This window comes from Lactuca virosa, chromosome 6, assembly GCF_052849685.1.
Source record: "Lactuca virosa cultivar CGN04683 chromosome 6, Lactuca_virosa_CGN04683_v6, whole genome shotgun sequence".
In the NCBI taxonomy this organism is placed as follows: domain Eukaryota; kingdom Viridiplantae; phylum Streptophyta; class Magnoliopsida; order Asterales; family Asteraceae; genus Lactuca; species Lactuca virosa.
In genome coordinates this window covers 105,531,500-105,603,588 of record NC_136431.1, presented here as the reverse complement: position 1 = coordinate 105,603,588, position 72,089 = coordinate 105,531,500, and the positions used below count along the sequence as shown (strand labels likewise).

General features: G+C 37.2%; 3 protein-coding genes across 3 annotated transcripts; 2 read left to right on the top strand and 1 right to left on the bottom strand.

The window, feature by feature from the left end:
• The first annotated feature begins 32,837 nt into the window (after positions 1-32,837).
• LOC145121825 (uncharacterized) lies at positions 32,838-43,008 on the top strand. The gene is made up of 3 exons (XM_079057524.1): positions 32,838-33,199; positions 41,630-41,925; positions 42,623-43,008. Exons 1-3 carry the CDS (start codon positions 32,838-32,840, stop codon positions 43,006-43,008), a joined length of 1,044 nt encoding a protein of 347 aa, XP_078913650.1.
• Positions 43,009-43,127: 119 nt separating this feature from the next.
• Positions 43,128-43,640, top strand: LOC145121824 (uncharacterized). The gene is made up of 2 exons (XM_079057523.1): positions 43,128-43,523; positions 43,614-43,640. Exons 1-2 carry the CDS (start codon positions 43,128-43,130, stop codon positions 43,638-43,640), a joined length of 423 nt encoding a protein of 140 aa, XP_078913649.1.
• A 25,817-nt stretch (positions 43,641-69,457) lies between these two features.
• Positions 69,458-70,670, bottom strand: LOC145120874 (uncharacterized). Its single transcript, XM_079056667.1, has one exon. The coding sequence runs from the start codon at positions 70,603-70,605 to the stop codon at positions 69,676-69,678; it is 930 nt and encodes a 309-aa protein (XP_078912793.1). The 5' UTR covers positions 70,606-70,670; the 3' UTR covers positions 69,458-69,675.
• Between the last annotated feature and the right edge of the window lie 1,419 nt (positions 70,671-72,089).

The following is a 72,089-nucleotide window of genomic DNA, read 5'->3' as shown; positions in this document are numbered from 1 at the left end:
GGCAGGTCTTGGAAACATTAAGGACAGAGAAGCTATACGCGAAATTCTCGAAGTGCGAATTTTGGATTCCGAAAGTAGATTTCCTGGGTCACGTGGTCACCAAAGAAGGGATACACGTGGACCCTTCCAAAATCAAGGCAATCAAAAACTGGTCAACTCCAAGGACTCCCACGGAAATCCGACAATTTTTGGGTCTTGCCGGGTATTACCGAAGGTTCATACAAAACTTTTCAAAGATTGCTAAACCACTTACCACCCTGACTCAGAAGGGCGTAACTTTCAGTTGGGGAGAAAAGCAAGACGCTGCGTTCCAAACATTGAAGCGAGCTCTATGCAGCGCACCTATATTATCCTTGCCAGAAGGAACAGAAGACTTTGTGGTCTACTGTGATGCGTCAAACCAGGGCCTTGGATGTGTTCTAATGCAACAAGGAAAGGTCATCGCATACGCCTCAAGACAACTCAAGACAACTCAAGACGCACGAGGTCAACTACACCACGCACGATCTCGAGCTGGGAGCAGCCGTTTTCACTCTAAAGATCTGGAGACACTATCTCTACGACACGAAATGTACAATCTTCACCGATCATAAGAGTCTTCAGCACATCCTCAATCAAAAGGAACTCAACATGAGGCAAAGACGATGGGTAGAGCTACTGAACGATTACGAATGCGAAATTCGTTATCATCCCGAAAAGGCTAATGTAGTAGCTGATGCCCTTAGCCGAATGGAATACTCGGGCCGCCGAGTGAAATCCTTAACCATGACGATCCATTCACACCTATCCACACAAATCAAAGAAGCTCAGATGGAAGCTTTAAAACCCGAAAATGTGGCGAGTGAAGCCTTAAGAGGAATGGATAAGAATCTTGAAGTCAAGGATGACATAGTTCTTTACTTCATGAATCGGATCTGGACGCCGAAGTTTGGCGGATTCAGAGATGTTGTCATGAATGAGGCCTATAGGACTCGATACTCCGTACATCCCGGTTCAGACAAGATGTACATGGATCTCAAGAAATTGTATTGGTGGCCAAACATGAAAGCCGAAATCGCTACTTATGTAGGCAAATGTCTGACTTGCGCCAAAGTCAAGGTAGAGTACCAAAAGCCCTCGAGATTGTTGCAATAGCCGAAATTACCCGAGTGGAAGTGGGAGCGGATAACCATGGATTTCATAACCAAGTTACCTAATACAACGAATGGACTTGACACCATCTGGGTGATCGTCGACAGGTTAACCAAATCCGCACACTTCCTACCAATAAAGGAAACGGACAAGCTGGAGAAACTAACTAGAACATACATCAGGGAGATTGTGCGACTGCATGGTGTGCCAATATCCATTATCTCAGACCGAGATAGTAGATTCACCTCGAGGTTCTGGCAGTCACTGCAAAAATCTCTAGGAACGAGACTAGACATGAGTACCGCCTACCACTCACAAACCGACGGACAGAGTGAGAGGACAATTCAAACCTTGGAAGATATGCTAAGGGCTTGTGTGATCGATTTTGGTAAGGCATGGGATACCCATTTACCATTGGTTGAGTTCTCGTACAACAATAGCTACCACACTAGCATCAAGGTTGCTCTATTCGAAGCCCTCTATGGCCGTAAGTGCAGATCACCACTGTGCTGGGCTGAAGAGGGTGACATGCAACTAGCTAGAGGACAAGTACCTGACAACACTCTTACCGACCCGAAAATCATAAGGGAGACTACCGAGAAGATTGTCCAAATCCGAGAACGATTAAAAGCTTCAAGAGACAGACAAAAGAGTTATGCGGACAAAAGACGGAAACCCTTGGAATTCCAGGTTGGGGACCGGGTACTATTGAAAGTCTCCCCCTGGAAAGGTTTAATACGTTTTGGAAAACGTGGGAAACTATACCCAAGGTATATCGGACCCTTCGAGATCCTTGCCAGGATTGGCCCGGTAGCATACAAACTTCGATTGCCGCAGGAACTCAATAACGTACATCCTACCTTTCACGTGTCAAACCTAAAGAAATGCCTGTCCGATGAGACCCTCGTCATCCCTCTGGACGAAATTGAAATCAACGAAAGTCTCCACTTCGTAGAAGAGCCAGTAGAAATCATGGATTGTGAAATTAAAAGAACAAAAAAAAGTCGCATACCCATTGTGAAGGTCTGTTGGAATACCAAGCGAGGACCTGAATACACCTGGGAGCGCGAAGATCAGATGAAGCAAAAATACCCACATCTTTTCCCTAGCCCATGAATGCTTAATGTAAAATTAATTTTGGGACAAAATTCCCTCTAACGGGGGGATGATGTGACAACCCGATGTTCCAAGTCAATGTAATATTCAAAAAGTCAAAGATTATAATCTATTCTTGGAATCATTAAAAAAAATAGCATCAAAATGAATTGTTGAAAAGTCTCAATTGGGATACACAAAATGATAGATATTGTGTCAAGGTTTTCAAAAATATAAAGAACACTCAAATCCGAGTTATAACGAAGAAGTTATGACCAATCAAAGATCCGCGACAAAACCGGTAAAACATTGTTAAGCGTAAAAAGTGAAATTTCAATAAAATAATTTTTTAGCCTTAAGTATCTAAATGAAAGTCGTAGATAATAACAAACCGAGAGCATACATCAAAATAATGTCCAAATCTGACTTCGTATGGGGAAGTTATGATTTTTCTAAGTTTCGGGACAACAGTAGACAGCTAAAAACTCGAAATAATGATCGAACGATTTTTAGCCAACGCAACCTAAACAAGAATTGAAGGTCTCGACAATAGTATTACAACGGTAAAAAGACAGACGAAAACGGACATCGGATGAAGAAGTTATGAATTATTAACGGATTTTTCCTGTCCCGGCCTATTAAATAAAATATAATTAAAAATAAATTCAAAATTTGCCGACGAAGTCGAAATGAAAGTTGTATAGTATATTCTCACCTATGCATGGATATAAAGAACATCAAAAACGGAGCTTGTATGTGAAATTTACGCATTTTTGAAGATTTGGGCACACCCTTCGAAGCTTATCCGAAGGGTTACGCCCCGCGTACTTCGGAGTACGCCCAGTGTACTCAATGCACGGCCTCGGATCGGCCACGTCGCCCCTATAACTCTACTCCCGTCCCATCCGAAGACCGGCGACCAGTGACATCATCGCTGACGTACGCCCCCCGTACGAGGGTACGCCCAACGTACGAGGTACGCCCCGCGTACTTTGGCGTACGCCTAACGTACGAGGGCAGCTTCCTCACCTATAAATAGGTGCGAGGGTTCCGACTTCTCTTGCACAATCTCACTATTTCTCTCCCACATTTTCATTTCCGAGCCCCTCGAGACTGCCCCGACGCCCCGGTTCCGTACCCAAGTTCCGACGAAGGTCCGAAGCTCCGAGATTCCCGAAAAACCTACCACTTTCCGGTCGAAGTGTTGCCCGAGAAAAATCTCGTTCTCTTCAAATCACCACACTTTCCAGGTGAGTTCATACCCTTGTACTTTCACGTTTTTACTATACTTTAGGGGAAAATACAAGTCAAATACAAGAAAAACTTATGTTAAAATACACGCCGGTACATAGGGTTTCAGATGTTTCATCTAGATTTTTGTTTAATGTTAAACAACATTACTACTAATGTCACACTTAACATGCGAAGTTAGTAATACACCAAGTTTTATCATTTCAATGGGGCACATTTTCGGAAAAACTATAATAGGTATAGTTTACGAGTTATTCATGACTTTTTACATACTATAAACACTATAAAGAGGAAATCGTTACATTTACAAGAAAACGGACTTATCATTTCGTAAATCTATTGATACTAAATTTTGTGAGACATTTGGCTTCACTGTACTTTCAAGTACGCATTTCAAGTCCTGTATTATAAACCATAATCTCTTGTAGGGAGAGCGTGATACTTGTGTATAGATCTATACGGGATTGACAACCCCGCACCTAAATTGTTCGCTACAGTTAGACCGACAGGTCTGGGGTGACAAATGTCATAACATTGCAATGCCTGAAGAAAAGTTGTTACAGGCAGTCTGGGTCAATAGCATGGTTATAAAACTCACATGGAGTATCAAAACATTTTGATTTACGAGGCTATCAAATGCATTTAGTGATTATATATATATATATATATATATATATATATATATATATATATATATATATATATATATATATATATATATTCAAATATATAAACTTACTTACGCTATTTTTAAGTATAAAGAATGCTTACGCATCCCAGTCTTTGAAACTTTTCAACTACCACATATTTATGGAAAATATTGGATTTTCTAGAAACAAACTCAAAGATTTTATTCAGAAAGGCATACCATTCTAATACAAAAACTCTTATGAACTCACCAACTTAATTGTTGACATTTTTTTTAAAACTACTTGTAGTTCTTAGGGAATCAATAATACAGGTAAAATATCAGCTTTTGGAGAAAGGACGTTAAGGCGTCAGTTCTCGAAACTTATTAAATCATCATATTGTAATATTCTTTTGAGACATGTAACAATGTAACTTTTAAATTATATTTATGATGGTTGTGTTACTTTCTTTACAAATATTCAACTGTTATGATACTACGTGAAGTCATCCACCTCCGAATGTTTCCGCCATTCTGGTTTGGGGGTGTGACACGATCCCTTTCCATTGGGAAGAAAAAGGTTTTCTAGATATCCAATGTTACCAATTGTCAATGTCCATGGTAGTTTGGGAAGTTGATCTACTAATCAAATTTGCTTTACCAGAGCTCCAAATCATTGCTGATTCAGCAGCACCAAGCAAATATATAAGATCATTAGGGTCATGTCATAGTCTGTTACATATTAGTCCCAAAGGAACTCACTGTGTGACTTAGAAAGTGATTGAACAACCAACTTTCTTAAGACTTTGACACCCAACTCTCCCAACTTGTCAATATGTGAGCACACATAGACCTTGCTGGCCAATAGGGCTTGAGTGACTTTGAACTATTCAAGAACTTGTGGGTTAGGGAGCATAATTGGAGGAGGTGGAGGAAGAGAAGTATGATTTCCATTATCCAACCACGGAACATCATCTTCATTAGGAAAGCTTGTTCCAAGAGATTTGGGAAGATCATAATTGTCTGAACCAGACACCTTTTGGGAGATATTCAAGATAGTTGATTTAAAGTCCTTAATATAACACCCAATATGAAATATTAAGGCTAGGACCCAACACAATATTTTATAACTTGGAAGAGGGATGCCGTAATCCAAGCTATAAAATATTTGAAGGTAGGCGAATGACGATTCACCAATTTCCACCATGAAAAACGAAATAATTTATTAGGTTTTAATTGGATTTGAAACTCCTAGATCTTTTGAGATTCATTGAACTTTTCAATGGCATGTTTCAATCTCGATTGTGCCCTCTCAAATTTTGTGACTGGGATGCCGAGGATCACAAAACAAGGTGTGAATAACCATGAAAATATACTTGGTACCCTTAATATTTACCACTCAATTGATGTGCCGGTTAACCACACGCGCTCCATCGATACTATGATAAACATTAAGTTACCCTTTGCCTACTTTGTTAAATCAAGCTAGTGTGTCGGTTAACCACACGCGCTCCACTAACCGACTTAAGCAAAGTGAAAAGTGTAATTTCATGGGTTAGCACCAAATTCATATTTTCCTAAAGTAACTAAGATTGGGAATTTATAAAAGGTTTAGTTACTTTATATTTATCATTAATACTTTTAATGAAGAGAGAATTCTAGTCCTTGTCCTACCCGTTCGGCTAACGACCCTCCACCAGTCAAGGAAGCGGTGGGTGAGAGTGGACACCCATTAAACTGCCATTTTATAGGCAGTAACCTTAACCCCCCTTGTAGACCGGCTTCGTGAATGAGGCCTACTAACGGTAAGACTGACTTGCTCTTATACATATATATATATATATATATATATATATATATATATATATATATATATATATTATTAACTTATAATATTATAATGTATAAGGGTTGAATTTTAACTTTTAAAATTCTAAGGGCTTAACTTGGAATTAAAGTATTCATGAGGGAAACTTTACAAATTACAAAACTTGAGGGAAAGTTTTGAATAATTCAAAAACTTTTCTATTCCATAACTTATGTGTTTAAAGTAGTTTTTAATAAAAAAACTCTTCAAGTTCCATAACTTGAGGACAAGTTATGGAAGACTTTAAAGCATTTACAAAATGAGACTCTTCATTTTTTATAACTTATGGAAATCTTATGAGTTTTAATAATCATAAATGTGACTTTTCATATAACTTGAGGACAAGTTACAAAAACACATATTATGAACAACTTTTAGATAAATTTGGATTAAAAACATATTATCACAAAACTTTTCTATTAGTCTAAAACAACTCATAAGAACAAGATAATTCATATCAACAATTTTCAAGAACTTAACTAATCACATAAACAAAAAAAAGTCTTGAAACTTTGACAATTATCATTTATTTGGATGAGAATAAACATTACCATAACATCAAAATCAAGTTTTATGAACAAAAACACTTTGTGGTAATGATTCTAATCTAAAACAGGCCAAAAAATTGAATTTTTTTTCACTGAAGAGTCACCACCTTGTGGTAAACTTTACCACCTCGTGGTGAACTGGCAGATTCCAAAAAAACGATTTTTCTTGCAAATAGCATCAAGTATAATTGAAAACAAGCCTAGTCTCTGATACCATTGAAGGGTTTTGAGCATTCTAACACTCTTAAGGTGTACATGCAACCCTAAATACCTTGGATCTATGTTTTCTCTATTATACATGCAAATATCAATTTTTCCAAGGTATTGTTCTAACTAGCATAATATGAAGAACATATAATATAAATTCTAGTAGAATTACATACCTCTTTGTTGTAGCTTGATTCCATGGAGCTTAAGAGCCTAGTGCCTCAAGTGTGACACCTCAAATGGTTCACACAACATCACCAACATCTTGGAATAACTTGAGAGAAAAGGTTCTTATGCTCAAATTGGCTAGCCCTCATGTGTACACACATGTCTTTCTTGAGCCATGTGATCCTTATATATGGTGGCTATTAGGGTTACACCATGTAACTCATGTCTTTCCATATTCTTCATGCTCCATTGGTTAAAACCTCCATGGAGTATCCATGGGTTACTCCATGGGTTTAGCCCAACATGAAGAACAATGGATCATAAGCCCACATATATAAGAATGAATGATTTACACAATCAATCCCCATATATTTAATTAGTATCCTTTTGATCACATAATTAATTCCAAATTAATTATTGATCAATACTAATTAAATAATATGATTTCATATTAATATATTAGAACTTATAATATATTAACAAATCATAATTATCCTTTTCTCACAAAAGTGTATCCAAATTGTTCCGATGCCATGCAACCCAAATGGACCATGCCAATCGGGTCAAGTACATACCAATTATAGTTATGGACTTAGACACTAATCCAACATCCCTCTCATCCGTAATCCCTCTCACCCGCAACCTTCACCTCCCCCATTGCAGTCCTCTCGACCCGCAACTACCTCCCTCCTTCCTCCTCCTCCTCCTTTCTCTTCAGCCCCCTTTCCTCCTCCTCATTCCTCATTCCTCATCCTTCCTTCCCCCTCTCATCAGCCCCTCCCCTCTTTTTCTTTATTTTTTAGCCTTATTTTTTTATTAACAACATTTAGTTTTTGTAACACCCATTTTTTTTACACCAATTTTTTTTTCAGCCAATTTTTTTATTTACCCAATTATTTTTTTAACACCATTTTTTTATTTAGCCAATTAGTTTTTTTTAACACAAAATTTTTTTATTTAGCCAATTTTTTTTAACACTAATTTTTTTTTATTAAAAGCAATTATTTTTTTAATACCAATTTTTGCCACAACCTAGCCTTTGATAGTCACATTGGTTCACTTCTTACTGATTATATTGGAAAAATTTTATTCTTTCCATGAGGATTACTCCATGCTGCAGTCGGACATCAAATTATTCTTCGCGATATATGCACCGCTACGGAGCCTGATCAAAAAAGTTGTTTCACATTCTTCGCTTTATGGGATTTTTATGAGTTGTCGCTTTTGATCTACGGTTGACGAACCATGTATCTTGAGCATGTGGAATTTATTTTTCTTTTGAAGACCACTTCAAGAGTTATGGCACCGCAGTTTGGGTATATCGGTATTATTATTCAACACATCAAGAGATTTTTTCACGCAGAGTTATTATTGTTACTTTGGTATTCGATCGAGCAGATTTCAGCGACTGAATAGCCAGCTACATATGACCGCAATGTATTTATTTTACTCTCATTCTCAGGTTTTATCGAGACTCTTCATACATTTAGGGAGAGCTTGCATAGCTCTTGGTATCCGACACTCTCCATCCTAATGATTTGTTGATTTTTGATATCCGGTCATTGGTTATCAAAAATAGGGAGAGAATATCATTCGTATGTGATTTTATGATTGTTTGAGTTTGGATTTTTGAAGACTTCTGAAGACGATGATTTATTTAGTGATGCGATGTGGCACTGATTTTTGGTCTTAACGGATCAAATTTTTGGCATTGCTAGATGTTTCTTGGTTCTAGATTATTTATTATTCGGACTCTACCATAGGATGATTCTTTTGTGCTTGCATCCGGTTCAGATCTTATGATTTTTCAAGTTTGGATTTGTGATATTTTGAAGACGAAGACTATTTTGGCGATGTGACATGGCTCTTATTTTTGATCTTCCGATCAAATTTTTGGCATTTCTAGACCATGTCTTTGGACGCACATTATTTATTATTTGGACTTCACTTTTGGATGCTTCACATTTTTTGCAGGTTATTCTTTTGAAGAATTTTGGGTGTATTATGATTCGAGGACTAGAGATGTTTTCAGATTTGTTGAAACCGAAGTGTTTTTATGATTGGATCTTCTATTTGATCATGGGGGTTATGACCAGTTTGAAGATTTGGATCTTATTTTTCTGCTTCATTGGTAGTGCTTTGAAGTCGAAGACCTTATTGTTTAGAGATTCATGGCCAGTATCAGAGATCATAGACACTTCAGAGTTTTAGAGACATTTCAACATTTGGTTCTCATTATGTTTCATTTTATTACCACACTTGCTAGTCGTTTACTGTGTATTTTAGCCTTTTATCACTTCATTTGTATCCCTCATTATTTACGAGCATTTAGGGAGAGAATGTTGGAGCATGTAAATACTCTACAGATTATGAGTAATAGTTAGGTTATATTTTTTCCCTTTATTGTATTATTGGTTTCTCTCGCCTATATATAGAGAGAGTTGGTCATTGTAAAAGTAAGAGTGCACTCACAATGTAGTTTCTAGAGAGTGAAAGTGTGGTGGGATCTCTCCTACCAAGGGAGAATTATCTCTCCCAACAATATTCTTCATGTATTATATTTTATCTCTTTTCTAGTATTATCATGGAATTACTCATCTTATGGTGTTCTTCATTTTTATGTTCGTTAAATCTCGAGATATTATTATTCCGCATCCACCAATCGTCAAAATGGGTTTCAACAGAACAAATTTTGTTCATTTTTAAGTTAAAGCTTTCTGGGAAGTCAAGTTTATGAAGAATTGACATATTTTTCGTGTTTTTCGGTTTCTTGTTTTTTGTCACTTATCGAGGGAGGTGGGGGGGTTTTGTATTGCCAAATCTAATTCGAGCACTTTCTCATTCCCATTTAGATTTTTATAATCATATTTCGATTATCAAAAGGGGGGAGAGATTATGATATGGGTATTCGAAATCAATAGTTTTTGGATATTCATATTGGGAAAATGATCATTTATGATTAAAGACCGATGTGACCTTGGGGAGGGGGGTTGATTATGAAGTTATTTGAATTTAAAATTATGAACTGGTTCGTTTTTACGAAGGGTTTACTCTAAATGAAGATATTTGGGATGTGCTTTTATGCTTAAACACATGTAGTTTTCCTTGGAGTTTTGGATACTCAAGGACTCAAAGTTGCATTTTGATGCTTTGAAATATAATGTCTCACATTCTAGAACCTGGATTAGAAGATCATTGAAGACTTGGAGATTTTTTGATTTCTTCTACATTTTTGTCATGCTTGAGGTCTTGTTTGTGAAGTTGCTCTTTCGGAACTTGAAGCCGGGTCATGCATTCTAAGCTTTGAGGTGGAGAATGTTGGGATGCAAGACTCTTCAGTGGATGGTGACTTGGAAGGATCCTTCCCTATTCGATATGGAAGGCTTTTCTTGTGGAAGGCCATATGGGCTGAGCTAGCCTATAAATACTAGTTTTAGTATTCCTTGTCGGTTGTGAGAGCTCCCATTGTATAGATGAGTAGTTTAGTCTAGAGAGAGAGAGAGGGAATATTGTAGTAAGCAAGCACATGCTTCTACATTTTTGTACTACTCCATTATCTATACATCTTGTGCTTAAACGTTAGATCAGGTCTTTTTGATTATGCATGTTCTTAATTCCGCATTTTTCATCTCCATTGGACCCTACAGTATTGTTGGATCATGATGATTATTATAAAACATCTAATCATACCATAGAAAATGACACATTTAAACAAAACCATAATGATCAAACTATTGGATATATGTTCATCAATTTACTACACTTAAACATTAATCTACAAGAATGTTATTGATTTTACCTTATGCGGTGATCAAGAAGAACATACAAGAGGATCCGAAGTAGAATTACTTTATTGATGTTGCACTCTATAGCAACAATCCTTGCAAGCAAACAAAAGGATTAAACATTATTAGTTTGGTGACCAAGAAGCATGAAAACCCTTTTGGGGTTTTTGTTAACAGTTGCGAATGAGAATGGAGGGAAGAGAATAGAGAAATTTTGTGATCCGACTTGCTATTTATAGGGATTTTATGCCTTTTATAATTTTGAAAACCTTAGAGATTTACTTCCTCTCCACGATATGTTTAGATTTGGAAATTATACAATGAAGACGACAAACTAAATAATGACCTTCCATAATTTAAACCTTTGACTTATTAGAAAAGAAGTCACTATCTTTTAGTTTCTAATTAAACCATCAATTATTGATGAATAGTAAACTAAATTGATCCTTTTGTATTACCCAATGGACCTTTGCATTTATTGGTGGTATCACTAAATTCATAATTGTTGCGACCTTTTCTACTAAATCGGTTCTCACTAGAGCCTTTTCCTCTTCCTCTACCCGTGCCTTTTCCGATTGATTGGTTCACACTAACAATTGATTGATTTGATGCTCTTTATTGAACAGTTTAACCATTTTCTACTGGAGTATTATCTACCAGTGGAACATGCACAACATTTGAGACTTTTTGAATAACGTTTTTCAAGTGTTTTACATGTCCATTATTGATAATCTCTATAAATACTTCAACGTAAGATGTTGTAAAGAAAAACTGATATTAGGTCTGTCTTAAAAAAATTTCTTCAAATTTCACCAAATTTAATAAATAAGAAAAATTTAAATCTAACAAGAATTCTACACTGTAATTTCAAACAAAAGGCCTAATGTATAGACATTCACCATTTTCAGACTGCAATGAACCATCAATACAAGCAACAATAAAATACTAATTTGGAACATTTGAAGCCTTTTTTTAAGAACAATGATATAAGACGGGCAAATTTGTGTTGAATATGTTGATATGTTGAATATCTTGATATGTTGAATATAGATCTTATAAAATAACAATTATGTTTCGTTTTCTTAAATTCATTGTAAGAATGTCAAATATTCGCAGAACGGTTGTTAGATTTTGTAGTACATATGCCATATTTCACAGTATTGAAGACATAAAAAATATAGTTTTCGTAAAAAAACAGGCTTTTCATAGATGTTTCATCAGCAAAATCACAGATGGACATCAAAGGATATTGCAGATGTCATCTACAAAATAATTACCCATGATTGAATATTCCTTCAATTTTACCCACTTAAATACTTACCATGTTTCGTAGATTACATTATCTTTTTGGCGATGACAATTAATTTCACAGATATTTATGCAATATGGAGAATTATGTTTTAAGTCATTGTCTGCTAAATAAAATTACAACGAGATGGAAGCCACATGAACAACAAGATACACCGCTACCCCTTTACGGATTGCAAAGCTAACTCTTTTAAAATCTACATCCATGGATCTTAGGGGCGTAACATTAGAACGCATGACCCGTTGCACTCGTTTAAGGACCTCCACCACTTATGGTGCTAGGAAACCAAAAGTATCAAAATAAAATGGTACAAACACATGTTGATTATGAATACAATCTTTTTTGTGTTTGTCCACTTTACTTGAGGCCGTTTTTAAAACTGCTTCTCGTGCAGTGAAACCCTTAATCCTCAAGCTCACTAGGGGGAAACTCCTGTTTGATGCACACAAGCATGTTTCCTTCATATCCACCCAAAAAAAAAATTCGGTCTAAGTGTTGATATTCCTTCTAACGTATCAGTTAGGAAGTTCATGAGTGCTTCTTTCTTAGGTGAAACCTCGACCTTCTAGAATACGTCAAAAAGAACATCTCTGACCATATCATGTGAATAGTTAAACTAGGAGATGCCAACAATGTACTGCATGGTCTCCAGCGGAGTCTAAGCATGCTTTATGACAAACTGTGCAAATCTCGTCAGCGGGAAATAAAGGGATCATGAGTCGATAATTAAGGATAATATGATACTCCATGGGAAAAATATGTTGGCCAAGACCATCTATATGGATAGAAAGAAGAAAATCCTAAGCATGTGGTGCTTTTAGACACTAAAAAACTATCGTCTATCTACCAGGCATATCACGCTTTATTTCTATGCCCTTGACAATTTTGTTAAAAAGGGAATACCTGTGGGGATTTAAAGGGGTGTGTCCTTAGTAGAAAAACCACTAAAGTTGAAACTTGGGATCGTATCACGAAGACAATCCTAGGTAGAAACATAGTCAGATGCCATAAAACATATGCTAGTGTCTCGTAAGATGTGGTCTTGTAACACCCAAGATTGGGCCACTGAGGACACAAAAGAGTATAAGGAAGCCTCTACAACTGCGTACAACCCCAAACCACCAAACTGAATGGGTAAAGAAGCACGTCTCTAATGGATGTCTCCGAAGAAGGGACATCCACAAACACCAAGTCCTCAGTTGACTCGCGTAACCCTATCAAAGGAAAAAATCAGTCTCCTTCATGTGCACAAGCTGACACATCCTCAGGACAAAGAAAACTTTTGTAATACCAACACAAGATCGATGTAGAAGGAGCTCATTATGTGGGTCACCTAAATATAGAAGCAAGTGCATCATATCAAAAATGTTAGTCACTCTCCTCATTGCCAACTTCCTAATAAAACGGATCTCCCTACTAACAGTCCCTCCAAGAAGCTTCACCCCTAATGAAGGCTTCCCAGTGTCAATAAGAAATAAACATGCCCTTAGCTTCATGCTGTCACATGTAGGCCAAAGTAACTCGGTTTCCTGGATATTTAATTTAAGACCTAATCTAGGACCTTTAGCCCGAATGACATCCAACACTTTTGCCACCGCTTCAATCTCCAATGACTGTCCCGTCATCCGTATACCATGCATGGAGAATAAGATTGAAAATGTCTATAATATTTTGTACCAACAGGTTCAAAACAAGAAAAAAAAAAGAAGTGGCCGCAAGGGGTCACCTTGTTGAATGCCAGTGGTAGACCTTATATGTTTGTCCCCCCGATACAACCTCATTGACTGCCCATATAATAATTCCCTCCACAAAGAGATAAAAAGGAACCTACGCCTGACCTCACGAAGTAACACAAATCTATCCACTATATTAAAGGCATTCAAGAAATCCATTGTAAGAATTGCAATAGATCCATCAGTGTGACACTCATTCAACAATCTATTGACGCTATACAATACGACCTCAGCAGCACCAGACACACCCACTCTGAACTAAAAATCGTTAAGGTACTTTTCCATTTATTTGCCAACTCCTTTCATGGCAACCTTAGAAACAAAACATCTCGATGTATTACTTACTACAATAGGTTGGATCCCGTTGTCAGGCTTAAGGAGTATCATATGAGGTGCAGAAGCTACAAACTCCACCAAACTTGTTAGAAATATCCACCGTAACCACATGTTGACCACATTAGTGATATCACATTAAGAGATCCATAGCCACAACATACCCTTCTCCAAATAGAGCATCCAAAACATGTTGCACTCTCACTAAATCTCTCCGACATGATGTTCTTTTAGGAAAAAATTTAATATAACTAAGGACATAATCGACCTCCACAACAAAGGGAATCTTAGAAAGTGTGGAAATCGACATGGATGGATGTTCCTTATATGAATGCTTAGGTTCCAAAGCCTTGATAGTACCAACACCATACATAGAAACACCGAAAGAACATAACACTTTAATTGCTACAGTAAAGTGCCCATTAACAACCTTACATAGACACTGCTGGATGTTGCTATTGGCTATTGTCCTCTTCATCAAAATTTCACCTCCTTCCTATCTAAGAGAAATCAGTCGAGGACCGTCTAATATATTTTTTAACAAGCATAGTGATACCATCTTTCCCCTTATATATTTAAAGAATTCATGATGGAACGATGTTGCAAGGATTTCCTGCTTCCAGACCTAGTTTCTTTCCTATATTTGGGTCTGAAAACCTACAAAGTGCAACGAAAAAGAGTAACAACCTTACCCATGCTTCAACAAACCCCGATTGCGCAACCACTCTATAAATAACAATTTTTAGAGCCTGAGAGAAAGTTGTTCGACAATTATGAGGAAAATTTTCATGGTGGTAATAGGCGCTTTAAAGACACAGTCAACAAGGTCAATATTCAAAAGAAACTCCTCACATGCATTGTTATCAGGTTTCGTGATGGAAGGCTTTGAAATTCTGATAATGTACAAGGTCATCAAAATGATGAAAAGCACGACTGATTACATGTATATAAATACACTTTCCATACAAGACTAAACACCTTCAAAGTGTCCTCCAAAACTATAAAAAATCCTTGGTCGGTAGTGATAGCCTCCTGCAATATGCATTTTCGTTTATCGGTATGAAGGTGTACCCTCTTAAGATGGACTATGATGTGAAAAATCCCCTTAATTTCCCTTCATCATCCGGGAAATAATGAAACCACTAGAATGGACATGGCCATATCTAGGTCATGTTTGTAGAAATGCAAGTCATGAGAAAATACAAAAAGAATTAAGCCTTTAGAAGAGGCTGAAAATTGAATCCAAATAACCCAAAACTTCATAGTGACATTTCAAAAAACAGTCGGCGTACAATCCAAAAGAATAAGAGGTAAAAGATCTACATCTTGTCAATGCTTGTTACAACTGAAAATGGAATACAGGAAGAACATGATGCAATTGAAGGGATTGAACACTTAATTCTTCAAAACCCGGTGAAAATTAGTACATGAATTGAACCCTAACCTGTAGCACAAATGCATCCACTCAGAGGTTCTTATCTGGCTGCTCTAGAAACAAACGGAGAGCAGCAGACAAAGAGATCCTAAATTCATAGATACACAAGATTCTCCGATGAACATTTGCTGGTCAAAGAAACTATGGTCAATGTACATGAACTAGAAAGATATGTAGAAAGTCAATCAATAGATACATATTGATAGGTGACATCAGTGCTTTTATGAAAATATGAAGACTCCATACTAACTCCCAGATAAATGATGGTTGACCCAAAATAGGTAAAGAGATCCCCAATTAAAAGTTAGCATCTTTAATACTTTTATCTCATAAGTTCTCCAACGGGTGTGGTGAAGTTTCTAACGATTCTAAGTTATCATTGGTTTTGTTAGCTAACAATTCAATTATATGCTAGCTTTACGATGTTTCTAGTAGGTGGCTATATTTGAGATTTGGAAAATTTTGATTATTCCTTGTAAAGTGGTTAATGGGTCGGGATTAGAATATTTTTTTTGGGGGAAATTGAGTAATCTGACCACAAGTGAGTTCTAGTTAACAAAACTAACCAAAATTTTTTTTGAAAACTGACCACTTAGTCCGGAATGGCCCATGTCGGACTAGAAAAATGGCTCAAGCCCAATACTGTAGCCTAATGCTATATATATGGGTCCCACACACAAAAATTCGGAATACCCATTCTAGATTTTGCAATTCCAAAGTTCGTTCTACCCGTATTTCCGACCTACTTTTCAACATGGATTTGTCAAACTAAGTGAGTTCTACTCTTTAAGTTACTTGCATTTGAGTTTACAAACAAGTTTACGTATTCTGAAATGCATATCACACTTTGGAATACAATGAATGAGTCCAAAATATTTACTTTTTGTATGTTTTTTTTGTTGTACATATATGAGAGGCATGTAAGTATCTTATAGTGTATTTAGGATCGATTTTTTAGTCCGGAAGTTTGTTTTCTACAGAATCTGGAATGGTAATGTAAGTCCGGAATAAGAAGAACATAGTTCGGAACACGATAATCTATTTCAGAATGTTGTTCCGGAATGACAGTCTGGAATAAATATTCGTTATCACTTGTTTGTGTCTGATTGTTTAATAACTCCTATTAGTCCAAAAACGAATTTGCATGAATGTTGTTAAAAAAGTGGGTTTTACAAACAAAGAAGTTGTATTCCATTTACAAAAGCTTTTAAAATTATGCCCGATAAAGATAAAATCGAATTACAAAAATTTAAAATAAATTTTATATTTTATTTTTATGGTAATGTATTAAAATATTTTTGGAATTTTGTTTTTGCAGACAAAAACAAAGATGTTGAGTTAGAAAATAAAATAAAAATAAACCAATAAAGGCACCTATAAAAGTATGAAAGAAATATGAAATGGTGTTAAAGCTTAAATTGAAAGCAGATAGAACTCCGTAAGATAGGACTGGAGGAATTTCAGACAAACTTGTTATTATAGACTAATTGCAAATAATTTTTTTATGGATATGTTTCAGCAAGTTGGTTTTATTATTGGATATGTTTATGCAAGTTTCTTTTTAATGTGTATGTTAATATATTTTATTTTCAGTCTCCAACATCCAGTGACTCAATCGATGACGATGAGTTGACAATAGAATATGATATACTACATCTTGAAGAAGAGCAACGACGTCTTGTTGATACGACTGCATTAGAATTGATTTGTGATTATCAACGTGTTAAAGAACGAATGGCAATACTGGAAATTTCATTACCACCTTCTGCGGCTGAGGAGCGGAGAAAATTAGCATTCTATAATATGCAAACACTCCTCATTACGATGTCCGAATATATAAGACAATTTTTGAACACAATGATCTCATTGAAGAAGTATGTAGGACAACTCTAACAATAGAAGATCGAGTCCAAATGACTAATAATGAGTTCAGTCTAACTGAGACCTACATGGATTTGTTTGAAAATCATGTAAACATGACTAGTTTCCACCGGATGCAAGGTCCCAATTATTTTGGAAATGTAATATAATTTTAAATATTGTAATGTCTTTTGAAGCTTAAATATGTAAAAGAAAGGGTAGGGTTATCCAAAATGACAATGCGTTTCATTAACATCAGTACAAAGATCGTTACAAATCCTAATCAATAATTATATTGGTTTCCATCAATTAGGAAATTGTAAGGGATACATATTTTTTTCGCCGTCAATAAAATCTCCTCTATTTCTGACAACCTTTGTTAGATGGTCCCATTCTGGATTAAGCTTATCTATCTCCACATTTGCATCTTGAATCCACTTCTGAACTTCTTTAACTTGCTTCATAGCTTCAACAACCCATTTTTCTTTTTCATTTACTTGTTCTGCTAGATCATCTGCACGTTGATTTAGTGTCTGACTTGTTTCAGAGTCCCTTTCGTTTGCTTATTAGCGGCCTTGGTAACTTGAAAAATTTCGTCAAACATTTTATCTGAGAGTGGGAAATACGAGCCTTCTTAAAACGAGTTAATATTTGAACATACATAGTAATCTTCTTCTTCACAATGCCAAACACCAAACTCAGATGAACTCAATCTCAAGTTACTTCTACATATACGATGCAAGCTAGCTACATATAAATAGTCTGAAGTTCTATATCCGGAATGAGTGTCTGAAATGCTATGTCCAGAATGTGTGTACGGAATGCGACGTTCGGAATGCATGTCCAGAATATGTGTCTATGACTCATATTTTTCATAAATCTATGACATTTATGATTCATTTAACTAGACATGAATGACTGATGTGACATCCGGAAGTTCAGTTCGGAATGGAACTTCAGAATGATATGTAATCCAGAATGAACCACTATAAATAAGAGAGTGGAATTACAGAACCTTTAGAACTACAAAATTGTAGAACTTTTAGAACTCCAAAATGTCAGTAATCAACCCCAGCCGTGGACTATACAAGAAGAGATCACACTTGTTTAGTCCTGGATAATAATTGAGGGTGATTTGATTGTCCTCATGCTGCCACTTCTAATGTGTGGATGGTGATGGAAACAACTTACAAAATATGTTTCACTATGAGTTATCTGTTGCAAATTATCGAACTGAAGAAGAAGTGAAGAGTAAGTTTCTAGACATACAGTCACAGGTGAAGGATTTTGTCAATATTTATCACAAGATCGAGAACGAATTATTGGATGAAGATGAAGAAGTGTTTTTCTAGCTATCAAGGGTGGTATACAAACAGAAAATAACGGGGTTGGTTTTCCATACGAACATGTTTGGGATATTTTAAAAATGTCCTGTGTTTTTAAATTGTGTACTTTGTTATTTTTATCTTTAATACGGTTATGGTACTTCTGAATTATGTTTGTTCTATATTTGTAATATGTAACAAATATTAGAGAAACAATATTTTCCATTAGTCGCTCCTAATTCGATTACAAACATAATTAATTGCGATTACATAGGCAATAAAATGGTCATCAACAGGTATGGTATTTACCATTTAAATGAAGGGGGAAGAGGGTGCACATTTTAGGTCTGGTAGGTAGTTCGAAACATATCAGCCTAGTAATATATCTGAACCATATGAACTAATTCAGTGATGTTTGAATAACGTGATGCCGCAATAGCATGACCGCACGCTATACCCAGATTGCACCATTTCCCACATGAACATGTGTGGCGGTTCAAATCTACAACAAAAGTGTGAAAATCAAAAACTTGAAAAATGTCAGACGGGAACAGAGACATGGTCTCGGGCAGGATCTTTGTTGCTTGCCACCGAACAGACTTTTGCATGCCCCTCTGAAGAACCATCTCTGCATATGGGGTGAGTATGTAAATCAACCTCCTTGAAAAGTAAATATTTTCATTTACGGTTATTGTATAAGTAAAAATAATTCAAGATTTTATGGTATTTTACTTCCCATGAAACTGCGTTCAATAAAAATCCGTTAAATGTAGTTACGAATAGCCTCAGTAAGCGTTATTATCGGTACATTGCATTGATTAACTGATAACACAAACAAAAATTATGGAATATCAATGTTGTTTTCATTCCAATGGGTGTTAGGGAAATAGGCTCTTGCCCATTTTCTCATGACCGATGTTGGCAAGAACCTCACGTGCATAATGGGTTAGCTGACATAAGTTTTGTTCAAAACCAGATATAGTATATAAGTTGGATGTCATCCAGAACAAAGGTTCCAATGTTCTGTTCCCATGAACTCTTGTGCGCATACACATAAACACACTTTTCAAGTATACACATGATAAGAATCAGGGAATACCTAACCTATGCAACAACTAATGACATCGTCAATAATGGTTATGAACGATAGTTCCCTACCCTCTCTGAGAGCTTCCTTCAACCTCATCAGGAACCAAGTACAAGAGTCAACATTATTTTCCACGCCCAGACTAAATGCTATAGGTAGGGTCTGGTTGTTCTAGTCCATAGATACTGCTACGAACATTGTATTTAGGTAGTCGCCTCTTAGACACACACTACCTCTAAAGGTGACAGACGGCATGCAACCTATGAATACGTGTAGCTGTATTTTTTTTGGAAAAACAAACCAAGAAGCTTTAGGTATACAAATGTTGTTAATTTTAAAGAAGCAATATGATTAAGGAAAAAAAATTACCACACATCCAATAGCCACAAAACAGAATTGGAAACGATCCATCACATCAGTTTTGATGTTCGTGTAACTATGAGGGTTAGTCCACCTTAGGTTGTGTAGGTAAATAGACACGTTGGTAAAGCTTACTTCGTGCTCACTCTCTGAGAAACTCATCTTGAACGAGTTATAGGAGATAATTATGGATGATGAAAAGTAAGCTTCTAACTAAATATGGTAACACTTATATATTGGGGACAAAAATTGATGTTTTATAATTCGTAATAACTGTACGGAACCTGTTTCCAAAACATGTGTCCGTGACTCCGTATTGTCACTTCAAACTACTAACTTGATAATCGTACATAGATTCTCGTTTCGAACAGGGACACTTCGGAATGTAAGTCTGAAAGGTACGAACATTCTTGTTTCAGACCAAAGCTCCGAAATGAATACCTCGATTCTGGATGCGATATTATGGAGAAAGTGGTCATTTTACAAAAAAAAAAAAAATAAGTTGGTTATTATTAATAAAATACCCATTTATATGGGTTAGAGTACTTAATTTACCATTTTTAACCAATAACCATTTACTAACGATGAATGCTTAGCGGTATAATAGAGTCAGATAAGTAGGCCATCCGTAATCCATATCATGACGGGCGTCGTGGTCTAGGTGGCCAAGAACCACATTCGTGCACACCATCCCAGTGTGTCGTTGTGGGTCATGATCATGCCCTTCCGTGGTGTGTTCGATGATCGAGACCAGCCAATAGGAGCCGGTTGAACCATTTACTCTTTGACTTCAATTTTACTAGCCGTTCAACTATTTTTTTTTTGAAAAAGTTATGTTTTTAAGTACAACCATTTATCTATATAAACCATAACACACAACCTCATTTCTTACACCATTATTATTTTTCTCTATAAACAATTACACGTACGACTTTATTTTCAACCAAAAACCATGGATCCAAATCAAAATACCCCCCACCCCCCCCCCCCAAACTATCGAAACCGCAAATCCAATAACCCTTTTACGCTAGATACAACTCACCGCCAATACCCAAACATAGAATCACCCCAAGGTGGTTGATAGGTTCATTTTATGCACCTATTTTGCATGTTTATTTCCATAATTTCATCGCATTCTACTTCATAATTCTTGCATTTAGTTAATTAAATCGGCAATTTCATATTTTATTAAGAATGTCTGGTACTTTACTATTTTTGATTTATTTTGTAGGCATTATGGAGCTTTGAGCATGGAGCATGGAGCATGGAACTTGGAACATGGAGCATAAATATTTGAAGCATGAAGAGAAGATGGACCAGTCATGCCATGGAAGAAAACATGGAGACATAACCCGAGTCCTTGTTGCATTATCATCATAGCTGAGGACTACGTTTGAAACACAATTCGTGTCACACCGACACGGGTTGTGTTTGTGCTTTCTCATCTTATATTTGAGCAACATGACTCATGGTGAAGCTAGACTGAAGAAAGAGCCAACAGTGAAGACTTATTGGAATTTTAGCAAAAAGCATGGGCCATGCAAAAAACACAAGGTCAAGACACATGGCCATGCCAAAAACACATGGGAAAGAGGCATGGCCATGCTAAAAACGCATGGTCTCATAGAATGCATTGTGGTGCTAAATTGCAGCGAATCGACACTTATCATACACAAATGGTTTTGGGAGCTTTCTCTGGCGATTTTGGGAGATTTTTAGGAGCTTTTGAAGGCTACTAATTATTGCAAACACTTTTGATTTCCTTTTGTAAGCATTAGACATTTCCAATTCCATCTTTTTTTGATTAATTTGTTCTTAGCCATGTATGGCTAAGAAACCCTAATTTCTAGTTTGTGTTCAAAACATGTTGCTTTCTTGACTTGAAGCATATGATTTGATGTTTGATTTGTGATTCTATTCTAGTGATTATGTTTTTGTTTAAACTAGAACCCTTGAATTTGATTTGTGTTTGATTGGCCACTTTCATTAATTAAATTATTGTGTAGTTAATTAACTTTTAGGGCACCTAATCGTTCTATTAAGTTTATAATTGGAAACAAACAATAAGTTTTCTTATTCTAAAACATATATCACATTTTTTCTCACTTCTGAGCGTATGAGAAGAAATGAACATTGTTGGGAAGCTTGTAAAAAACTTAATGCAGTTTTTCAATACAATCAAAGAGTGTGTTTAGGTTAAATTAGTAAAGCTAGGTCTAGTGAAAGAGTGTGTTTTGGTTAGATAATTTGGCAATAGAGAGGTATTAGAGCATGTTAATATCTTTCAGTACCAACTTAGAATAGCAACCATGAATTACATCAAGTCATAATCAAGTTGAACAACAACATTGAGAACTAGAACTAGAACCCTTCAGTCAAATTGTTTACAAGTTTATTTCATTTTTTGCATGTTTTTAAAGTAGACTTTTATTTTATTATTTTACTTTTACAAACAAAACCCCCTTTTGTGATCAAATTACCTTGCACAAAGAGGTATAGAATTTTATCCCGTGTCTCTGTGGTTCGACCCTGCTTGCCTTGTACTACTTTTTAGTGCACTAAAGCACTGTATTTCGAATCTATTGTAACCCTATTATTTGTTGGGTTTGACACGCCTAACAAATTGGTGTTGTTGTCAGGGACACGGTGTTACTAATTGTTTATGCCTAGATCTTTTCGCATAATTATACCATTGCCAATTGATACAGAGATGAGAAGACTGCAAAGAGGTTACGGAAGCAAGCCAAGCTTCGTAAGAGGAAACCGGTTTTCAGGACTTCTTCATCATCTACCCCTCCGGTCCTTAACATTTAGGAGGACATACCCCTCTCAAGTGTGTTAGAAACTGAAACTGAAACCCTCTCACTCTCACCTCAACCATCCTCATCCAGAAGTACAACTCCACCCTCTTCACCTACTCATTACATCCCAAACTCCACACCCACAGAAACCTCAATTCCTACTCATCCCATGGGCGACAACCGTGGAGGGAATCAAGGTCCTCCAAATACACCACTAGAGCAAACCCTTCACCAATGGGCGACGCTAGAGGTTACTTAACAACCTATTTGCATCACATATTCGGCAACCACAAACCTTGAACTAAAATCCGGTCTAATCCACTTACTCCCAACCTTTAGAGGAATTGAAAACAAAGAACCCCAAAAGTTCCTCACAGAGTTCCATGTTGTGTGTGTTGGCATGAAACCAAACAATGTCACAGAGGATCACATCAACATCAGGGCATCCCCCTTTATAGTGCAAGACTCAACAAAAGATTTACTTTATGACCTTCCACCGGGGACGGTCAACACATGGGTGGACCTTGCATGTTCTTAGACAAATACTTCTTAGAAATGATAGCCCCAGCCCAAAGAAAAGAGCTAATTGGGATCAAACAACACAAGAAAGAAACCTTTCATACATATGGGGAGAGGTTCAAAAAGCTTCGTGCCCATTGCCCAAAGCATGGTATTAGTAAGTATCAAATCATCCAATACTTCATTGAAGGCATGACTCCTTGGGAAAGAAGACTTATTAATGCTTCAAGTGGAGGATCTTTAATAGATAAGACCCCAACTGAGATTCGAGATCTCAAAAAAAACATGGCGGAGGATTGAAAGAATACGAGTCAAGATGAAGATTGGTACACGGATGCACCTCGAGATGTAAAAGAGGTGCACACTCCTCAAATTGATGCTCAACTATCTGAGTTGAATAAGGTGGTAATGATGCTAGCTAACGACAAAGGTGTGCAATCCACACCCTGTCCTTGTGGTATTTGCACTCAAGTGGGACATAAGACCGATATGTGTGCTCAATTACAAGAAGAAGAATATGAAGAAGCAAATGCTTTGGGAGGCTATTCCGGGCACAATCAAAGAACTTATGATCAACCCCACGACAATCAAGGGTGGAACAAAAACCAAAACATGGGCTATCAACAAAGACAACCACCCCATTACCAAGCAAGGCCGCCATTTCCACAACAAAATTACCAACCTAGGCAACCACAACCTCTTCCTTAACAATTCGGATCCTCAAGAATGTCCTTAGAAGACATAATCAAAAGCATTGCCACTAGCACTCAAAGTTTTCAGCAAGAAACCATGGCAAGTATCAAGAATCATGAGCAACAAATGGCACAACTTGCTCAATCGGTGAGCAAAACGGAGAATCAAGGGAAGCTGCTGCCTCAAACCAAAAAGAACCCAAAGCACAATGCTTGTGCAATTAGGTTGAGGAGTGGAAGTAAATATGATGGCATGAAGATGCCCGAAGAATAAGAGGAGGAGGATTTGGTGATAGAAGAACCACCAAAGAAAAATGAAAAGAAAGAAAAAATGGTGGAGAAAAAGAAGTCGGAAGAGAAAGAAGCAAAGATCACACCACCACCTTTTCCATCAAGATTGAGAAGTACCAAAAAAGAGAGAGAAGATAGTGAAATCATGGCAATGTTCTGGAAAGTTGAAGTCAACATCCCTCTCTTATACGCGATCAAACAGGTACCTAGACATGATAAGTTCCTTAAGGAATTGTGCACGTCTAAAAAGAAGCTGCGAGGTAATGAGACAATGAAAGTAAGTGAAAATGTTTCTGCAGTTTTGCAGAAAAGGATGCCCCCAAAGTGCAAGGATCTGGGTGTTTTCACTGTTCCTTGTAAATTGGGAAACCTTTATGTCCCCCTTGCTATGCTAGATTTAGGAGCTTCAATTAATGTTTTACCATATTCTGTTTATAAATATATTAGCATAAGCACTCTAACAAAAACCTGGGTGATTATCCAACTTGCAGATCGTTCTATAGTACACCCAAAAGGTGTATTGGAGGATGTTTTAGTGCAAGTTAATGAACTTGTCTTTCCTATAGATTTTTATGAGCTTGATATGGGAGATGATGACCACCCAAACTCGAGTTCCATACTTTTAGGTAGACCATTCTTAAAAACAGCAAGAACACAAATTGATGTCTACAATGGTACATTGTCCATGGAATTCGATGGGGAGGTCATCAACTTCAATATCTATGAAGCAATAAGGTACCCAAGTGATGTTCATTGTATAAAATTTGTTGATATGATCCAAGCTTTGATTGAAAATTGTTTTGAGTTGACTAACCATGATTTGTTGGAGTTAGTTTTGAGCAGCAATTTTAATAACGATTTAGTCAAAGAGATTGCAACAAATTTCAAGGTTGATGAAGAGTTGTTGGAAATTGTGGAGTTCATGGAAGAAAGGAAGAAAATGAGGTATGATAATACCAATGTGAAATTGCCCATTTCTAACAAAAAACTTCTTCCTTCTATTGTGCAAGCACCTAAGCTAGAATTGAAGACTCTTCTAGATCATGTGAAATTGCCCATATCCAACAAGTTGTCCATTACAGAAGAAGATGAGTTGATGACTTTGCTGAACAAGTATAAGAAGGATATTGGGTGGACAATTGCTGACATAAAGGGCTTGAGCCCTTCCTTGTGCATGAATAAGATTCTGATGGAGAAAGACTTCAAACCAACCCGAGAGGCACAAAGAAGATTGGACCAACCCATGATGGAGGTAGTAAAGAAAGAAATCATGAAGCTTTTGGATGCAGGTATGATCTACCCCATCTATGATAGTAATGGATGAGCCCCATTCAGATTGTCTCAAAAAAACGTTGGGGTCACAGTTGTTTCGAATTATGAGGGAGATTTGGTGCCAACCCGTGTGCAAAACGAGTGGAGAGTTTGTATTGACTATAGAAAATTGAATGCCTTAACGAGAAAAGACCATTTTCCCTTTCCATTCATTGACCAAATGTTAGAGAGATTAGCGGGAAAATCTCACTAGTGTTGCTTAGATGGTTTCTCGGGTTTTTATCAAATTCTGGTAGCCCCGGAAGACCAAGAGAAACCCACCTTCACTTGTCCCTTTGGCACATTTTCTTAGAGGCGTATGCCTTTTGGTCTATGCAATGCACCCGCAACATTTTAGAGATGCATGGTGAGCATTTTTTCTGAATATGTTGAAAACATCATTGAAGTCTTCATGGATGATTTCACAGTGTTTAATGCAACTTTTATTTGTTAATCAAGAGCTTGTTTGGTTAACTTGGTAAAAAGTTAGGTTTAATTCAGAGAACTCATTTTGATTAAATAATTTTTGTAATAGAGGTCATTAGAGCTTGTTAATGAACTCCAGTACCAATTTAAACAAGTGCACAGTCAAATATTGTGTTTAAGGTTAATTATATGATGAGGGGAGTCACCGCGAAACTGAAATTGTTTTCTCTTATTTGGATTTTCACAGTCTTAAAATTCAGTTATTCTTTTATCATTTTCGATTTTTATTAGTTTAAATTTACAGAAAGAAGCCCCCCTTTTTTATGTTTTATTCGTCTGTCAAGAATTAGTTTGTGCCTTACACAAAGAGGAGAAGACTTTAGGATGTGTCCTTGAGGATCCGACCCTGCTTACCAGTACTGCCTGTTAGTGTAAAAGAGTAGTCTTATTTATACTTTTATTTGTTTAAATCGTGCACGACATCGGTTTTAACAAATTGGCGTCGTTGCCGGGGACACGGTAAACACTAATAGTTTTATGCCAAGATCTTCACATACAGGTGATCTAATTTTTGATCTAGATATTGAGAAGACTGCTAGGAAGCTAAAGAAGGAAGCACAACTTCGGAAGCAGCAAGCGAGAACCTCATTCTCCCCTCCCCCATCACACTATAAAACACCTACACCACAAGGCACTCCCTTGTGGAACGAACCTGAAGCCTCATTTCAACCTTTTCCATAAGTACCACCTACCTCACCCGTTAACAGCCCCTTTAAAACATACTCGTAATCATCTTTAGAAGAATCCGAACCCACAGACTCTTCTAAAACCGAAACAGAAATCATCATGAGCGAAAACGGAGACGATGCTGAAAAGACTCTTCGCGAGTGGGCAACACAAGAGGTTACCCAGAAACCTCTGTGTATCACCTTTCCAGAAGCTCAGAACTTTGAGCTCAAATCCGGTTTAATCCATCTGTTGCCCCCATTCCAAGGCCTTGAGAATGAAGACCCTCACAAATTTCTCAAGGAATACCATGTCGTCTGTTCTGGAATGAAACCCCATGTAGTTACTAAAGACCAAATCAAACTAAGGGTGTTTTCTCTCTCAGTTCAAGATGCAGCAAGAGAGTGGTTATATGACCTCCCATCTTTTTCAATAACAAGATGGAATGAACTCACCAAACGTTTTCTAGAGAAATATTTTCCTGAGGCGAAAGTGTCGAATCTGCTCAGAGAGATTCTCAGTATAAAGCAAGGCAAAAGAGAGGCTCTCCATACTTATTGGGAGCAGTTCAAAAAGCTGCTGGTCCGATGCCCTCAACATGACATTAGTGATTATCAGCTATACCAGTGTTTCTGCGAAGGCTTGATACCCATGGAGAGGTAACTTATAAATGCATCAAGTGGAGGGTCACTTTCAGACATGACACCAACAGAGATCCGGACATTGATGGAAAAGCTAGCCGATGAATCAAAGCATTCATCAACTGAAGAAGAGAGGTACCCGAGTCAAGATGAAGATTGGTACACGGATGCACCTCGAGATGTAAAAGAGGTGCACACTCCTCAAATTGATGCTCAACTATCTGAGTTGAATAAGGTGGTAATGATGCTAGCTAACGACAAAGGTGTGCAATCCACACCCTGTCCTTGTGGTATTTGCACTCAAGTGGGACATAAGACCGATATGTGTGCTCAATTACAAGAAGAAGAATATGAAGAAGCAAATGCTTTGGGAGGCTATTCCGGGCACAATCAAAGAACTTATGATCAACCCCACGACAATCAAGGGTGGAACAAAAACCAAAACATGGGCTATCAACAAAGACAACCACCCCATTACCAAGCAAGGCCGCCATTTCCACAACAAAATTACCAACCTAGGCAACCACAACCTCTTCCTTAACAATTCGGATCCTCAAGAATGTCCTTAGAAGACATAATCAAAAGCATTGCCACTAGCACTCAAAGTTTTCAGCAAGAAACCATGGCAAGTATCAAGAATCATGAGCAACAAATGGCACAACTTGCTCAATCGGTGAGCAAAACGGAGAATCAAGGGAAGCTGCTGCCTCAAACCAAAAAGAACCCAAAGCACAATGCTTGTGCAATTAGGTTGAGGAGTGGAAGTAAATATGATGGCATGAAGATGCCCGAAGAATAAGAGGAGGAGGATTTGGTGATAGAAGAACCACCAAAGAAAAATGAAAAGAAAGAAAAAATGGTGGAGAAAAAGAAGTCGGAAGAGAAAGAAGCAAAGATCACACCACCACCTTTTCCATCAAGATTGAGAAGTACCAAAAAAGAGAGAGAAGATAGTGAAATCATGGCAATGTTCTGGAAAGTTGAAGTCAACATCCCTCTCTTATACGCGATCAAACAGGTACCTAGACATGATAAGTTCCTTAAGGAATTGTGCACGTCTAAAAAGAAGCTGCGAGGTAATGAGACAATGAAAGTAAGTGAAAATGTTTCTGCAGTTTTGCAGAAAAGGATGCCCCCAAAGTGCAAGGATCTGGGTGTTTTCACTGTTCCTTGTAAATTGGGAAACCTTTATGTCCCCCTTGCTATGCTAGATTTAGGAGCTTCAATTAATGTTTTACCATATTCTGTTTATAAATATATTAGCATAAGCACTCTAACAAAAACCTGGGTGATTATCCAACTTGCAGATCGTTCTATAGTACACCCAAAAGGTGTATTGGAGGATGTTTTAGTGCAAGTTAATGAACTTGTCTTTCCTATAGATTTTTATGAGCTTGATATGGGAGATGATGACCACCCAAACTCGAGTTCCATACTTTTAGGTAGACCATTCTTAAAAACAGCAAGAACACAAATTGATGTCTACAATGGTACATTGTCCATGGAATTCGATGGGGAGGTCATCAACTTCAATATCTATGAAGCAATAAGGTACCCAAGTGATGTTCATTGTATAAAATTTGTTGATATGATCCAAGCTTTGATTGAAAATTGTTTTGAGTTGACTAACCATGATTTGTTGGAGTTAGTTTTGAGCAGCAATTTTAATAACGATTTAGTCAAAGAGATTGCAACAAATTTCAAGGTTGATGAAGAGTTGTTGGAAATTGTGGAGTTCATGGAAGAAAGGAAGAAAATGAGGTATGATAATACCAATGTGAAATTGCCCATTTCTAACAAAAAACTTCTTCCTTCTATTGTGCAAGCACCTAAGCTAGAATTGAAGACTCTTCTAGATCATGTGAAATTGCCCATATCCAACAAGTTGTCCATTACAGAAGAAGATGAGTTGATGACTTTGCTGAACAAGTATAAGAAGGATATTGGGTGGACAATTGCTGACATAAAGGGCTTGAGCCCTTCCTTGTGCATGAATAAGATTCTGATGGAGAAAGACTTCAAACCAACCCGAGAGGCACAAAGAAGATTGGACCAACCCATGATGGAGGTAGTAAAGAAAGAAATCATGAATCTTTTGGATGCAGGTATGATCTACCCCATCTATGATAGTAATGGATGAGCCCCATTCAGATTGTCTCAAAAAAACGTTGGGGTCACAGTTGTTTCGAATTATGAGGGAGATTTGGTGCCAACCCGTGTGCAAAACGAGTGGAGAGTTTGTATTGACTATAGAAAGTTGAATGCCTTAACGAGAAAAGACCATTTTCCCTTTCCATTCATTGACCAAATGTTAGAGAGATTAGCGGGAAAATCTCACTAGTGTTGCTTAGATGGTTTCTCGGGTTTTTATCAAATTCTGGTAGCCCCGGAAGACCAAGAGAAACCCACCTTCACTTGTCCCTTTGGCACATTTTCTTAGAGGCGTATGCCTTTTGGTCTATGCAATGCACCCGCAACATTTTAGAGATGCATGGTGAGCATTTTTTCTGAATATGTTGAAAACATCATTGAAGTCTTCATGGATGATTTCACAGTGTTTAATGCAACTTTTATTTGTTAATCAAGAGCTTGTTTGGTTAACTTGGTAAAAAGTTAGGTTTAATTCAGAGAACTCATTTTGATTAAATAATTTTTGTAATAGAGGTCATTAGAGCTTGTTAATGAACTCCAGTACCAATTTAAACAAGTGCACAGTCAAATATTGTGTTTAAGGTTAATTATATGATGAGGGGAGTCACCGCGAAACTGAAATTGTTTTCTCTTATTTGGATTTTCACAGTCTTAAAATTCAGTTATTCTTTTATCATTTTCGATTTTTATTAGTTTAAATTTACAGAAAGAAGCCCCCCTTTTTTATGTTTTATTCGTCTGTCAAGAATTAGTTTGTGCCTTACACAAAGAGGAGAAGACTTTAGGATGTGTCCTTGAGGATCCGACCCTGCTTACCAGTACTGCCTGTTAGTGTAAAAGAGTAGTCTTATTTATACTTTTATTTGTTTAAATCGTGCACGACATCGGTTTTAACAAATTGGCGTCGTTGCCGGGGACACGGTAAACACTAATAATTTTATGCCAAGATCTTCACATACAGGTGATCTAATTTTTGATCTAGATATTGAGAAGACTGCTAGGAAGCTAAAGAAGGAAGCACAACTTCGGAAGCAGCAAGCGAGAACCTCATTCTCCCCTCCCCCATCACACTATAAAACACCTACACCACAAGGCACTCCCTTGTGGAACGAACCTGAAGCCTCATTTCAACCTTTTCCATAAGCACCACCTACCTCACCCGTTAACAGCCCCTTTAAAACATACTCGTAATCATCTTTAGAAGAATCCGAACCCACAGACTCTTCTAAAACCGAAACAGAAATCATCATGAGCGAAAACGGAGACGATGCTGAAAAGACTCTTCGCGAGTGGGCAACACAAGAGGTTACCCAGAAACCTCTGTGTATCACCTTTCCAGAAGCTCAGAACTTTGAGCTCAAATCCGGTTTAATCCATCTGTTGCCCCCATTCCAAGGCCTTGAGAATGAAGACCCTCACAAATTTCTCAAGGAATACCATGTCGTCTGTTCTGGAATGAAACCCCATGTAGTTACTAAAGACCAAATCAAACTAAGGGTGTTTTCTCTCTCAGTTCAAGATGCAGCAAGAGAGTGGTTATATGACCTCCCATCTTTTTCAATAACAAGATGGAATGAACTCACCAAACGTTTTCTAGAGAAATATTTTCCTGAGGCGAAAGTGTCGAATCTGCTCAGAGAGATTCTCAGTATAAAGCAAGGCAAAAGAGAGGCTCTCCATACTTATTGGGAGCAGTTCAAAAAGTTGCTGGTCCGATGCCCTCAACATGACATTAGTGATTATCAGCTATACCAGTGTTTCTGCGAAGGCTTGATACCCATGGAGAGGTAACTTATAAATGCATCAAGTGGAGGGTCACTTTCAGACATGACACCAACAGAGATCCGGACATTGATGGAAAAGCTAGCCGATGAATCAAAGCATTCATCAACTGAAGAAGAGAGGTACCCGAACTAGCTAAGAGGAGTCAAAGAAATGAGTAATGCCCACCTGGAATCTCAGATTTCAGAATTGACTAAGGTTGTCCTTCTGTTGACTAAAGGAAAAGGTATTGAACCAAAAGTCAAACCTTGTGGGATCTGCTGCAAAACTGGGCACCCAATAGATATGTGCCCACTACTTTAAGAAGACAATGCATCTGTTCAAGCTATGGGAGGATTTCAACAAATGCCATTTGATCAGCATCGCAACAACCAAGCTTGGGGAGGACCTCAAAATAACAATTTCCAGCCAAGGCCTCCACAGAACTTTCAGCAAAGAAATCAATGCCAGGCTCCAACCGGATTTCAACAACCTTTTCAGCAGAATCAGCATCAAGGCAACTTTCAGCAACCACCTGTTCAGTTACAAGCTAGTAGTTCCAGCATGTCTTTGGAAGACATTGTTAAAAGTCTTGCTACCAGTGACCAAGCTTTTCAGAATGAAACTAAGTCTAACATCAAAAATCTGGAGCAGCAGGTATCACAACTCGCGAACTCTATGAGCAAACTGGAAGCACAAACACAAGGAAAATTCCCATCTCAGACTAAGAAAAACCCGAAGCATAATGCTTGTGCTGTCACCCTCAGAAGTGGTAAAAACTACAAAGGACCAGATCAGCAAGAAGATGAGGAATAAGAGATCGTGGTTGAGTAAGAATATGAGGCAACTGAAGAGGTGCAGAAAAAGGATAGACCTGCTAAAGCTGAGGTAAAAATCACTCCTCCACCTTTTCCCTCAAGACTGAAAAACACGAAAAAAGAAAAGGAAGACAAAGATATCATGGACTTTTTCAGAAAGGTTGAGGTAAATATTCCCCTTTGATGCTATTAAACAGCTACCCCGATACGCAAATTTTTTGAAAGAATTATGCACTTCAAAAAGAAAATTAAAAGGAAACGAAACAGTTAAAGTAAGTGAGAATGTTTCAGCTGTTTTACAGAAAAGGCTGCCCCCAAAGTACAAGGACCCAAGATTATTTACTTTTCCTTGCAAGTTGGGGAACCTTTCAGTGCCACGATCCATGTTGGACTTAGGAGTTTCTATAAATGTTTTGCCATACTTACTTTTTAAAACCATCGAGGTAGGGCCACTAAAAAGAACATGAGTTATTATTCGATTGGCTGATCGTTCTCTGGTACACCCAAAAGGTGTGCTGGAAGACGTTTTGGTTCAAGTGAATGAAGTTATATTCCCAACTGATTTCATTGTATTAGATATGGGAGATGATGACTCACCAAATTCAGGTTCCATTCTTTTGGGGAGACCATTTTTAAAAACTTCCAGAACCAAAATAGATGTTTATGATGGTACCCTTTCAATGGAATTTGATGGTGAAGTTGTCAACTTCAATATTTATGACACCATGCGTTATCCAGATGATGTTTCAGCCCTTAATTTTATTGATGTAATTGAACCATTATCTGTAGAATATTTTGAAATTGCTAACCGTGAGTCACTAGCATTAGTGCTTCACAAAAATATGTCTATTAATGAAGTTCAAGATTTATCAGAAAAGTATGTGGTTGACAGAGAAGTACAAAAGATGGCAGCTCACATGGACCAGCAAAGAAAGTTGAGGTATGGTACCCAAACTCTTAAATTACCAGTTTCTAACTTCAAACTTTTCCCTCCGTAGTGCAAGCACCCATCTTGGAGATGAATACACTCCCAAAACATCTGAAATACACATATCTTGGATAAAAAGAAACACTTACAGTCATCATCTCCAACAAGTTGTCAGAAAAAGAAGAGTTGGAACTGATCATTGTTTTGAAGGAGTATAAAAGCATGATTGGATGGACTATCACAGACATCAAAGGACTCAACCCATCTCTCTGCATGCATAAAATTTTGATGGAAGAATATTATAATCCATCGCGAGAAGCCCAATGCAGATTAAACCCACCAATGATGGAGGTTGTTAAAAAAGAAGTTATGAAGTTATTGGATGCTGGGATGATATTGTTGGATTAGGTGTCTAAGCCCATAACTATAATTGGGATGTACTTGACCCGAGATGGCATGGTCCATTTGGGTTGCATATCACTAGGACAATTTGATAGGATGGACTTTTGAGAATAGGTTATTTATGATTTGTTAATATATTATAAGTTCTAATATATTAATATGAAATCATATGATTTAATTAGTATTGATCAAGAATTAATTTGAATTAATTTTGTGATCAAAAGAGACTAATTAAATATATGGGGATTGATTTGGTAAATCAATGATTCTTATAGTGTGGGCCAATTGTTATTTAGGATGGGCTAAACCAATATGGTAGTCCACAGAGATTTAACCCATGGATCCTAGGTAATATGAAGAGTCATGAGCATTAGGGTTTACATGGTGCTAACCCTAATCTTGACACACTATATAAGAAGCCCCTTAGCATCCAAAATGACACACTAGTGGTCCTTGGAGTTCCATGAGCTGATTTGAGGTGCAAGAATATTCTCTCAAAATTCATCCTTTATCCAAAAGTTGTGTTGTGATTCCATTTGAGGTGCAACACTTCGGGCACTAAGTTCTTAAAGGCCAAACTCAAGAAGTTCTACAAGCTACAACAAAGAGGTAATTCTATAACTCTCTTTTATGTTGATTATGTCATTTGTATGCTAGTTGTAGGCTTAATGCTTTGGAAACAATATTGCATGTATAATTAGAGAAAACATAGATCTAAAGCATTTAGGGTTGTATGTGCACCATAGGATGTTGTAGTATACTAAAGCCCATCAAGTATGTGTTTCAAAATAATGTATTAGTTTAGTAGAAGTGGTTACTAAGGCAAGAATTAATTTTTCGAGATGAGAGTATCTGGTCTCAGGATCCAGGAGACTTTTACTTACATAGTAGATAGGATGTTGATCCCATGGAGCCTAAGGAATATGGAAGGTCATGACCATCAGGGTTTACATGGTGTAACCCTAATCATGTCATACTATATAAGAAGTCCCTTAGTATCAAAAATGGCACCCTAGTGTTCTTGGAGATCATTGAGCCGATTTTGGTGTTAGGATACTCTCTCAAAAGTCATCCTTTGTTCTAGGTGTGTTGTGATTCCATTTGAGGTGCAACATTTGGAGCACTAAGTTCTTAAAGGCCAAACTCAAGAAGTTCTACAAGCTACAACAAAGAGGTAATTCTATAACTCTCTTTTATGTTGATTATATTATTTTGTATGCTAGTTGTAGGCTTAATGCTTTGGAAACAATATTACATGTATAATTAGAGAAAACATAGATGCAAAGCATTTAGGGTTGTATGTTCACCATAGGATGTTGTAGTATACTAAAACCCATTAGTGGTATCAGAGTTTAGGGTTGTTTTCTATTATACTTGATGTTTATAGGTTTTCAAAGTGAAAAATCTAATTTTCTGCCTTCTGCCCAGTGAACTCGCCGAGTCCACTGGGTGACTCGCCGAGTCCCTTCAGTAAATGGCCAACTCGACGAGTCCAGTTCATGTACTCGCCGATTTGGTGCTCCAGTAGGCAGATTTTCGACTTTTGGCCAGAAATTGGATTAGGATCATTACCCCAAACTATTTTTTGAACCATGAAATGTGTTTTTTCATAAGGTAATGATCATGCTTGTCCAATTAAAAGATAATTGTCATAGTTTCAAGATTTGTATTAGTTTATATGATAGCCTAATTTCTTGTAAATAGTTGATGTGAATTATCTTGACTTATGAGTTTAATCTAGATCATAGAAAAATTATTTGATTATTGTGTTAATTGAAATATTTGATCTAAATGTCTTTTATGAATTCCATATCTTGGCCTCAAGTTATGGAAAACGAAAAGTTTTTCATAAATGTTTTTTTTATGAACTCCATAACTTGTCCTCAAGTTATGAAATTTCAAGAGTCTCATTTTAAAAGTCATCTTAAATGGTTTTAAAAGTCTTCCATAACTTGTCCTCAAGTTGTGGAACGTGAAAAGTTTTTCATAAAAACCTCATTAAACTCATAAGTTAGAGAAATGAAAAGTTTTGACAAGTTTCAAAACTTGTCCTCAAGTTTTGGAATTTGTAAAGTTTCACTTTTGAATACTTTAGTTCCAAACCCTAGAGTTTTAAAAGTTAAAATTCAACCCTTATACTATTATAATATTATAGGTTTAATATTTATATATATGTATAAGACAAGTCAGTCTTACCGTTAGTATGCCTCATTTACGAAGCCGGTCTATAAGGGGGTATAAGGTTACTACCTATAAAATGGCAGTTTAATCGGTGTCCACTCTCACCCACCGCTTCCTTGACTGGTGGAGGGTCGTTAGCCGAACGGGTAGGATATGTCATTAATTCTCATTAAAAGTATAATGAAAATACCAAGTAACTAAACACTTATAAATTCCCAATCTTAGTTACTTAGGAAAAATGTGAATTTGGTGCTAACCCATGAAATTGCACTTTGCACCTTGTTAAGTCGTTAGTGGAGTGTGTATGGTTAACCGACACACTAATCTGGGGCTGACAGTGCGTGACAAAGGGTAGCTTGATGTTAATCATAGATCAATGGAGCTTGTGTGGTTAACCGGCACATTGATTAGGTGATTTGTAACATTGAGAGTACCAAGCTAATTTGCATGGTTATTCACACCTTGTTTGTGATCCTCGGCATCCCAATCACAAACTTGAAGGGCACAATCGAGATTTAAACATGCCATTGAAAATTTCAATGAATCTCAAAGGATCTAGGAATTTCAATCCATTTAAAACTTAATAATTAATTTCGTTTTTCATGGTGGAAATTGCTAAATCATCATTTACCTACCATCAAATATTTTGCAATTGGATTACGGCATCCCTCTTCCAAATTGTAAAATATTGTGTTGGGTCCTAGCCTTAATATTTCATGTTGGGTGTTATATTAAGGACTTAAATCAACTATCTTGAATTTCTCCCATTATAGATGTCTAAGTCAGACAACTATGGTCTTCCCAAATCTTTTGGAAAAATCTTTCCTCATGAAGATGATATTCCACAAGACAATCAAGGTGAAAGATTAATCCCTTCTTTGTGCTGTAGTGGAACTTCACTTCCTCCACCTCCTCCAATAATTCTCCCTAACATACAAGTTCAAGGTCACTCAAAGCCCTATTAGCAGGAAGGAAAGGCTATATGTGCTCACGTCTTGGAGATGAAGTTACATATTGACAGGCTGGGAAAGTTGGGTGTTGAAGTCTCAAGGAAGTTGGCTGTGACTGGTTTCTTCAGTCACTTCCTAAGTCATATAGCGGGTTCTTTAATGACTAATATATGGTAGATCACGACATGAGCCTTATTGATCTAACATATTTGCTTGTTTCTGCTGAATCAGAAATGATTTGGCGCATTAGTAAAACAAATTTTATTGGAAGATCTACTTCCCAAACTTCCATGGACATTGACAATGGGAACATTGGAAGTCTAGAAAAGCTTTCTCTTGCCATTGGAAAGGGATCGGCCATGGTCAAGTCACTTGACAGAATGGTAAAGAGAAAGGCTAAGTCTGTGATAGTCCCGTGTACCATTCCCAAAGAGTCCATATGTTTTTGTTGCCAAAAAAGAGGCATTGGTTGCGAAGCTGCCATATTTACCTAAAAGATCCAAGGATGGTAAAGTCAAAATATCTGACTCTACTTCACGTAAGTCCACTATCTAACTCTATTAAGTTCCTATTTGGAGATTCTTAATACATGATGTAATGTAATTACATTTTGATGTTTTGAAGGATCGAAGTAAAAAAAGGAAGCTTAAAGGAAGAGTAAGCTGATTCTGATCGCGAAGAGATGGATTTCGATTGCATGGCCTGATGATCAGAATTTTGAGCTGCTGCTTAAGAGTTATGATAGATTTCTTAGGAATGGATAACAACATAGTTTTCATATGTATTTTCATTGTAAGGAAAATTTTTCCGCAATTTTTTATAAATAAAGAAAAATTTTGAAATTTATCTTACTTTTTAAGTTTCCTTACAATGGCATTGGTGAAAATTGTTGTTTATATGTTTCCATTGATAGCAATATTGGAAAATGGATTTGATTCTTTCGTTTGTGGTAGTGCCATAATTTACCAAATAAGGAAAGATTCTCATCACCCAAGTTTCAGTTGGATAGAAACTTGGAATCATGCAACTTGTATTGTGTGATGAATGAGAACTTCATCTTTGGGAAATTAAGACTAATTCCTTGTTCACATGTATATGTGAGTCAAGTAAAGGAATAGGCGATCGGGTACACTTGGTTATGTGCTGGTCAGGTCCACCACAAAGAGCGATAAGACTATTTGTCATGATTTATGAAAGTTTAGTAAATATGGTTATGCTTACAAGATTAAGTATATTTCTGAATCGTTGAAAAAGTTTCAATGTGTAGCAGAACGAATAAGAATAATCAAATTAGGCAGAAAGATAAAAGTTTATCCAATCTGAAAGGATGGGAGAGTACTTTAGTATCATGTTTTATGATTATCTTAGTGATTATGAAACCATATCACAATTGATCCTCTAAGGACATCTTAGTCCATTTGTATGGCTAAGAAGAGGAATCGTAAATTGTTGAAGTGGTTAAATCTAGAAGATGAGTCATACTTCGTTCCAAAAACAAGTCTTAGACTCATGGATAGGAACACAAATTCACATGGATTGAACAAGTTTAGTCGATATGGGTTTGGATTTATCACTAACTGTGTCTTGTGATTGAACAAGTTTAGTAGGCCCTTGTGCTGCCAGGTGGCAAGAAATTAAGAAATTAAATGGAAGCAATGGTAGGCTCTTGTGCTGCCAGGTGGCAAGAAATTAAGATTGAACAAGTGTAGTCCATATGGGTTTGGATTTGTCACTAACCGTATCTTGTGATTATGGTTATGACAAATTCACATGGATAGGAACACATACACCATAAAATCTAAGTGTCATAAGGTTTCTCTCCAATTCATGAAAATGATTGTGAGGAAACGCTTTCACTGAGTAGATTTTATGGAGTTAGCAATTGTGATATTTGCATTCTCAAATCCGATTATGATTACATCATCCCTCTTCATAGTTCAAATTGTGAGAAATGGAAAAAGGGTCTAAGCATTTGGAGCTTATTGTCGTAAGTTCTGAATAGTTAAGAAACACATGGAAGCTATCTAAGGAAAGGTGTATGATTTTGAGAAGCCTAGATAAAGTCTTATCGAAGCATCTCGTAACAGAAATCTGAACTTTGGTAATGAAAGTCAATAAGTATTGATTTCTAGAAGTCCAGCTGATTTCTGGGTTCATGTCAAAGCTAGTGGGAGCATAAGCGTTATGCTAGTAAGATAATAATTATTATGCTAGTGGGAGCATAATTATTATGGTAAGTGTTGTAAGTTAGCAATGTTAATTATAGAAAACAAAAGTTTCAAATCGCAAAGTTGCACGGTTTGAAAAGTTGTTTTGGCTATAATTAAGGGATAGGAAATTATACTTCATTTCAAAATCTAAAAGCTTAGATTGAGTTTTTAATCAAATTTAGTCAAATATATATGAATGTTATGTTGGAATGGTCCAACATAAGGAAATTCCATATATGGAAATGTTAATTGCATTCTCAAAATTTGATTATGATTACGACATCCCTCTTCATAATTCGAATTATGAGAACATGGCAAATAGAAATATTATAGCAAAAGGCTGATCAAGTATCATGTCTTTATGTTAGACATTATGAATCGCATCCCATATGCTTCGGTTATAGGATCGATTGCATACGCTATAATATTCTCGTGTTCTAATTTTCCAAATGCCTAGGGCATTAAGAGGGAAAAATGAATAGAAACTGGATATGACTAAAGTGGTTAAACACTGTTAAGGAAAATCGAAGTTTAGCCAAGGATTGGCCGCTTAAGGACAGTTGGAAGTATAGCAATGGATGAACCATATTTACATTATTATGAATAGACAGGAGTCTATTAATAATGAGTTGTCGTATGGAAAATATGGAATGTTTCCATATTAGGGGTTTAAGAATAGATGAGAAAGTTAGAAACTTTTATCCAAGAAGGATGTTCAAAGGAATGTACTTTGAATTTGAGACTTCTTTTCCATGGAATTGTCTTGTAACAATCTCCAAAGGAATATTTTTTAATATCGTTGGTCAAGTCTCTGTGACTTTTGGTACCTAGACATTACAGAAGAATCATTGCATGATAGTTTAGAATCTAACACTTCCTAGCAGTGACAAGAATTTGAAATTCTTACACTTGAAATAAAGATTTGGAATTGTGAAATGAGCATCATTGAAATGTTGTCTATTGATCTATTTCACAAAGTCAGGACCATAGACAAACACAGTGTGCATGCTTGGAGCATGGCATAGCTATTGTTTTAATTCAAGTATTAAGTTGATAAATCGAAACATTATACAATAAATAATGAGTAATCAATATGGCACTCAAAAGTTTTGGGGCCATATAGGATTAGTATTATTCTTGTGTTTCACTTTGCATGTTTTGACTTCCCGAATAACTAGGTTATTCAAACCATCCACATTCGATCATAATTTGGAAGTAGGTATTGAGGCAAGACTGTCATGAATGGGTCTGTAGTTTGTCTAGGTGTTTTAGACATAGCTGCAGTGTTCATGAGTACTCCTGAAATAAGATTCGAGTATTGGATTCAACCCACACTCATCTGAATCACTTCATGAATTTTATCACGAGTGATTATGAGACGATAATATCTTATATTCTTGAAACCAAGACGTGTGAGTTGTAGTTGCAAGTCGGTTGCACATTGACATATGTAAACGCACCAGTAACTTGGTGTTATAAAACATATTGTTGGGTGTAATTTGATTAGTAATTACAAGAAAGCATTTGAGTGGAAGTTTATCCATTCCTTTTACCCCATGTGGTTAAAAGCGATATCTGTGGGATCCTCGATGATTTAGTGATGACAAACCCGAAGTGTTTGGCCAAGCGTGGACTGATTTGATTTGTTCAATTAGTCGGTCGTAATAAATCGGAAATCGGGAAACAATAGATGGACAGGGAGAATGATTAAAATCCATGTATCAGTCCATACGATATCTAGAATGGAGGAATATATGATCCCTTATCTAATGGACGCGTCATTGACTAGGTCAGAGTTCGACAACGACTTTTAAGAGCTACGATTGCTAGTCGGGATTTTGGAGTCGTACTTGCAATAATAGTTATTAGACTTATCCAAGTGGGAGACTATTGGATTAGGTGTCTAAGCTCATAACTATAATTGGTATGTACTTGACCCGAGAGTAGCATGGTCAATTTGGGTTGCATATCACCAGGACAATTTGATAGGATGGACTTTTGAGAAGAGGTTATTTATTATTTGTTAATATATTATAAGTTCTCATATATTAATATAAAATCATATGATTTAATTAGTATTGATCAAGAATTAATTTGGAGTTAATTTTGTGATCAAAAGAGACTAATTAAATATATGGGGATTGATTTGGTAAATCAATGATTCTTATAGTGTGGGCCAATTGTTATTTAGGATGGGCTAAACCAATATGGTAGTCCATGGATAGTCCATGGAGGTTTAACCCATGGATCCTAGGTAATATGAAGACTCATGAGCATTAGGGTTTACATGGTGCTAACCCTAATCTTGCCACACTATATAAGAAGCCCCTTAGCATCCAAAATGACACACTAGTGATCCTTGGAGTTCCATGAGCCGATTTGAGATGCAAGAATATTCTCTCAAAAGTCATCCTTTTTCCAAAGGTGTGTTGTGATTCCATTTGAGGTGCAACACTTGGGGCACTAAGTTCTTAAGGGCCAAACTCAAGAAGTTTTACAAGCTACAACAAAGAGGTAATTCTATAACTCTCTTTTATGTTGATTATGTCATTTGTATGCTAGTTGTAGGCTTAATGCTTTGGAAACAATATTGCATGTATAATTAGAGAAAACATAGATCCAAAGCATTTAGGGTTGTATGTGCACCATAGGATGTTGTAGTATACTAAAACCCATCAGATATACCCAATATCTGACAGCAAATTTTTCAGCCCAGTCCAGGCCGTACCAAAAAAGGCTGGAGTGACAGTGGTAGAGAACAGAGAAGGAGAACTGGTTCCGAATCAGATTCATATCGATTACAGAAAATTGAACGCAGCCACCTGGAAAGATCATTTTCCTCTCCCATTCAGAGATCAGATGCCGGAGAAGCTTGCTGTAAAATCCCACTACTGCTGTTTGGATGGATTCTCAAGTTTCCATCAGATTCCAGTTGCTCCAGAAGATCAGGAGAAGACTACCTTCACCTGCCCATTCCGGATATTCGCGTACATGCGTATGCCCTTTGGACTCTGCAACGCACCCGCTACCTTTCGCGTACAGGCGTTTCCATCATAATCTTTTCTAATCATGCAGCTATTTGGTACCTTCTTGCCAAAAAAGACTCAGAGCCAAGGTTGATCAGATGGATTTTGCTGCTACAGGAATTTGATATAAAGATCAGGACAAAAGTGGGAGAGAAAATTTGGTAGCTGATCATCTGAGCCGACTCACCCCACCTGAAGACCTGACACTGATTTGTGAAACCTTCCCTGACAAGCATTTATTCGTTGTTCAGATTCCTCCTTGGTTTGCTGATATAGTGAACTACTTGGTCTCGAGAGAACTCCCTTCAGATCTCACCCGAGCCCAGAAAGATAAAATAAAGAAGGAGGAGAAAAGATATGTCTGAGACGAGCCGTATTTATGGAAACACTGCGCTGATCAGGTGATTAGAAGATGTGTGCCCCAAGATGAAGTCAAGTCAATTCTGAATTTCTGTCATTCAGAAGCTTGTGGAGGGCATTATGGTCCACAATGAACCGCACGCAAGGTCTTGGACAGCGGTCTTTATTGGCCTCTTATTTTCCGCGACTCCTTTTTGTTTTTCAAAACTTGTGAAAGGTGTCAAATAACTGAGTCTCTAACATATCGGAATCAGATGCCACTTACTCCAATTTTGGTATGTGAAATCTTTGACGTTTGGGGTATAGATTTCAGGGGCCTGTTTCCGTCATCTTTTGGGTTTGTGTATATTTTACTTGCTATGGATTACGTGTCTAAATGGGTCGAGGTAAAAGCTACACGAACAGACGATCCCAAGGTTGTAGTTGATTTTGTCAAGACAAACATATTCTCTAGGTTTGGGACACCGAAAGCCATTATTAGTGATCGGGGTATGCAAATCTGCAACCGCACCCTTGAAGCCGTCCTCAAGAAATATGGTGTCACACATCGGGTATCCATATTATATCACCCGCAAACGAACGGGCAGGCAGAAGCTTCAAACAGACAGATCAAGGGCATTATAGAGAAAACCATTAATCCGGTCAAGAAAGATTGGAGCATTCGATTGGATGACACGTTATGGGCTCACTAGACATCATACAAGACTTCTATCGGTATGTCCATATCGAATTGTTTTTGGCAAACCTTGTCGATTACTGGTTGAATTGGAGCATCGAGCATATTTGGGCCGTCAAAAATTTTAACTTGAGCATGAATGAGGTTGGGAAGAAGAGAATGTTAGATATCCAGGATTTAGAAGAAATTCGGAACGATGCTTACGAGAATGAAGCAATTTATAAGGAGAAGAAAAAAGCTTTCCACGATAAAATGATCTCGCGAAAGGTATGCACTGTTGGTCAAAAGGTACTCTTATATCATTCTTGTTTCAAACTTATTTCCAGTAAATTAAGGTCTCGTTGGGTGGGACCTTTTGTTGTTACTAACGTGTTTGGTCATGGCACCATTGAAATAAAGAGTGAACAAACAAGAAAGATTTTTAAGGTTAATGGTCATCATCTCAAACCATTTTATGAAAGGTTTCAAGTTACGAATGAGGAAGTCCTACCGCAATTGAGGAAACCAAGTAACAATGTCGAGCCAACGACAGTAAAAACGGGCAGCTTACCGGGAGGCAACCCTGGCGTTTGTTTTTGGTTTTCGTTTTGCAACTTATTTTCACTTTTTGTGTGTTTTTAGTTACTTAGGCCATCTCTTTTTAATTAAATCGTGTTTTTCGTACAAAAAGGAACTGAGAGAATTTGAAATTTTTTGAACAAAATTAACTTTGTGGTACATGTGATCACAGGTCCAACCCTTACGATCGCATCTTATGTTTTTTTGGTCGCAGGAGGTCATCGAGGATTTTTTGAGCCGATATTTGACAAAATTAGAGTCTATGCGATCGCAGGTCGTCCCTATGCGATCACATGTTTTGATTTTTTTTTACAATATTACATCCTCGAACCATTTTATAATGAATCAAGCAACTTTTATAAAAGTTGCGATCGCAGGTTGCATACATGCGATCGCATGTTTTGAGTAATTTACGCCACAAGCTTCGTTAATGCTTAAAACGTTATTTTTTGAAAAAAAAAATAAGAAGCTGCGATCGCAGGTTGTCCCTATGCGATTGCAGGTTGTGTTTTTTCTATGAATACCACTCGTAGCCTCATTTGACACACACCACAACTCAAAAACTCTCTCTAAGTTCCAGTTTTTTCGATTTCTCTCATCAAAAGTCACACAAATCACTCGTTTTTCCTCCAAATCAAGCAAACAAGGTATCAATCTCTTCTATTTTACTTCTACATCTCTACGGTAACGAAATCATGATTCTACGGTGGAAATTCTCCAAAAATCTAGTTTTCTTCATTTTGAAATTTGAATTTTTGCGAGTTTGTTTTTCAGATCTACACTCCGTAAGCACTCCGCAGGTCCTGAAAATTTGAAACGTTTGCTCCGAACACAATTTAGAAGAGGTTCATCCGGACGGAATTTCAAAACTCGAAAATTTTTCAGACGCGAAAAATATATTGTTGTTCAGCGCGCAATCAAGTATATTCGTTCTGAAACTGAACTATTTTGTTTCTATTATATATTTGTGCGGGCTTGCGTATCCGCTGTGGGAGTAGTTAGAAAAAAATTACTTTTGCTTGATAATTGTTTATCTAGAAATTGTACCTGACTTGTCCCAGTTTTTGACCTGAAAAATGCCTCCTAGACCTTCCCGTTCACGCAGAAATGTTGACACTCCGGACCCGTCATACATTATTCAGGCGGACAATGTGACCTTAGATTTAGGCTCGCAGGCTGCATTAGACTGTTTTCAGCAACTTCATGAACGAGAGATTCTACTACAAGTCTGTTCCCCCAGCCGCACATTAATGCGGGAACTCTATATTTACGATGGTGTTCGTGCTCTCTTCGCCAATATTGGCTGGGCGCGTATTTTAGCTACAGATTTTGGTACTTGTTCTTTACTGACTAGAGAGTTTTTAGCTACATTGAGTGAAGTTAACCAGGAGGGAAAATTTTCTTTTAGCATTTTTAGCACCCCTCACTCTATCCACATTGACCAATTGTGTACCTTTTTTCATACACCCATCACCAACTTATCTCAGCCTGCCCTGCTTTCGACGTGCACGATTTTTGGCATTCCATTACAGGATTGGACTATTACGAGTCGTCCCAATTTGTTCACACCAGCATTGTCCATCATGTTCTAAAAATCGCTTTGAAAATTATTTGCAACATTATTTACTCGCAGGTTAAGACCACCAAAGTCGAGCTTTTTATTTTATGGTGCATGGTCACCGGATCGTATCGCCCTTATTTTGGGGATTTAATCATCAAAAGATTCCACAGAGTTATAAACCTTCGCACCGGCAGGGCCATTTGTTGTGGTGGTCTGATCATCGTTATTGCTCGCACCCTCACGGAGCAGTCTCCCCCAGAGTACACCTTATTTTCGGGTAACTCCTTTCGCTTTACCCTGCAGAACCTTCAGGCCATGCACATGCTACGTCCCGCTCCGGGTGGGAATGTATGGATGATTGGACGGTCCAATTATTTTAAGGTCACTGGTCCTGATGACATCGCCCTCGCTGCCCCATTAGCGAGACTGCGTGGGTTCTTCCGTCGAACATTCCACCACCTCTTCGCCGATGTAGGTCACAACAGCCCCCCCCCCCCATGTGTGTGCATTCTGACATACCATCTTCGTCCACTATGCACCATGATTACACGGACATCACACCACTCTCTAATAGCCAGCCTGATCCCATGCAGACTGACTTTCAGGACGGACCACAGCACACCCAGACACCTCATCCTGACCCCAACCCCCCTTACTTATCAGCATTATCTTGACATCCGCCAGGATATTGCTGCTCTTTAGCAGACTATGATTGGTCTCCACCTCGATTATCAGCTTTATGGCACTCAGGTTTCCGGGTATCGTGACAAGGTCTTACGTTATCGTGAGGACTATACCGATTTCCGCGACGAGTTCTTCCGTCGTTTTCCATCCTCGCCAGAGTAGTCGTTTTCCACTCCTCCCTAAGAATTGAGGACAATGCTTAATTTTAAGCTTGGGGAGGGGATTTGTTATCTTTTTGTAAAAGGTTTTCTTTAAAAAAATATAAAAAAAATTCCAAAAATATTGTCGTTTTGTTGCATTTCGCATTTGCATAAAAAAAAATTTATCTTTTTGTTTTGATTTCAAAAAAATAAAAAAAATAAAATAAAAAGTATATGAGATGATGACACTCTTTACATATGATAGCTCCGTGAAGTGGTATATTGAGAATTAAAAATGAAAAAAATTCAAAGCGACCTAATTGTTATTGGAAGTGTAGAACCAGCTGTCATAACTTGGGGACCCAAACACTGTAATTTGAGACCCCAACCTTAGAAAATAAAAAAAATGGCGTACTGAAACGTTTTGTGGGCGGTAATAATAGCTTTAGGATGATTTTCTTTTGAATGTTTAAAAAGAATTTTTATCAACAACTCTAAACCCACAGAACATGACCCTATTTGTTGACACGCGTTACCTCGCGGTAACAGAGAGCTTAAGTATTAGATCCACACAGTCAAAGAAGAAGAAAGGGTACAACGTCATATCTAGTACCTAATTCAAGAATTTCAAGCACTCAATTGAAGAAATTCCAAGAAATTCCAAAAATAGATTGAAGAATTGAAGTTCAAAACGAAATTACAAATCCAAGTTCAATCAAATTAGAAGTCTTTTCAAAGTCATATCTGGCGAATAAAGAACTGCGTGATATGATACTTGTGGCTCTCGAAAAAGTGAAAGCATAGAGCTCGGGTTCCTACGGGGGTTGGCCCTTGCTGCTTCGGCGAAAGCTGATTTGGTCGTGCCGGGTTCTTAAGGATGCGTCGATTCTGATTCTTACCTATCTAGTCTTAAGGACATGAGATCCGGACTGTGTTATTTTCCCGCATAAAGCTAATTAAGGCATAAATTTTAAATAAAACTAGGGTTGGACTATTGGGTTACACCGTTTCGTGGCCTTCCTCACTTTGGGAGTCTGTGATACATGAAAGGTAGCAGGATGGTTGCTTTGGTGTTAGTGATCGGAGCCCTTTTTTCGATGTAAAGTCTAATCATATAAAAAAGTATAAAAAAAAAAGAAGCATGTTTTTAGTTTTAGTTTTTCGTTTATCTTTTTCATATTATTTTCGTTCATTATTCATTTTCTTTATTTTTGGCATGCATATTTTACTTCTTGTTCTGTTTATTTCATGTAGTTCTGTTAGTTATGGTTTTTAGTTGTTAGTGTGTCTAGGTTACTTATTTATTACCCTAAACCTCTATTCCATTTTAAAAGTTATCCTTTCCTTACTCGAGGGCAAGTAAGGTCTAAGCTTGGGGAGGTTTGTTAGATGCATTTTATATGCATCTTTTAGCACGATTTCCTCGATATTTTGTCATAAAATGCTAACTAACTCCCGATTATTATTATGTATTGTGTGTTTCGTGATTATTTTGTAGAATGCCCGTACTGCTCACGTTTCTTATGATTTTTCAGGGTAATTTGGAGCACATGGATGATTACGCGAGTTCGGGATGCGTTAATGGATGCTTTGGAGCTTAACAGCAGTCTAGACTAAGGAAGGATGTCGAGGAATGATCAAGAACTGATTGGAAGGAGGAACGACAATCAAAAAGTCACTAAAATGACAACATGCGATCGCATGTTGTCCCTATGCGATCGCAGCTTTGTCCTTGCGATCGCAGGTTTGGTCGCAGCTTCGCTTTGGAGATTTTTCGTGCCAAAAATTGAGAAAACCCACTTCATGTGATCGCAGGTTGTCCCTTTGCGATCGTAGCTTGGCCAAAATGCATCGAAATGGTATCGTACTTCATTTAAAAGGCCCATGATGCGTTTTCGGTAATACATATGATTGCAGGTAGTCCTTATGCGATCGCATGCACGACGTTTTTACAGCTGGACGTATAAATAGAGCCACATACTTGTCTAGTAACCCTAATTGACGATTCCTGACGATTCTAAGGCGATTTTCAGAGACTTTCAAGTGAAGAACGGAGATACGAAGGATACGATTCAATTTCTTTTCATTGTTTAGTAAGATTTATCGTTTAGACTCTATTTTTACTGTTTGTAATTCGTTTATAGCCATGTCAGGATAAAAATTCAGATTTCAGTTTCGCAAAGACGTAACCTTTTCGTATGATTAATCATTAGGCACTATGTTTGACTGTGATTACTGTTTAGTTTGATCAATTATGTGTTAAATTGAATGTTTGATTTTGATTTCAATTTCTGTTGGCCACTTAAATTGTTTGTGAATCATTCTAGTTATCTAATTGTTTAGATCCGTAATTGTCTAGATTAATTGGTAAAAAGTAACAAATATTGGATTAATTCTGTGTTTAGGGTTAACTCTAATATGAATTGATCAAACAAGTTTTTATGCCTCCGAGCTTATGAGAGGTATTAGACTTTACTGTGAAATTACACTGTGTTTAATGCAACTTTTCTTTGTTAATCAAGAGCTTGTTTGGTTAATTTGGTAAAAAGTTAGGTTTAATTCAGAGAACTCATTTTGATTAAATAATTTTTGTAATAGAGGTCATTAGAGCTTGTTAATGAACTCCAGTACCAGTTTAAACAAGTGGACAGTCAAATATTGTGTTGAAGGTTAATTATATGATCAGGGGAGTCACCGCGAAACTGAAATTGTTTTCTCTTATTTGAATTTTCACAGTCTTAAAATTCAGTTATTCTTTTATCATTTTCGATTCTATTAGTTTAAATTTTCAGAAATAACCCCCCCCCCCCCTTTATATTTTATTAGTTTGTCAAGAATTAGTTTGTGCCTTACACAAAGAGGCGAAGACTTTAGGACGTGTCCCTGAGGATCCGACCCTGCTTACCAGTACTACTTGTTAGTGCAAAAGAGCAGTCTTATTTATACTTTTATTTATTTAAATCGTGCACGACAGTGGTTTTAACAGCGTGCAATTCCAAGAACTTGGAATGCGCAGAGCCTGCATCATTTTTATTCTTAAAACGAGTGTTACAGATATATTTAATGCTAACAAAGGCATTGTGTATTAGTTTTGGAATGTAAATGTAACCAGCAAAAATTACTTTATCACTTTCAGTCTTATAACACTCCAACAATAAAACTAGAAAAAAAAGAGCAATTCAGATGTTCCTCATTTTCAAGCTTGAAAAGTAAAATAAAGAGGATGTGTACATTTACCATGTGATAACGAGGACTAATCATCCAACGTCACATGAGTGAAATCAATACAAGGAGGCAGCCAGTGGGTTTGTATAAAAAAGGTTCATAACCTTTCTCCCAAAACATGTTCATCAATCACACTATAGCAAATAACAAACGTACAAAAGAACATGTGACATAAGTGTAGAAGACTCATAATCTTCAACTAGTGAGAAAAGCATAACCAGGTGAGCCTCAAGATGATGATCTTGGCTGCACCTAGGGTGTTTAAGCAGCAAATTAGAACAAATTTCTCAAAGACTAGCATGAGTAAAACACAAAGAGTCCACAAGTAAAGGGACTCAGACCAGGGATTCAAGCACGTCCTGCATAAATACTACGTGATGGCCAACATAAACCATTTACGAAGCAATCAGACAAAAGAATGTATGCGATAATAAGAAATATTCATACCCATAAATTAAAAGTGAACACTGTCAAATCGCCAGACTCCCGGACTTTAGGACTGCCACCAAAGGCAACAAAGACAAAAAAAAAAAAGAAATAGAAAATATTGTTCACAGAAGTTACATCAAAACAAACCAGGCAAAGCAATGCTACTTATGGGCAGGGGCATTTCCATCACAGGGGGGAGAGCTTGGGCCGGGACCTGACCCATCGCTCTGAGCATCTTGACAAATATCGCGGAGCCCGGCCAAGTCCATGTTTCCAAGACGGAGATAACCAACAAAATCCGTCTCAGTAAACGTTGCCATGGCATCTTCCATCTCCAGGGTCTTGGTAGCTACATCCACCTCTGCCTCTGGATCGAACACTCCGGCAACCACCAGCTCTTTCACAACCCTTTTCCCCTGCACCACACCAGCCGCCATGCAAGCTTCCTGCACATGAACCAAACCTTGGAGATATTGGGGGCTCTCGATCACCCTGTCCACCACCCGACTGAGCCTATCGCGAAGGATCCACAAAATATCCTTCTCCAGCAACCCTCTTGCAGTGCTCTCCCCAACTTCGTCAGCCTGCAACTCCGCCGTCCGCTCGCTTAGGCCAACATTATCCAAACTCAGGGTTCCCATGCGATCATTCAAGCGCCTCACCTCCTCGTCTAGCTTCGGCACCTGTTCTTTCTAGCTTGCCTTCGCGCACATCACCCCTCTTGCTGGGCCTCCCAATTACGCTTGTCGGCTTCCATTTTCGCCACTTGGGCCTTCAATTCAACATATTTAATACTCACCTTATCCTCCTGGGATTGGATAGTCTCAATGTCAGAAATGCGCTCAGCAGTTGCAACCAGGTAAGATGACACTTGAACAGCAGCATAGCGAAGAACATCGGCCATGTGCTCATCCTCCAAAACAGATAAAGCTTCAGTTGTAGCTGGGGGAAAGGCATGATGACACCACTCAAGAGCGGTGTCATGGTCGGAAACGAGGTCTCTGGTGGTTAGACTGCAAGATGGCTTGTAAGCACCTGAGTGGGACCCTGCAGAAGGAGGGACAATTCCTGTTTTACCAGGAGCAGTAGATATGAGACCTTGGGAAGGCAAAGACCCAACCTTCGCCTTGGCTTCTCCAACAGTAGGATCAGGGTTGGCCATATCGGTGTTATCTTTCTCTGAAGAACTGGGCGGTTCATTTTCCCTGTTGTGTACCCCCTCCAGCAGTTTCGGAGGACTTTCATCAGGGGCACAGGTTGAACCCTTGGAACCCCCAAGCAAGAAACTCAGATTACGCTTCTTACAGAGAGGGGGCTCGGTGCTAACCATCTCAGCATGACCGCCGGAAGAGGCTTCCAAGAAAGCATAACGCCTCTTGACGTGGCGGAGACTCCTTGGGGACCCGGACGGGGCAGGATCCTTCTGAGAAGCGCCAGTAACAACAACGTCCGGAAGATCTGGATCCTCGCCGGTACCAGTAGCACTTTCCGAACCGACGGAAGCCTCAATTCCTCGACCAGAAACAAGGGGTGGAAGAGTCTCTACAAGATCGACGTCGCGACACTCAAGATCACCACCAAATAAACCTTGAAGAGATTTCTCCAAAGAAATAACCTCCTCCACACCTGGCAATGAAACAAAGACAGCAGTGGTTAACCAAAGTGCCGACTTAAATGTGCTTTTCCGAATAAAAAGGGGGGAGGAGGTCAAGAGAAAATAGAAGGAGAAACGCAATAACTTCTTTCTCGACAAAAAACTCGAGAATCTTCCCGCGAGCCCTCCAAGCAGCACTCATCTCGCCAGTGGCCAAGAAGTAGTCGAGCCAATCCTCGCTATTGATGCTGATCTTCTCTTGAACATCAGCCAGTTATTTGTCAGCACAAAAGAGTGTTGGAGCGCGGTCAATGTACGCCTTAGTCCTTGGGTAGCTGAGCACCACAAGGTCGTTGTTCACCCATAGAAACTTCTCCTGCCAGTTCTTCTTGGACTTTTTATCATGGATAAGGGTAGGGACTCCCCGCCGAATAGAAAGGGTTCGAGTCCCCGACTGGGTGGAAGCATTGAAGAAGTACTTGAATGTCATAACAGTTGGCAGACGGCCTAGGGCACGGCAGAGGAGTTCAAAACCTACTATCTTGTTTATAGCAATTGGGGCCGGCTCCGTCACGGAAAACCCATATTCACGGATAATCAGATTAAAGAAGTTTGTAGTAGGAAAACGCAGACCCGCTTCAAATAAGGCGATCGGAATGCCGATCTTGCCCTCAGGAGGACAGTAAAGCGACGCATCAGGAAGAGGAATTTGAACCCCATGTTCAGGGACAAACCCAAATCGAAACTGAAAAGATTCCCATTCCTCGGCGGTAAGATCCCTTCCCAAAGAACGTGCAGTAGCAATGGAAGAATGCGAAGAAAAGGTCGAAAGGATTCTTTGGGGCAATAAGGAAAAAAGAGAAAGGCAGGAAGTAAAGAGGGAACGCCAGGAGGAGCAGAGGTTTAAATGCTACTAAAGGTGCATCAAACCGTTTTCATGATGAAACCGCCGAAGAACGGCGATTTCGCCCTGCCAACCGCATAAGCTATCAGTAGCAGCTCGCCACGTGTCTGTGAGTAGACCAGAACGACTTTGCTATGTCATTAATGAAGAAGCCTATTGGTCTAAGGGACTTGTTAACGTTACCGTACACGGCCATGTTAAACTTAACGGAAAGCTTAAACGGGACGTTATCAAGCCAGGACCTTGACCGAGGCCCGGTCTTGGCCTAAGTGATCCAGCACCAGGATGACGGTTCGCTTTCCTTCACAAGGAAAGAATATTATTTGAGATCTTCTCATCCACTCACGACCAATCAGGTCTTGACAAAGAGCTTGATGACGCCCATAACTGTCGTCACATGGCAGTTAGTTAGTGTGGGCATATTTCTCCCAGTAAGAGGAGGCCATGTCTCACACCCACTGGATAGGGTCCCCACGATCTGTTAGTAACAGGTATAAAAGGATCTCTTCCTTCTCAAGTAAGGGATCCATCTTCTTCCTCATAGAAATAACCCTAAATTCTCTCTCTAAATAAACTAACTTGATCGTCGGAGTTGTTGGATATGTTTCTAAGTTCATAACTTTATTTGGTATGTACTTGACCCGACCCGGCATGGTCCATTTGGGTTGCATGGCATTGCAATACTTGGATAGACTAAATGAGAGAAAGGACACTTGTGATTATTAATATATTATAAGTTCTAATATATTAATAATATTATTATTTAATTAGTGTTGATCAAGTATTAATTTAGAATTAATTTGGTGATCAAAATGAGACTAATTAAATATATAGGGTTGATTATGACAATCATCTAATCTTTTATGGTGGATTTATGATCCATGGTTTATGGAGTTGGGTTATAACCATTTGGAGCTCCATGGATATTTCATGGGAGTTACAAACTCATGGATCATTAGAAATGAAGAGTCATGACAATTAAGGGCATTCATGTGTAAACCCTAATTGTGACAACACTATAAAAGGAGCCCTATAGCTAGCAAAATCGCACTACTAGTGAGTTCTAAGAGGGCATAACCAATTTTGAGTGCAAGTGTATTCTCTCAAGTTATTCCAAGTCTTGTAGTGTTGTGTGAAGCATTTGAGGCACAACATTTGGGGTGCTAGGCTCACAAAGTCTTCAAGGAATCCAAGCAACAAGAAAGGTATGTACTTCTACTAGTTTTATATTACATATTCCCCATGCCATGCTAGTTAGGAAGTAAACCTTGAAAAATCAAATTTGCATGTATATTAGAGAAAACATAGATTCAAGGTTTATAGGGTTGCATGTACACCATAGGAGTGTTAGAATGCTCAAAACCCATCATTGGTATCAGAGCCTAGGATTGTTTTCTGTATATTTGATGCAAACTGCTTAAAAAATCGAAAAATTGCTCACTGTTCGACTGGACTCGCCGAGTGCAAGGGGAGAACTCGACGAGTCCAAGGCAAAGTTCATCCTACTCGTCGAGTAGGCTCAAGCACTCAACGAGTAGGTGCGTGCTGGGCAGTTTTCCGAGTTTTGTTGCTGGAAATGGGCTAGAATCATTATCCCAAACTGTTTTGGACTTGTAAAATCTGTTTTTCAAAGTGGTAATGATTATGTTAACCCATTTCAAATGACTATTATCAATTTTCAAGTTTTATATGTGTTAATATGATTTCTTGAAATTGTTTGATATGAATATTTGTTCTTATGAGTTTTAGAAGATCATAAGAATTGTGTGTAACCTACATGCTTGTTTAATTCATGATCTTAATGCTAATGATGGTGTCCATAACTTGTCCTCAAGTTATGGATAACCAAAAGTCACTTCTTTAAAAGTTGTCATTAAAGAGTAGGAGGTTTCATAAAATGAAGAGTCTTCAACTTTATGAACCATTAAAACTCATAAGTTACAAATTGAAGAGTCTTGAAATAGTTTCAAAACTTGCCCTCAAGTTTTGGAATTTGTAAAGTCTTACACTTTAATACTTTAGTTCCAAATTAAACCTTATAATTTTAAAAGTTTAAAATTCAACCCTTATACTATTATTATAATTTTTAATTATATAGATATGTATAAGAATATGTCAGTCTTACCATTAGTAAGCCTCATTCACGAAGCCGGTCTATAAGGGGGTATAAGGTTACTGCCTATAAAATGGCGTTTAATGGGTGTCCACTCTCACCCACCGCTTCCTTGACTGGTGGAGCGTCGTTAGCCGAAAAAGGTAGGATAGGACCTTAATCCTCATTAAAAGTATAATGAAATTATAAAGTAACTATACCTTAATAATTCCCAATCTTAGTTACTTTAGGAAAATATGAAATTGGTGCTAACCCATGAAATTACACTTTGTACCTTACCAAGTCTTTAGTGGAGCACGTGTGGTTAACCGGCACACTAATAAGGACTAGTAAGAGAGGCAAAGGGTAACTTGACTTTATTATAGATCAGTGGAGCGTGTGTGGTTAACCGGCACATCGATTAGGTGATAAAGTTAAGGGTACCAAGTCAATTTGCATGGTTATTCACACCTTGTTTGTGATCCTCGGCATCCCAGTCACAAACTTGAGAGGGCACAATCGAGATTCAAACATGCCATTGAAAAGTTCAATGTATCTCAAAAAGATCTAGGAGTTTCAAATCCAATTAAAACTTAATTATATTTCGTTTTTCATGGTGGAAATTGGTAAATCGTTATTTACCTACCTTCAACTATTTTATAACTTGGATTACAGCATCCCTCTTCCAGTTATAAGTAGGTTGTAGGGTCCTAGCCATAATATTTCATATTGGGTGTTATATTATGGACTTTAAATCAACTAACTTGAATTTCTCCCGTATAGATGTCTGGATTAGACAACAATGATCTTCCCAAATCTCAAGGAAATGATTTCCTGCAATTGATTTATGGAAATCATATTTCTCTTCCTCCACCTCCTCCAATTATTCTCCCTAACCCACAAGCTCGAAGACTTGAAAAGTTCAAAATCACTCAAACCCTGTTTGAAATGAAACACAGAGATGGAAGTCCTGTGTGCACTCATGTCTTAGGGATGAAGTCACAGATTGACAGGTTGAGAATGTTGGGTGTCGATGTCCCAAGGAAGTTGGCTATTGACTGGGTTCTTCAGTCTCTTCCTGAGTCATATAATGTGTTTATTAATGACTACTATGTGACAGATCACGACATGACCCTTATAGATCTTTCTTGTTTGCTTATTGCTGCTGAATCAGAAATATGGAAGGAAGGTATGTTTCTCAAACCTGCATGGACATGGGAAATTGTAACATTGGATGTCCAGAAAACCTTTCTCTTCCCAATCGAAAGGGATCAGCCTTGGTCAACCCGGTTGACCGGAAGGTAAGGAGAAGGTTTAAGTCTGGGATAGCTTGTTGTACCATTCCTAAAGAGTCTATATGTTTTCATTGCAAAGAAAAGGGGCATTGGATGCGAAGCTGCCCTAGCTACCTGAAGGATCTAAAGGAGACAGGAATCAAAATGTTTGACTCTGCTTCAGGTAAGTCCACTGTCTAACTCTCTTAAGTTCCTATTTGAAGACTCTTAATACATTGAGATGTTTGGCAGGATCAAGCAAAGGGAAGGGAACTTAAAGAATATGTTGAGTCTGATTGCGAAGATGGATTTCTACCGCATGGTTGAAGATCAGATTCTTGAGCTACTATTTAGAGTTATGATAGATTGCTAGAAGATATGTAATAGCATAGTTTCATTAAAGTTGCATTGTAAGGAAAAAGTTTATTCCGCATTTATAAATAAATAAAATTTTTGTTTTATTTTATATTTCCTTGCAATGATATTTATGAAAAAGATGTTTATATGTTTCTAGCAATAATGGAAAGGTAAATTTGGTTCTTTCATTGGTGGTAGTGTCTAGATTTACCAAATAAAGAAAGATTCTCATCACCCAAGTTTCAATTGGACCGAAACTTGGAATCATGCAAGTTGTGTTGTGTAATGAATGAGATTTTCATCTTTGGGAAATTAAGACTAATTCCTTGTTCACATGTATGTGTGAGTCGATTGAAGGACTAAAGGATCGGGTACACTAGGTTGTGGACTGGTCAAGTCCGTCACAAAGGCTAATAAGGTTATTCATTATGATTTACTAAAGTTTAGTAAATATGGTTATGATTACAAGTTTAAGTGTAATTCTGAAATAGTGGAAATGTTTCAATGTCTGGCAGGATGAATAAGAAGAATCAATTAGGCAGAAAGATAAAAGTTTCTCCAATCTGAAGAGATGGGAGAGTACTTGAGCATCTTGTTTTATGATTATCTTAGTGATCATAAAACTATATCACAATTGATCCTCTAAGGACACCTTAGTACATTTGTTTGGCTAAGGAGAAGAATCATGAATTGATGAAATGGTTAAATCAAAAGATAAATCATACTTCGATCCGAAAACAAATCTTAGAGTCATACTCCAAGATTGAGCCTTGAGTGACATAATCTTAAGAAAAGTAGATAACACTTGTCAAATGTAGAGTAAGATGTTTTCTACTCTTGTACATTTGAAATTGGTAAGTTGTGATGTTTTGAATAAAACAAAGACCAACTAAGAACAATTGTATGAAGTGTTTAACTTGATAAGAATCCATACTAACTCTTGAATATTTGTTTTGCCAAGGAATGGTTCTTGACAAGAGAATCTTATATGTCAAGAGGACAGCGGGAGTCTTAAAGATGTTGGAAAAAGTTTCAAGAACTAGTCAAGAGTTGTGTTAATCACTACCCCACGACTTGAGGTTTGTAACCTATCGTGTTGACATATTCTGTGCCATTCCAGCTAAAGTTGGCTATGCTTATGAGTTCTATGAGTTCTCAATTGTTTGCATGAGAACCTGGAAGCAATGGTAGGCCCTTGTGCTGCCGGGTGGCAAGAAATGAAGATTGAATAAGTTTAGTCCATATGTGATTTGGATTTGCCACTAACCTTGTCTTGTGATTATGGTTATGTCAAATTCACATGGGTAGGAACACTTACACCATAAAATCTAAAGTGTCATAAGGTTTCTCTTCGATTCATGAAAATGATCGTGAGGAAACACTTTCACTAAGTAGATTTTAAGTAGATAGCAATTGTGAGAATGACAAAAAGGTCTAAACATTATGATTACGACATCCCTCTTCATAATTGTTTAGACACACATCTGAGCTATCTACAAAAAGGTGTATGGTTTTGATAAAGTCTTATCAAAGCAATCTCGCATCAGAAATCTGAACTTTGGTAAGAAAGTCAATAAAGTATTGATTTCTAGAAGTCCATTTGATTTCTGGGTACATGTCAAAGCTAGTGGGAGCATAAGTGTTATGTTAGTAAGATAATAATCACTATGCTAGTGGGAGCATGGTTATTATGTTAAGTGTTGCAAGTTAGCAATGTTAATTATAGAAAACAAAAGTTTCAATTCGCTTTGAAAAGTTGTTTTTGCTATAATTAAGGGAGAGGATTTTATACTTCATTCCAATTCTACAAGCTTAGATTGTGATTTTAATCAATTTTAGTCAAGGATATATATATATATATATATATATATATATATATATATATATATATATATATATGAATGTTATGTTGGAATGGTTCAACATAAGGATATTCTATATATGTTGCATTCTCAAAATTCAATTATGATTACGGCATACCTCTTCATAGTTTGAATTGTGAGAACATGGCAAATAAAATCTTTTATAGCTTAGATCGTGTTCCATATTCTTCGGATATAGGATCGATTACATGTGCTATAATATTTTATCCATTCTAAATTTTTCAAATGCCTGGGGCATTAAGAGGGAAAGAGGAATAGAACTAGATATGACTAAAATGATTAAGCAATTGTCGAGGACAATCTGAGGTTTACCAAAGATTGGTGGCTCATGGACAATTGGAAGTATATAGTTAGGACCATATTGACATATTCTGAAAAGAGGCAACTCTTGTTCAAAAGTGATAGTCAAAATGGGCATATGGAAATGTTTCCATAGGTGGAAGTTATTCTTTGAAGATTAGAAAACTTAATGCAAAGAAGGATATTCAAAGGAATGTACTTTGAATCTGAGACTTCATTTCCATGGAATTGATCTCCATTGGAATACTTTGTAATGTCTGTTGCTAAGTCTTGGTGACTTGTGTGCATATTCATTACAAGAGGATCATTGCATATAAGTTTAGAATCTAACAGATTACTGTAAATGGCAAGAGTTTGGTATTCTTACATTTACAATAAGGATTTGGGATTGTGAAATGAGAATCATTGAAATTATTTTCAAATTGGTCTATTTCACAAAGTAAAGACAAACATAGCGTGCATACTAGATGTATAGCATAGCTATTGTCTAGAAAACATAGTGTACATGCTTGGAGCATGGGACAACCAGTGTTTTAATTCAAGTATAAAGTTGATTAATCGAAACATAAATAATGAGTAATCAATATGGTGCTTAAATAAAAGGTGTTTTATTTACACTCAAAATGTTGGGGCCATATAAGATTAGTATTATTCTTGTGTTTCACTTTGCATGTTTTGACTTCCAGAATAATTATGGTATATATCATATTATTCAAACTCTCCACAGTTGGTCATACTTTGGAAGTAGGTATTGATTTAAGACTGTCATGAATTTGGCTTGTATGATTCGTCTAAAAGTGCATTAGACATAGCAATAGTTGCTACAACATTCATGAGTACTCATAAGGTCTGAGTATTGGACTCAACCCACGCTCACTTGTATCACTTCATGGAATTTATCTCGAGTGATCGTGAGACGGTAATATCATATAACTCTTCAAACCTAGAGATATGAGTTGTTGACTATGAGTTGGTTATCCATTGATTGTACGAAAACACATTGGTAACTCGATGTTATAAAACGTGCTTTTGTGCATAATTCAACAAGTAGTCAGTACAAGCATATGAGTCGAAGTTTATTTGTTCCTTCTAGAAATAGAAGCGATATCTGGGCCCCTCGATGATTTGGTTTTGACTTATGTACCGGGCCCGGTCAGAACCTAATTGATGTGTTCAATTTAATTCTATGTCGAAACAAATCAGAGATCGAGAAACAAAGGCTGGACAATAAGTAAGACCATGTTCCATGTGTTTGTCCGGCTGATATCTTGAGAGCAGAGGATTATATGATCACTTATCTTAAATGGCGTATCATTATTATCTCAGTTCCGAGAGACTTTGAAAGAGCTACGATTGCTAGTCGGATCTTGAAGTCATATCTGCAAATATAGTTATTAGACTTATCCAAGTGGGAGACTGTTGGATATAGTGTCTAAGTCCATAACTTTATTTGGTATGTACTTGACCCGACCCGGCATGGTCCATTTGGGTTGCATGGCATTGCAATACTTGGATAGACTAAATGAGAGAAAGGACACTTGTGATTATTAATATATTATAAGTTCTAATATATTAATAATATTATTATTTAATTAGTGTTGATCAAGTATTAATTTAGAATTAATTTGGTGATCAAATGAGACTAATTAAATATATAGGGTTGATTATGACAATCATCTAATCTTTTATGGTGGATTTATGATCCATGGTTTATGGAGTTGGGTTATAACCATTTGGAGCTCCATGGATAGTTCATGGGAGTTACAAACTCATGGATCATTAGAAATGAAGAGTCATGACAATTAAGGGCATTCATGTGTAAACCCTAATTGTGACAATACTATAAAAGGAGCCCTATAGCTAGCAAGATCGCACTACTAGTGAGTTCTAAGAGGGCATAACCGATTTTGAGTGCAAGTGTATTCTCTCAAGTTATTCCAAGTCTTGCAGTGTTGTGTGAAGCATTTGAGGCACAACATTTGGGGTGCTAGGCTCACAAAGTCTTCAAGGAATCCAAGCAACAAGAAATGTATGTACTTATACTAGTTTTATATTACATATTCCCCATGCCATGCTAGTTAGGAAGTAAAACTTGAAAAATCAAATTTGCATGTATATTAGAGAAAACATAGATTCAAGGTTTATAGGGTTGCATGTACACCATAGGAGTGTTAGAATGCTCAAAACCCATCAGGAGTGACGTCTTGGGAGAACACCCGGTTGTCCTTTAACGGTTCTTCTGTGTTGTGTTCTCAGGTAAACTTCCAGGACTGATCTATCAACTAGCATCCAATCCCCTGCAGAGCATGTCACAACATATTGGGTTTCAAAATTCTTATATAGGGTTTCAAGAGGAAGCTTGGGGAGGCGTTTTGGAAGGAAGACTGGAGGCCTTCATCTCCAATTGTGCATTCCACCATTGAAGAGTTCAAACTTTCTTGAGGTTGAATATGAAGTGAAAAATTCAAGAAAAAATCACAAATTCAAGCATTTGAATGGTACATTCCTTCCATATCTCAAGTTTTATGCATTGATTTTAAGTTTGTTTGGCTAGAATTGTTGTGAATTCGTTCTTGTGCTTCATATAGTTGTTCATTCGTGCTTTGTCTAGTTTTACTTTACCCTTTGGTCACCACTTCTCTGTCATATATTTGGTTCGTCATCATGCCAAAATGCAAAAATCCAAAGCCAAAGGAAAAATTAGAATCAAAATATGGTGCGACCACCATTGTGCATCATTTTCTTGAGCACCGTGACCGCTACCTTCACCTAAAGGATCACAAATACTCTCAACAACGGTTTATAGATATTACCACCCTCCAAGAACTAGGAGTTTATGATGGTGTCTTTAGGTTGTTTAGCAATATCGGTTGGGAGAGTCTTCTCACTTTAGCACCAATGGAATCGTATAAAAACACAACCATTGAATTCTTACAATCTTTGGAATTCAATGACAATGCCAAAAGTATCTCATTTTGTCTCATGCAATTGCAATTTTTTCCAAGTCTAAACGATCTTAGTGGGTTTGTTGGGATTCCTACATACAATACTTATGGTCCTAAATTAGGATACATGCGAGAGAAATATACCCCTTTCAAAACCCAAGCCAAAGCCTTTTGGAAGGAAATCATGGGACTTAATGTGTATGAGGATCAATCCGCCAAAGCATCCCAAATCATCCATCCGGTCTTAAGGGTGGCTCTCCGAATTATTGCTAATATTGTCTTCCCTTAAGAAGACGTTAGCAGAGCCAGTAAGATGGAGCTAGAAATTCTTTGGTGCATGGTCATCGGCTTGAAGAGACCATATTTTGGCGCCTTTCTTGCTTCCAAACTTCTCAAGGTCTCCACTGGCGATACCGGCCCTATCCACTGTGTTGGGATTATCACTTATCTCTCCACCCGCCTTACTTGTGCCGAGCTTTTTGAGAGCAAGCACCCAAATCTCGAGAAAATCACACAAGGCTCCAATACCATCACATCCAATGTCCTTATAGCCTCATCTTTCTTCCACAAAGAAAGTGACGGTCGTCTCACATGGTTGGTGCAGGTGAGCCCATTTCTCGAGTTCATGTTGGGGACTTTAGTTCCCTCCAGCTCCAGCAGGACATCACTCAGACTCGATGGTGTCTACCAAATAACACTTCTGCAAATTCCATTCCACGTGCCCCCGAGCTCATCCCGAGAGGTCCTGAGCGGCTGGTCGTCGACCATGAAAATGACACTCGTGCTAATCTCCCTATTCCTCCTGCTCACTCCACTCATCCCACTATAGGGGATCCACTCTTGTTGCCTAGTAGAGACCGCACGTGACTTCTACACCCGATGGGCGACTCAGTACAATGACACATACATGAGGCATTTTGATCACCTTGATCAAGTTGTTGCCGACATTCGCGCTGATTTTTTGCCCTACCCTCTCCGAGCATCAAGGACGATGCTTAATCTTAAGCTTGAGTTTATACATTAGGTTCTAGTTTCCACATGCATTTCATCAAAAAAAAAAACATTTCAAAAAAAATCCAAAAAGATTTTACTTTTCTTATTTTCATTTTTTTCATGCATTCATTTCAAAGCATTCGAAAAAAATTCACAAAAAAAAATTATTTTCATTTTTTTTCTTCTCTCGACTCCTTTGTATTTCGCATTGTCACAAAAAAAATTTACAAAAAGATTTTGTTTTCAACTATTTCTTAGTTTGCATTTTTTTAAAATTCCAAAAAGATTTTCTGTTTTTAGCATTTTTATCTTTTTGCATATAAAAAAATCAATCTAAAGGAACCTAATCTTCTTGAATCGGTTGAAGTGTTAAATGACTCGTGGCTTGAGACTAAAACTTATTCGTTTTTCACTAAAAAAATCATGAAGCAATCTAATCACACACAAACACATCTCCCGAAGCTACTCGTGCAAAACAGAAAATGATGAGGTTATGAACACCGAAGCATAACAACATGTATAGGTTAGCACTTGGAACGCACGACCAGTCTTATGAGTAGTAAGTGCTCAATCATACCTAAACTCCAAATTCAAAAGAACCATAAAATAAATATAAAATTTCAGTGACTCGAATCTTCCAGCGCTCTAAAAAGTCATTTCTACCAATTCTCTTCTAAATATCCTGCTTGGGGACATTGTTTCCAACTATACTTACGGGTCTTTGTGTGTTTACATTAGTCCCCCAAAAAATGTCTTAGAAGTCTCTCAAAATAATAGACCGTGAGATGTCCCAACAATAGAAAGAGTCAAGGACTAAAATATAAAGAATTAGGCCAAGTAAATAACTTAAACATGTAGTATGGTACTCTCCCCCCACAACTATACTCCTATGTTTATGTCGCGTAAAAAAAAGGAAAAAAAGAAGAGTAAAAAAAGTCAATAAGTGGACAATTCCATAAGTTTTGAGTCAAGAGTCAATAAGTGGACAATTCCACGACACTTGAGTTGTATAAATGAACACAACTTGAAAATAAGTCTGACTGTCAAAAGATCCCCTTGGACTTGAACTTGAACTTATGACATTGGGGCTGGCTGTGAACTACTTTGACTGGTGTAAGTGGTTTGAAACATGTAACCAATCTGGGTAAATATTAGGGAATTTTATAAAATATTTTTTAGAAAAAGATTTTTGTTAGCCAACAAATAGCTGGAGTCAGTCATTGTCATGCTTTGTAAAATGAAGATGATTGAGCATGTTTTTCATCACATGTTTTCATTAGAGTAAGACCATAATTTGTTCCATGTGCTAACCCAATACCGGTAAAGTGAACAAGAGTTGTAACTTTTAATTTTGTTGAGTTGTGTTAGGGAGTGGCTAAGAATCTTGTTTTAAATGTTATATATCTTTGTGGGGTTAATGCCAAGTTATCTCAAGGCACGACAGGTACACCTTCGACAGTATGACACAATGAGGTTAATTGGATTGAATCTGTTCGTTTTCTTTTGTTTATTGCATTAATGTTTGGAAAAAAATTCTTTGAATCTTTTTTAATCTTTTTGTACATATGTTATTTTCATCAGTTTTTCTTTTATTGCATGCATTCACTCTTAATTCCCTTGAGGTCCTTTTCATTCCTTCCGTTCTTTTCATCTTAGTTTCTCTTTAGTCGCCTATCGTCTTCTCTAGGGTGATTCTTAATTTTGTTCTTTCTTGAGGACAAGAAAGGTCTAAGCTTGGGGAGGTTTGATAGGTGCATTTTATGCACCTATTTTGCATATTTATTTCCGTCATATCATAGCATTCTACTTCATAATTCTTGCATTTAGTTAATTAATTGGGCAATTGTCACACCCCCAAACCAGAACGGCGGAATCGTTCGAGGGCGGATGACTTCATGTAGTATCGTAACAATTGAATACATAGTAAAGAAAGTAAACCAACCATCATATATATAATTTAAAAGTTACATCGTTGAATGACACTTGTTTAAAAACAAATTACAATATGATGTCAAAATGAGTTTAAAACTAACGCCTTAGCGCCACTTCTCCAAAAGCTGAAGTTACCTGTATTACTGAATCCCTGAGAAATATAAGTAGATTTGAAAGAGTAGATCAGCATTTAAGCTGGTGAGTTCATAAGTATTTAATGTTAATGTTTGTATAATTCTGAATGAAATTGTTTGTAGATGTTTGAAAAACTCCTAGAAAATCCCATATTTCCTACTAGTATAAAAGTAGTCTTCTACCAAGACCTGACTGATTTGAATGTTTGCTTTTAGAAATCCAATGTTTTTCCATAAATATGTGGTAGTTTAAAAGTTCCAAAACTGAAATGAAAAAGTGTTTTTCATGCCTAGAGTAGTAGATTTATGTATGTATAAAATCACTAAAGCATTTGATAACCCCGTAAATCAACGTGTTTTTAATACTCCATGTGAGTTTTATAACCATGCTATTGACCCAGACTGCTCGTAACAACGTTCTTCAGGCGTTGGAGTGTTATGACGATTGTCACTCCAGACTTGCCGGTCTAACTGTAGCTAACAGTTTAGGTGCGGGATTGTCAATCCCGTATAGATCTATACATAAGAATCACGCTCTCCCTACAAGAGATTATGGTATATAATACAGGACTTTAACTGCATACTTGAAAGTACGTGAAGTTAAATGTCTCACAAAACTTAGTATCAAATAGATTTACGTATGAAAAGTCCATTTGTTCTTGTATCTGAAAGTATTCCCTTGATATAGTATTTATAGTATGTGAAATCTCATGAATATCTAGTAAACTATACCTATTATAGTTTTTCCAAAAGTGTGATTCGTTTGTATGATAAACCCTAGTGTAGTGTCGACTTTGTATGTAAAGTATAACATTTGTAATAACATTATTGAACATTTATACTCGAAATATAAATAAAGTGTTTCATATTTACTTAACAACATGTTTCATTCCAAAAAGGACAGAGTGTTCTCGTGATATGTTGTATGAGAACGTTTTCGTATGATAGTTATAAATCACATATGATTGATTATAACAAAAAGTATAACAAAAGATTTATGTTATTCACACGAGGATAATCGTGTGTTTACTTGTATCCCCCCCCCCTTAAAAGTGTATAAAAGCATTTACAAAGTATTTGAAAACGTAGTTATAGGGGTATGAACTCACTTGATAGAGTGAAGATGGTGAGATGAAAACCGAGCAGAACTTCGACAGGAGAAAGCGGATTTTCTCGGGATTCTCGGGAATTCTCGAGAGTGTAAGACCTTCCTTTGAAACTTGGATGCGAAGACCGGGGCTTTGGGATGGCTTCGGGGGTTAAAACGCAGATCTTCGGCACGAGAGAGAAGAGAATTGAACAATGAAACCCGGAACCCTTGAGCTCTATTTATAGTCCAAGTTTTTGGGCCCCACGTCGTGGCCATAAGGTTGCCACGTCGTGGCCTCGATCTTATCCTCTTCCATGGACGAGACGTTTGCTGCCAAGCCTGAAACCCCATCAATCAGGTCCCCACGTCGTGGCCTTCTGCTCCACGTCGTGGCCAGCCTGACAGCCTCGGATTTTGTGTCTCGAACTTGTAAAATCCGTAACTTCTGCATACGAGCTTCGTTTTCGACGTTTTATATATGCACGCGTAGGTGAGAATATGCTCTACAACTCTCGTTTAGATTTTGTCGGCTAATTTTGATTTTATTTTTAATTAATTATTTTTAACAGGCCGGGACACGAAAACTCCGTCATAAATCCATAACTCCTTCATCCGATACCCGTTTTTGTCAGACTTTTTACCGTTGCGCTACTATTGTTGAGATCTTCGATTCTCATTTAGATTGTTTCGGCCAAAAATCCCTCGATCTCTATTTCGAGTTTTTAGCTGTCTACTGCTATATCCGAAACTTCGAAAAATCATAACTTCCTCATACGAAGTCAGATTTGGGCGTTCTTTTTATGTATGTTCACGGTTTAACGATATCTACGACTTTCGTTTAGATACTTAAGGATAAAAAGTATTTTATTAAAATTTCGCGTTTAACGTTTAATCGTATTGACGGTTTTGTTGTGAATCTTAGGTTGGTCATAACTTCTTCGTTATAACTCGGATTCTAGTGTTCTTTATATTTCTGAAAACCTTGACATGATAACTATCATTTTAGGCAACCCAATAGAGACTTTTGAACATTTTATTTTTGATGCTAATTTCATTATATCAGAAGAGATTACAATTCTTGACTTTTCAGGTCATTACATTGATTCGAAATATCGGGTTGTCACAGCAATTGCATATTATATTAAGAATGTCTGGTACTTCACTATTTTTGATTTATTTTGTAGGCATTATGGAGCTTGGAGCATAGAGCATGGAGCAGGAAACTTGGAACATGGAGCATAGAGCTTTGAAGCATGAAGAGAAGATGGACCGGTCATGCCATGGAAGAAAACATGAAGACATAACCCGAGTCCTTGTTGTATTATCATCATAAAACACGGTTCGTGTCACACCGAAGCAGGTCGTGTTTGTCATTTCTCATGTTATATTTGAGCAACATGACTCGTGGTGAAGCTAGACTGAAGAAGGAGCGCTAAAAACACATGGTCAAGACACATGGCCATGCCAAAAACACATGGGCAAAAGGCATGGCCATGCTAAAACGCATGGTCTCATGGAATACATGTGAACAGTTAATTGTGGTGCTAAATTGGAAGTGATCGACACTTATCATACACGGACGGTTTTGGGAGCTTTCTCTGGCAATTTTGGGAGATTTTTGGGAGCTTTTGAAGGCTACTAATCATTGCAAACACTTTTGATTTCCTTTTGTAAGCATTAAAGATTTCCAATTCCATCTTTCTTTTTGATTGATTTGTTCTTAGCCATGTGTGGCTAAGAAATCCTAATTTCTAGTTTGTGTTCAAAACATGTTGCTTGCTTGACTTGAAGCATATGATTTGATGTTTGATTTGTGATTCTATTCTAGTGATTATGTTTTTGTTTAAACTAGAACCCTTGAATTTGATTTGTGTTTGATTGGCCACTTTCATGAATTGAATTTTTGTGTAGTTAATTAACTTTTAGGGCACCTAATCATTCTATTAAGTTAAAAATTGGTAACAAACAATAAGTTTTCTTATTCTAAAACATATATCACATGTTTTCTCACTTCTGAGCGTATGAGAAGAAATGAACATTGTTGGGGAGCTTGTACAAAACGTAATGCAATTTTTCAATACAATCGAATAGCGTGTTTAGGTTGAATTAGTAAAGCTAGGTCTAGTCAAAGAGTGTGTTTTGGTTAGATAATTTGGCAAGAGAGAGGTATTAGAGCATGTTAATATCTTTCTGTACCAACTTAGAATAGCAACCATGAATTACGTCATGTCATAATCAAGTTGAACAACAACATTGAGAACTAGAACTAGAACCCTTCAATCAAATTGTTTACAAGTTTATTTCATTTTCTGCATGTTTTTAAAGTAGAATGTTATTTTATTATTTTACTTTTACAAACAAAACCCCCTTTTGTAATCAAAGTACCTTGCGCAAAGAGGTATAGACTTTTATCCTCTGTCTCTGTGGTTCGACCCTACTCACCGTGTACTACTTTTTAGTGCATTAAAGCAGTGTATTTGGAGTCTGTTGTACCCCTATTATTTGTTGGGTTTGACACGCCTAATAGTAGTTTTATGAATTTGCTCCAAACCGGTTCACCTATCCAACAAACACAACTTTTCCAACAACAATTTCAAACTTTCCCGCCCTATCAACAACAATTCCAACCCGGTTTCGTATACCAACAAGCTTTCGAAACCACAACCTTTACAACCACAACCATCACAATCACCACCTTCACAGCCCCCTCTTTCGCCAGATTTTGTGTCGGAAACACAACCTTCACTACCACCACCCTAACCCAAAAAAGGAAAAAAAAAAAAAAAAAAAACTCGTCCAAACTAATACAACCGATAGGGTTCCATGGACAAAAGAGGAAAAAGAAAAGCTATCGGAGGCGTGGGTATCGACTTCCCAAGACCCAATTGAAGGAGGTAGTCAAACCCTTAATTGTTTTTGGGAGAAAGTGCAAAGCGTGTTCTACGAGTTAATGAGAAGTGAAAGTCGAAATCCCGACAAAATTAGCTCGATGTGGTGCGATTTGAGGCTAAAATGTACTGAATTTGGAGGAATTTACAACAACCTCAACAACGATGTGTTTAAGGCGGCCTTGGATCAATATAAAAAACAACGGCGACCCACAAAGCTTTTCCATATCTCAAACCGTGGCTAAAATTGAAAGATGCTCCAAAATGGAAAAAACAAACCGAAGGAACTTCAAACCTCTTCCGGTTCAAAGCGCTCAAGATACCCTGGTGCAAATTCCCAACAATCGGACAAGCGAACACACATCGACATCAACGACGATCCAATAGATCTTGAAGACGAGCAACATCTTCGCCGGCCCGTTGGAAGAAATAAAGCAAAAAAACGGGTATATCGGCTTCGGTATCTAACGTTATCGATCATTTTGGAGACAAATTTGATCGATATGTCCAAATACATGAGAACAAGGCGGGGATGATGAGTCGAGTGGAACAAAAAATGTTAAAAGCGCAAACGTCATTTCAAGAGGCACAAACGATGCTTTAAAGAAAAACTGATATGAAGATATTGAAGATGAAAACGGACGATCTTAAAGTCGAAGATTTGGATATATTTCTCGCGATTAAAGAGTCCGTTCGAACCCCGATATAGGAATAAGGGGTATGTTTTTTTTGTAGTTATGTTTGACATTTTTAGTTTTTTTTAACGTTGGGTTTTTTATTTTTTTTATTTAATGTAATGTGGTATTTTAATTCTATGAGAAAACTAGTTTGTTTTTTTTTTTTAATATATATGTTTTTAATGTATTTTTGAATTAAAAAAAATAAAAAAAATAATATGGAGTTGTGTGTTAGTAATAGGAATCTTATGGTTTCAGTGATAGGATCTTGTTAATGATGTGGGTTAATGATGTGGATTGTGGATAAACCAAAATGTTTTATCGCTGTTATCCATTCTCTTACGTCTAATGAGGTTTTTGTGATGATAACAATTAGCTCAGTCGGAAATTATGAATCCGTTAGGGTTAACTGAGGATTTCTGCGTAAACAAAACTTATAATCTCAATTAAAAAAAATGAAGTTAAAGGCACGGCGGCTGAGAGTGGCTACGGCTATTAAGTATCGACTCTAGTGAATCGATGCACATTGCTTCTACGACTTGATATCCATCACATTCAGTTATCTTTAGATTCCATTTATATATTATTTATTCTGTTTCATTAAATGATAATATTTTTTATTTTGAACGTGGTATGAAAACCATTACTTTTTCTAGTTATATATTTGTTTTTACTATAGCCAAAATGGTCAAAATCAACTTTAGCGTTCAAAATGGTCAAATCGACCATCAACTTTAGATATAAATATGTTCAAACCGATAGGCATAAACGAAAGTTAAATTAGATGGCTTAAATGAGACAGATATACAATTTCAAACAATCACATTCATAAGAAAATCTTTTACAAATTTACTAAAAAAAAAGAAAAAAAAAGAACCAACCTTGAAGGTAATAAAGCCATTAAGAACATTTTGTGTTTTAAGTACTAAATTATCTTCTAAACGAGGAAAAATAAATCAACACACCATATTACCTAAAACTCACCAACTATATATAAGCTTCTGATATATGTTTCTTATTTATCTACCTTTCCATGTCAAGTGGAGAAAAAGATTTCTGCATTTGAAGAAAGCTCTGTGATTCGTCGAGTTTCCTTTGAGCCTCGATATCTTCATGTATTTGTTCTTTATCGTAACTTGTTAGTGTTTGGTACTCAACTTTCTCCTCGTAGATTTTATACATGACCAAGTAAAGCGAGACAGCAAAGATTTTCACGCAGATTAGATACCAGCTAAATTGAATATTCACCAATGACTTAGCGCGTTCTAAGGCTTCTTCCCCATGGCACCTGACCACATGATGACCCTCTTCAAGGTTCAAGAAACAACCTTTAGGAATCAAGCTTCTAGTCCAAAGCATGAAACCCATGACCATGAGCCAAAGACCTTGAAAGAATATGCTAATGGACCTTATGAAGCTAACCATGAAGCTTTTCTGGTAGCTAATGCCCATAAGGGTGGTAATTAAAGAAATAAGAATTAGTATTTGTAGAAGCATATGATATTGTCCTTCAACACCCATGTGGTCAGCTGAGTGGAGGTGGAAGAGGAGGAGTTGTTGCCCAAAGGCAATACCTGCAAGCAACTGAGTCAACTCGTATTGGGCTTTGGGTACAAACTTGTCTAGTAGTATCGCAAAGGCAGCATAGACCAAAAAGGTCAGGGAAATGAATGAGTGTTCAAAGTTGTGTAGATGGTTGGAAGGAATGGTGCCATCTGTGTCAAACGGCTGGTGACGATCTGGTCCAATAAATAGCTCCATAGCTATTGACATGGAACAACCTACCATGATCAAGTAAAGCTCCAAATACCTTATCTTAATGGAGGGAAACCATGGCAGAGAATGATAGGTTTTGTGGTTTTGAACATGAAGTTTGATATGGTTAAAAAGGTGCCAAAAACCGATGACAAAGAAACCAAACCCTGGTGCCACATGTCCCACCAAAGTGCCCATGTGTTAGTTGTCTGTGTTTAAGGTGTTGTATGTGTGAGAGAAAAATGAGAAGAGAGAGAATTGAAAAGAACGCTAAAAGTGAATGAAAATTGCGAAAGGAAAATGGCTTTTAAAGGAGTTGGATTGAACGCCTAGAGTCTTCCAATGGGGCTTGTCAAAATCTTTTTTTAAGATTAATCTATGGATGTTTCTTTTTTGTTTGAATGAGATTGAAAGATTTGAACAAATTCAGGGGACACCTCATTTGGAGACTAAGGAATGAGATTAATTATAGTCGACTATTAACCCTTTCTATTTAAATTGTTTTTCTCTTTCTAAAAAGCTCCATATTCTAAAATACATTTAAATAATTAAATCTTATTTGGTAAGATTACTTGTATAGATGCATCGAATCTATATACTTTTACTAATTCACATAATAAAATGGAGTTTATAAAACAATATTTCAATTTCTTGTCAATCTTTTTTTACCCGTATGCAAATTGGTAACTAGTACTAATTTAAAATAAAATTAAATATTATTGATAAAGAAATCTCTATGTAGTTACATATTTGATAAAAATATAGAACTTCCTTAGATGTAAAAATTATGAACCCATATTACTTGTTTTTATTTTAGACTAGGCGAAAATCGGTGTGTTGCATAAAAATAAAGCTATATTAATTAAAATTATAACAAATATATTGAATTGATTACAATAATATAATTAAATTATTAATACATCTATAGTATTAAAAATAGCTATATCATTGTTATTAATTTATAATTGATTTTTATACTAATTTGTTAGAACATATTCTAATTATTTTAAATATATGATAAAATACATACATATTAAAACCACATAATTTCAATAGTCGTTATCCATGAGTTTCATATCAAAACAAATAATAAACCTCTTTATTAAAAAGACAAAACTGCAAATTTGGTCCATGTGGTTTTCAAAAACCTTTGGATGGGGTCCAAAAAGTTTCCAACTTGCATGGAAGGTCCAAAATCAAGGTTTTTCTGAGTTTTTTGGTCCAAAAAAACTTAAAAAGACGATTATGCCCTTTTATTTTCTTTTTTGTGTTTTTTATAATTATTTTAATGGTGTTTTAATTAAAAAATAAAGAAAAAAGAAAAAAAGTATCCCCACCCCACCCACTGCTCTCTCTCTCTCTCTCTCTCTCTCTCTCTCTCTCTCTCTCTCTCTCTAAAATCTCATGGACTTCATCTTTGATATCCCCAAATTGATGAACAAAAGCTAAAATCAAGCAATAGAAAGAAATTGAAACCCAAACACACAGACACACACATTCTAACACAAAGCACCCACATCGATTGGAAACAATCTCATCACAGTGAGTCTCTTGTCTCGATCGGACGAAGCAAATAAGAGGGGGAAGGCAATCACCTTCAAATTAGAGTGGTGGTTTGACAGAGAAAGTCGACGGAAGCAGCATTCGGAGGTGGCGATGGTTCACAGCAGTGGCAGCAACGA

Excerpts from the sequence above, each read along its gene's own strand:
- LOC145121825 (XM_079057524.1), top strand. The coding sequence starts at position 32,838 with ATGGGAGATGATGACTCACCAAATTCAGGTTCCATTCTTTTGGGGAGA. Across the intron at positions 33,200-41,629 it reads GACCAGCAAAGAAAGTTGAG|CAAATTTTTCAGCCCAGTCC; the intron begins GTATGGTACCCA and ends AATATCTGACAG. Across the intron at positions 41,926-42,622 it reads CCGGATATTCGCGTACATGC|ATTTCAGGGGCCTGTTTCCG; the intron begins GTATGCCCTTTG and ends TTTGGGGTATAG.
- LOC145121824 (XM_079057523.1), top strand. The coding sequence starts at position 43,128 with ATGAATGAGGTTGGGAAGAAGAGAATGTTAGATATCCAGGATTTAGAA. Across the intron at positions 43,524-43,613 it reads ACAATGTCGAGCCAACGACA|TTACTTAGGCCATCTCTTTT; the intron begins GTAAAAACGGGC and ends GTGTGTTTTTAG.
- LOC145120874 (XM_079056667.1), bottom strand. The coding sequence starts at position 70,605 with ATGGGCACTTTGGTGGGACATGTGGCACCAGGGTTTGGTTTCTTTGTC.